We start from the raw sequence: 69121 nt of genomic DNA, 5'->3' as shown, positions 1-69121 counted from the left end.
CTGCTGGTTCGCTGTTGTCACCGCTGCCAGCAGCTCGAGCCACGGAGCCACAGGCCAAGGTAACCTTGGTGTGTCCTCTGCCGGCAGGGAACTGCAGCCCACCCCCTTCCCTGTCTCCTCGCCTCTCCCCCTACCCCGGGGCTCCCCCTGCTCCCACTCCCATTCTCCTTACCCTGCCCTGCCACTCACTCCCAGCTCACCCACTGGACAGTTTTGCGTCTTTCTGCCCAGCCCCCAGCTCCCTCTAAGGCCCAGAATAAAACACTGGTGTCCCCTGGGTAGGCCCTTTCTCTCTGCCACAACCTCTCGCCACCTACTCAGGCTTCCCACCCACATCTCCCCTGAGAGCCCCTGACCCCCTGTCTAGGCTGAGCACTCGTCCCGGGCACTTGCCACACGCCTCAGTGATGATGTCTTGTTCTCTCTAGTCCAGGGCACATCTGTCTCCACTGTTCGACTCAATCGCGGGAGGCAGGGGCCACGTGGGACTGGCTTTGCAGCGCCCTCTTGGCCTGAGCATGTGCACAGAGTTGCATTAATTCCACCTGCATTTACCAAACACACATGCAACCCCTCCCAGGTTTGGATGCCCGTCAGTGAAGAAACAGGTGGGAAGCCACGCTGTAGGTGGGAGCAGTGGGGGACAAGGTCACCTCCCCTTCTGAGCCCTGCTATGCCAAAGCCCTCCCTGCTTACAGTTCACTTCCCAAGCACTTGTGGTGCCTCCTGAGTCCTTTCCTGACAACCAGGGTACACTGGTGGATTTTGTCTTCCCTGAGATTCCCCCGCTTTGCAGGGAGCAGCACCTGAGGGCTCAGCCTTCTCCACGACAGGCAGTCCTGGCGGGCTGACGATCACGAGGCCTCGCACCCTGGTGGGTACTGACGCAGGCAGTGAGGCCAGGCACACCCTTCTCTGCAATTTTGATGCTTCAGCAGAATTTTTCATTCTGATGGCTGCTCCCTGAAGAGACTTCAAGTTCTCACTACTTAGATCCCTGGTGCTACCCTGATTTCTGCCCTTTCCTTCCAAATCCCCTCGCTCAAGGTAGCCAAGGTCAGTTTCTGTCCCAAAGACTGACACTAGACAGTGCCCAGAGCTGACCTCCAGGGCACTGGGACTTTGTCATCTCTCCCAACTGCGACATCTCGTCTGTTCCCTCTTAGGGTAGGGGCCTGAGCCATCTCCTCACCCTGTCTCCCCAGCACCAGGGACAGCGCCTGCCCACAGGAGGTGGTTGATGACACTGAAGGAAACAAGGGTAGGGATTTAGAGATGTTGCCCATTTTAGAGATAAGGACGATGAGCCCCAGAGGGAGAGCGACACGTCAGGACCCAAATCTGCATCTTCTCTCCCCAAGCCTGGGACCCTTCCGTCTGCACTGGTTGCTCCCAGATACCAAACACTCCCTCTCCTGGGTTTCCTCAAACCAAGGAACATCCAGAGGGAGAGTCTCCTGAGAGAGGAGTCTGCACTGAGGCCGTGGTTCTACAAGAGAGGGGAACAGCCAGCACAGTAGGCAGGGCTAACTGACTGCAAACACCAGAAAGCTCCCGGGTTGCACTGAGAGGTTGTCAGGCAGCTACTGAATCAACAGCAGGGCGAATACTCAGGCCTGGGAAGTGCTGGGATCGAGTGGTGCTCAGAGCTTGCTCGGGCCACTTCTCAGTCCCTGTGTCAGATCTCCCTCTGCCTGAGACTTAAAGCCCTGAGACATGAAAAGATGCTCAATATTGCTAATTATTAGAGAAATCAAAATCAAAACGGCAAGGAGGTATCACTTCACACCAGCCAGAGTGGCCATCATTAAAAAGTCTACAGATAATAAATGCTGGAGAGGCTGTGGAGAAAAAGAAACCCTCCTACACTGTTGGTTGGAATGCAAATTGGTGCAGCCACTATGGAGAACAGTACGGAGATTCCTTAAAACACTAAAAGTAGAGTTACCATATGATCCAGCAATCCTACTCCTGGGCACGTATTTGGAGAAAACTCTAATCTGAAAAGACACATGCACCCCAATGTTCATATCAGCACTATTTACAATAGCCAAGACATGTAAGTCACCTAAATGTCCATCAACAGATGAATGGATAAAGAAGGTGTGGTACTTATACACAGTGGAATAATACTCAGCCATAAAAAAGAATGAAATCATGCCCATTTGCAGCAATGTGGATGGACCTAGAGATGATCATATTAAGTGAAGTAAGTTGGATAGAGAAAGACAAATATCGTGTGATATCACTTATATGTGGAATCTAAAAAAATGATACAAATCTTATTTACAAACCAAAAATAGACTCACGGACATAGAAAATAAACTATAGTTACCAAAGGAGAAAGGGAGGGGGAGGGATAAACTAGGAGTTTGGGATTAACAGATATCCATTACTATATATAAAATAGATAAATAACAAGGACCTACTGTCTAGCACAGGGAACTATATTCAATTTCTTGTAAGAACATATAATGGAAAAGAATCTGAAAAAAATATTTTCTGTATAGCTGAATCACTTTGCTGTATACTTGAGACTAACATTGTAAATCAACTACACTTCAATAAAAAACTAAATAAATAAACAAATAAATAAAACAATTTTTTTTTAAAAAAAGCCTTGGGACAGAGATGGGCATGTGACCCTCCTTTGGCCAGAGTACGGCCTTGATGGACGGTCCCCACTAGGCTCATGTAATAAAGGGGGAGGGTCCCCAAGAGAGAGCCAGAGCTGTTACTTGCAGCAAGAGGAGCAGACTCAGGCAGCTGAAGTCCCACAAACCAATAAGCCAGGATACCCAGACTCTGAATTCCTGGTGCCTGCTTGGCTTGGCCTCCCAAGTGTTGCTTTGGGACTGGCCCAATCACTCAGACTCCTAGCAGGGTTAAGATCACAGACTCAGAGAGCACGTGCTCCTTGGAAGGGACTGAGACTGCACACTTTGCAGCTGAGGAACCCAAGGAGACACCGTGACGGAGCCAGCATCCTTCCCACCCCAGTCGGGGGTTCAACCCTGGCCAGGGACCCTCAAGTCTCCACCAGGGAGGAGGCAGCGCGGCTGTGTGACCCATCAAACTCTGAGCTCCCATCTCCTCATGTAGACAGGAAGCTGCTTCGAAGGGCTATTGTAAGGATTAAACAAATATGAAATTTATGTGCTCATATGAAAATGCTTAGAATGGAAATGAAAACAGATGTCCCCACAAAGACTTGCACATGAAAGTTCACGGCAGCTTTGTTTATGATCGCCAAAAGCTGAAAAGAATCCAGATGCTTCATCAACTGGTGAATGAATCAGGAAAACTGTGTACCCACACATGGAATACTACTCAGCAGCGAAAGGGACAAACTGGAAATACGCACAATGATGTGCATGCATCTCAAGAGCATTATGCTACGTGGTACAGCTAGGCTCAAAAGACTGCGTCCACGGGGTCCCATACACATCGGTTCTCACTACCTGCACCACGTACATTCACGACACTTCGTCACGACAGACACTGAATTTCTGAATCTGAACCATCACTCCTGGGGGAATACGCACCGGGTCAGATTCCTGCAAGCCTCTGGTCACATTTTCATCAACCAATCAATACAAAATCTTGTGTGTGTGTTTCTGTTTAGAGAAAGACAACTTATTTAATATCCATAGTGGAGTCATTAACATTGAATGCACGGCCAGAGGCACTGTAACTCTTGTCTGAAAGAAGCTTATCTTGTTTGATTTTCTCCATCAGAAAAATCATGGCTTTCTTATGCTGAGAAACACGAGACCGCACTTCAGCACTTCGCTTTGGGGCCATTTTAAACAGCAAAACCACCACCACCAACAACAACAACAAAAAAACCACAAAAAATGTGAACAACACGTCACTAAATAGCCTGCAAAGAGGACACTTGTTTGAGCTGAATAGGAGGTGAAGTCAGGGACAAAGCCACTCCTCGTTCAGCCTCAGCCAGGAATGTGCATCAGACAAATCAAAGTTTTCACCGCTCTGCACGTGTCCATGACTGCCCACAAAAATACCACAAGAGTGGATTTGGGGCTTACAAATAAATTTTAGCAAGTAGGTGAGTTCACAAATATGTGAGTTCTGCAAATACTAAGGAATGCTTGTACATGGGAAAATCTAACCTGCAGTGGCTGGAAGCAGATCGGTGGTTGTCCGGCAGGGGGAGGAGCACGCTGGTTGCAAAGGACCACCGGGCACCTTCTGGATGATGGAAACATTCTTTATCTTGACTGTGGTGGGGGTTACACAGGGGAATACATTTGGAAAACTCGTTGAAATACACACTTTAAATGGGTACATTTTATTGTTTGTAAATCATATCTCAATGAAGCTGAGTTGACAAATACAACTTACAAATGACATCGGATCACTGTTCCATTCCATTCTTGGGACCTTGGGGCCAGCCCCTCTTGGCACAGGATGAAGCACAGGATGAAGGAAGAGGCAGGGAGTGCTGACTTGGGCTCTACTGGGAGCTGTTTGCACCCCCGTATGCATATGTATGACCCAGACCTTCAGCTTTTCCCACACAGACATTCTCATTCCCACTGCGTTAATCAGAACTCTTTGGGTTGCAGGTGACAGAAACTCAACTCAAACCAGCTTAGACAAAAAAAAAAAAAAAAAAAAAAGGAGAAGAGGGCTTATCTGCATAAGTCATTGGAAAGAGCAGGCAAGTTCTGTCATCAGACATGACTAGATCTAGGGCTAAAGTATGGTCACAGGCCAAGACCGGTCGCCCTCTCCTGACTCTGTTTCTCTGTGTCAGCGTCACTCTGGGACCACAAGCAGGAAGATGGCCATCAGCAGCCCCACAGCACCAGGGAGAGGGAGCTTCTCCAGGTCAGCAAACACTCAGGAGCAGGTGTCTTTTGCCCAACTCTCCACGGCCAAGGGGATGGAACACACTGACCGGTCAGGCCTGGGTCCTACTCCTACTCCCCTTGAAGAACATGGACCAAGGGTAGGGGAGATTTCTCCCCAAAAGATAACCCAGATGCCATTTCTAGAAGATGGAGGAAGAAATGGGGGACCAGGCAGAGATAGGAGGTAACCAACATCCAGTTTGCCTTGAGCCAGAGCGACTTTTCCTGGACACGTAGATACATCAAGAATGGAACCTGGCAGGGAATGAATAGGAAGTGGAAACTAAACTCAATGTTGTAGAACCCCATGAAAAGCAGTGGGATGTACCAGCTATGTGTCCCAAGGAGAAGAGTAGAAAGCTCTCCCGGGGCCCATGCCTCTTATCCCTGCAGCTCTCACAGGCTAGCCTTCGCTGCCCCAGCTTTCTGCCTTAAATGCTGAATCCACGTGCCATCTACTCCTCTTGCCACAGAGATTGTCAAGCATCTTGTCGCTGTTTGGAGACCAACACCAATTATTTTGAAAACTAAGTCTTTTCCTAGCATCTCAAGACTCTCTCATTCAGTTCTGGTCTCAGGGAAATATCACGCGTCTGTCTTTTTGGCAGGACCATGATGATGAAACTTCTTGAGCGCCGGTGAATTTTCTCAGATTCTTGCTATCAGAGGATTAGCTCTGCCTTTGCCAACTTCAAGAAACTTCTTTGAGGACACACTGAATTTTTCTTTACTTTAACAAACATTTATTAAATATTTGCTTATTGGAAGCAAGATGAAAGAGACAGTCCCTGCCCTTGTTTCTGTCTTTCTAACCTTTACACTTAATTTATTTTCTTGCATTATTGCATTGACTGGGATTCCACTGCAATGCCAATTGTTGCCATCTTTGTCTTATTCCTGCTACTAATGTATCAATTTTTTTTTAATCTTTAAATTTTATCTTTAATTTGAGATGTTAGTTTATGTTGTACAAATTTTAGAAAATGTAAAGTATAAAAAATTACATATATAAATATTTAAAAAAATTTTTTTATTGATCTATAATCATTTTACAATGTTGTGTCAAATTCCAGTGTAGAGCACAATTTTTCAGTTATACATGAACATATATACTAATGTATCAATATTAAGTATAACATTTGTTCTATAAGTCTGGTAGATGCCCTTTATCAGATTACAGAAATTCCCCTTTATTTCTAGTTGCTTAAAAAATTATGATTTTAAAAATCATTGTAAATTGATGTTGAAATTTACCAAATGCTTTTCCTAGATCATATTTTCTGGGATATGTAATCCAAAAGCTATATTACACGGAGCTCTAGTAGAGGACAGGCAGGGGCCAAAGGAACATTTGGGTAGGTCCTTCAAGGATGTAAAGAAACTGACCACCCTCAATGAGGGGAGTGGCATTGTGGGTTCGGGAGGACAATCTCCACAGGGATATGGGGATGTGAACACACCTTCAGAGGATGGATACTAGTCTGGGGTGTTTCTTTCATGTGATACCCCTTCCCCTGGTTTGCAAACACCTGCCCACTGTGGGTCCAGGACATGGCTCAGCCTCACAGGCACAGTAACTTGGGCACTCTACAGTGAAGCCAGCACATGGCAAAAATCAAGAGAAGAGTCAAGGTTACCGGTGGAAATTGCTTAAATTGCCCATTAAAAAACATACGTGGGTTTTATGTCTAAAACCCTGTGAGAATTTTAGAGTACTCCTGCTTGCCTGCCAGGCTGACTCCAACCCACTTCCAGAAGCTTTATTAAGCTTTATCTTACTATGTTTACACTCATTAATATATTTGTCAGTTCCTGGGAGGAGTACCTGAGTTGTATCTCAAGTCAGCCAGGAGTTAGAAAATGCAGGGTGTCACCGTGCCGTACATGCAGCAGGAACTGGACGCTTTCTTCCCTGGGAGCTCACACTCCCCCACCAATTTTAGGCATATGACCAGAGAGTGACAGGGGTCTTCCCAAGCCTGGCTTCTCTGGAGTCCTCTGGCCCAGCTGAGCCAGGTAAGACCTTTCTCTCTGCCTTTGCATGTGGCCAACATGACCTCAGGAAAGGGGACCCATCCACCCTGATCCTACAGGCCTGGCAATTGGGCTTTCTGTTTATTTCCTCCTCACGGGCCACCCTTCTTCTTCCCCAACACCCTATTCCTTATTCCTACCTCAGGACCTTTGCACTGCTTGTTCCCTCTGACTGGAATGATTTTCCTTGTTGCCATTCAGGTTTCAGCTTACATGTTGCCAGGCCTCTTCCACTCGGGCATCCCTGTCACATAAGTCTGTTTATTTCCTTCTGAGCATTTATCACCATTTATTACCATCTTAAGTATTTTCCTGCCCATCCCCCTGCCCATAAAGAAGTTCTTGACAGTTTTGGCTACCTTGCAGCTACCCAGAGCCTGGCACACAGAAACCACACAATAAATATTTGTTGACTGACTGTATGATGGAATCCACAGCTGGCCAATCCAGCTTTGGAGTGTCTTGGCCCCTTCTCTCTCTGCACATGACTAACTGGGGCTACTGCCTGCCCTACCCTGGGCCCCAGCAAACATAGCCTTCCTGGGACGCCATTCTGCAACTCTAGTCCCACCTCCGAAACTGGCTCCTGCCTCCACTCCAGCGGGCAGCTGAGTTCCAGAGCCCCTCTGCCCACCTGCGTGCTTGTCCCCCCCCAGGTCAGGCTGGAGGCGGGATGGCAGTCTGGAGGGGCGGGCAGAGGCAGCTGCAGAGTCCCCAGTTGACTCGTAGGCCTGCTCGGTTCACCTCCATCTCCTGCCTGCCTCTCTGCCCTGTGCCGGCCTCCAGGGGAGCGTCCCTCAGCGGCACCTCCCGCCCCATTCATCCCCATTAGCCGCTGTCCACACTGGGCCAGAGGGAGATCAATTACCAGCGCTGGCCACTGAACCGTGCTAATGAGGATGTACGCTCATCCGGCTGGTGGCAGGGATTGGTGGGAGGGGCAGAGGGGCGGAGAGGGGCCATAGAGGCTACCTATTAAAGACTCGGGGGGCAGGTCCCTGCTGGGGATCCTGGAAGACACCTCCTTCAGGGTAGAGACCACAGGAGCTAAGGTTTAGCTCAAACTGTGCTCGGGAGTGGAGGAAACAGTCTGGCGGGGGATTCGGGATTCAGGGAGCAGGAGTGACGCTGATGAGAAGAGGGGCGTCCTCAGACTTGGCCAGTCTACGTGCCCCCTGCCTCCCAACCCTCTGAGCCTTTGCACAGGTCCTCCTTTCTGCCAAGAATGTCCTTCCTGTGTCTGCCCCATATCCCAAGGGCCAGCTGGGGTGTCTTCACCGGCCTCGCTCCTAGACCACCTCCACCCTCACCCCTGACAGAAAAACCATTCCAGCCTCTTGGCTCCTGGCTCCTTTGACCCCACTCTGTATATTTCTGACTCTGCCAGATTGTACTGATCTGTATGAGAAGACACTCAACCTCTTGCATAAGAGCAATGCAAAGGAAAGTGCACGGAGGGGTGGTTTTCGTCTATCAGATTGGCAAAGATAGGAAAGGAAAGCAGATAAAGGCAATGCTGGCTCTGGTTGCCAGAGCAGGAAGGGCAGGTGCCGCCGCTCTCCTCCACGTCCCACCCTGTGTGTAACTGAGTGTGACCTCTTCAGAGGGTAATTTTACAAGAACTATGTAAATTCAAAATGCACGTGCCCTTTGATCTAGCCATTCATTTCCAAGCATTCATCCTCCAGGACACAAGTGCTCTGGGTGCTCGCTGCCTGGAAACGTCCTCTGTGTCCATCAGGAGGGTCACTCTGGCCACATCACACAATGGGCATTCCCGGCCTCCTGCCTGCGGAGCCAGATAAGCAGAGGTGCCCATCTCCAAGCTGTCTGAGGGAGTCAATCAGTTAGTATAAATAAAGTGCTTAGAAGAGCGTCGGGCACATAGTAAGTATAAGTTCTTGCTATTATTATGGGTTTGCTGTTGTTGAAAAGCATTGGGTGGATCTGTACAGACTGATATGTAATTATCTCCCAGAAATGGTGGTCAGTGAAAAATGCAGACAGGGGCGGCCGGTGGTGCAGGATGTGGATTGGGTTCTGGCTGGCTTTGTTTCTTGACATCCTCCGCTTTTGAAGGCATAGACCATCTCCATCTCGGGAGGACTGGATTGGGCTGACGGCAGTGGCTGCCTCTGGGGAGGGGCAGGAGGCAGGGAGACGGGGGCAAGAGATTTGCACAGAGGCTTCCATGCAGTTTGCAGTTTTTAACCACATGCCTGCACCACCTATTCAAAGAGATAAATCACTTGTAAAGACTGGTGATTCACCTGTCTGCATCTCCCACCAGACTATGAGCCCCCTAAGGGCAGAAATTATGTTGGAGTCACTGCAGAATTCCTGGTTGGTATACAGAGGTTACCTGGCGAATGCTGGCTGACAGGTGAGCCAGCTGGAATTTCCTGTGGCCCCTCTGCAGGGACTCCCCCCTCCCCAGGTGACATTCCCAGAAGCCTTCCACAGATTGGGGGTGGGGCAGGCTGGAGCAGCCTGGCCTTGGGGAGGGTCTGGCCTGAGCAGGAGGCAGACCTGGAGAGCAAATTCGCATCGAGGATTATTCCTGGAAGCAGGACCCAGGTGTCCAGGTGTGTCCAGGCCTCCAGGCGCCTCCATCGAGGGTTAGACCCTCTCGAGCCACAGCAGAGACCCCTCTATATGCAGGAGGCTTATGTCCCCATCTGTCTGTGCGGCTGCACAGGGGACCAGGGAGGCATTACCGTGGCAACAGCCTTCTCAGTGCCAGGGGGCTAACTGTGTGGCTTTCGCACCTCTGATGGGCTGAGTTCCAGGCCCCAGATCTGCAGTAATGCAGCCCATCAGGCTGGCCCCTGGGCTGAGGAGCAGAAATGAGGCCCCCTAGGCCCAGGAAGGGACCTGCTGGGGCCCCCTCTGCCATCAGCCCCGACTTGTAACCTTCGTTCTCCTATTCAGTGAACAGTGGCTGCTCCAGCCAGAAGTCCGGGAGAGGAGGCTCGGCTGTGCCTCTCAGCAGAGCCTTACTGGCCACCATCCATCGGGAAAGGGATGGAGAGGTGAAACGTGGCTTATCCCTGCAGGGAACGCCCCCACAGCCGAGAAATGAAGCAGCTTTACATGCAGAAATGTGACTCTGCTTCAAAACACATCATAGTGGGTGGAAAAGCTAGCCCAGCAAGATGGGGACAGTATCCTGCCACCTAACACACACACACACACACACACACACACACAAAACGATGCCGAACATTTTCTAGGAGTACAGACTATGAGGCCAAAAATTTTCAAATGTAAATGGTCCAGAAGGATCTATAGCTCAGAGCTGTGATGTCCCTAGTGAGGGAAGGAGAGAAGAACAGAATAGGGCAGTAAATAGGCCTTAGTGTTTAAGTAGATCAGGTTCCTATTTTACCTGTGCAAACAAAATTATTTAAAATTAGCATAAAGTGCTCCATCTTGCTGCCTCATCGAGGCCCCCTCTGACCACTTCACTTAATGCCAAGGCCTGCCTCCGCCCCTCCTCTACTCCCAAGGCCCCCTGATCGCTCTCATATTTCTACAGGGCTGGCACCCTGGCCCAGGTGAGGGACTCATCGCGAGGCTCGCTATGCCTGGTCTTCGCCTTTCCTGGGCGGGGCCTCCCTCTCTTCCTGGGCGGGGTCTCCCTTCTGGGCGGGGTCTTCCTTCCTGGGCGGGGTCGACCAGGCCGGCCCTTATTTTAGGCCAGTCCCGCCCACTGCGTTTTTACATAGCTCCAGAGCTATATCTAAAAGAATGGTTCTTTGTTTTTTTAATGCTTGAAGATCCAAAGAGGGATATTTTGTGACACATGAAAATTTCATGAATTTCAGTGTCCAGAAAATGTTATTGGAACATGGCCACGCCCATTCATTTGTCTTGTCAAGAGTGGCTTTCTGCTCTAAAGGCAGAGCTGAGCGGCTGCATGACCTGAAAGACTAAAATATTTACCATTTGGCCCTTTGCAGACAAAGGCTGCCCGACCCCTTGTCTGGGCTGTGAGCACCGCGAGGCTCGGGCTCTTGTTTTGTTCCCTTACTATCCCAAGTGCCCACCGCAGTGTCTGGCACAGAGCAGTAGGTGCTCAGTAAATCTGGCTGAATGAGTGGATGGAGGTATGAGAGTTGGAGCATGCCGCTTCAACCTCCTGGAGAAAGTGACCCCCTTTCCCAGCTCTGTCTGGCAGACATCACCGCCCTCGCGGACTGGAAGGTGGGCGCAGGTCTTCCAGAGCACTGCACCCGGAGAGGCATCCGTGGGACAGGATGCATCATTTGCTCTAAGTCCTTGGAGAAGAGAGGGCAGCAGGTGGCAAGATGGATATGGCACCAACAGGGTGGGCTCCCAGGTCTCTGGAACAGTGGTTTTGCTTAGCCACATGGGCCTCCCTTCAAAGACCCCAAACCCAAACCCTTAGCCCTTCTCTGCCTGCAGCCGACTCTGCTGCCTGCGTGGGCTGCGCTTTGGTGCCCCCTGGTGGTCACTAGGAGTGTCTCTTTCCAACTCATGTACTGGCCATCATCCCCTGGGAGGGAACAATGGCTTCCACCTTCCCAGCCCATCTGATCTCCTCATGCAGAGCTCAATAGCCCAGGCTCTCTCTGTCCCTTCCAGTTCCCCCCGGGGTAGCCTGCTGTCACAGGATGCCCTGTCTCCGAGTTGATGAAGGAGCTGCTGGCAGGCTCTTCCTCTGGCTAGATAGACTAGGCAGGTGCAGGACACCTGAGTGGTTCCCAGGCTGCCAGACAATGCCCACCCCTGTCACCATGTGTCCCTGAAAGATGGTGGAAGGATGACCTTGCTCCCCATGTGCCGGGGACCCACCTAGAGTGATGGGCCAGGGGTAGCCTTATAAGCTTCCTTGTGTTTTCTACACACCCGGAGAGGTCTCACCTGGGTAAGGGCTCCTCATTGCAAAGAAAAGAACTGCTCCAAGTTCCACTTTGGGGACAGGAAACTTGTCTCTCACCAGCATGAAATGCCATGTGCAGTGATCATCATGTGCTCATCAGCATGGACACATTATACTGCTAACAACCACTCTGTCTGCCTCTTGCCATGAGACCGTGGGCTCCGGGAGGGAAAGGGCGAGTCTGAGCTGCCTCAGCCACTCTAGCCTCCAGCCAGGGCCAACCTGCATAGTGACAGTGGGCGGGGTGCTGTAGAGGTGGAAGAGAGTGAGGGGCAGAGGGCACAGGCAGAGGGAAGGGGTAGAACCAGGATGTATTTGGAAATAGCATCAGTGAGATGGGATAGGTCACCTGCATGGTGACAGTGGGTGGGGGACGAGTACCTGCATGGTGACAGTGGGTGGGGGACGAGTACCTGCATGGTGACAGTGGGTGGGGGACGAGTGGATGGAGGCGTGGTGGAATGAACGAATAGAAGGGTGGGCGAATGGATGAATGGGTGAGTGGACGGATGCATTTCCTGTAGCAGAACTGAGCTTTGAAGAACTTGGTCAGCAGCCAAGGTCATGACCAGTCCTGCTAGTCATTCCTACCCCATCTCATTGATGCTATTTCCAAATACATCCTGGTTCCACCCCTTCCCTCTGCCCATGCCCTCTGCCCCTCACCCCCTCCCACCTCTACAGCACCCAGGCTCCCTTATGCTGAGCCCACCCAGCTTCAGGGCTTCTAGGGAAGTTGGTCCCAAAACCTGGGACATTGTTCCCCTGGAGTTTTTCAGAGATGGGATCCCTCCCATCACCCCATCAAGGGGTCCCTTCTCCCAGGCACCCCAACCACCACTGTCTAGCCCATCATTCTTATTTTCTTCAGAGTTTGTATTACTAACAAAAATGCTTATTTGCATACGTATTTTTGTGTCTCCCCCACAAGAATGCAGCACAAGGGTGGGGACTTTGCCTGTTTCTCTCCTCCACATCCCCAGCACCCAAGTGGGCACTCACGTGGGGGGAATGATACCTTACTGCCCCTTACTGCGAGTGTGAGGTGTCACCTTGATGTGTCAGAAAGGCAGGGCGGGTCTGGTGCAAACCTCCAGTGAGCGGGCTCAGATCTGGGTGCCTCCTCCAGCTGTGCGCTGGGCAGCTCCCTCCCCTCTCTGAGCCCCACTTTCTTCATGAGGAAAAGACTTTCCACCTCACAAGGGGGTCGTGAGGTTTCAGGGAGGGGAAACGAAAGCTTTTGAAATTAAAGAATGCAAGACGCGCACAACTTTGTGAGCTGCATTTATTGTAGTGTGCCGGCCTGTCAGGGCCGCTGGGGTGACAGTCCTAGAGGGATCTGCAGTCACACAGGGGCCAAAGCTCGCCCTTACACCACCTGTTGGGCTTGCATTATTTAAAAATGTTTTTCCATTGGTTGTCAACAACTTAAAAATAGGGATATTTCACATAAAAACCTGGGTTTCTGGCTCCTCCAGCCTTCTGACATTAGACATGCACCTCACTTTACAGCAATTAGCCACAACTAAAGGCCAGCTACCACCTTCAGATGGGATCTGTGCTTTGCCCCAGTCCCCACCATGCCCTGTTACTCAAGGTCAGCTGCCATTATCAGTTGCTCGACAGTCTGAATCTCTCGTCACAAAGCAATGTCTCTCTGCGTCCACCTTCAGGAACCGCAGGAAAGTCAAGGTTGCAGGACAAAGGCCTCACACCTCAAAGGCCTATTTCCTTCATCTATACAACCTACCTGGCCCTGAGGGAATCTGAGCTGGAGATCTGTGAATCAGCCCAAATCCCTCCTCAGCCACCAAGGGCAGCCCAGGGAGGGACGGGACGTTCACTCCACACATATCCCTTCATGCAGCCAAGAAGCAGAGCTGAGAGCAGCAGCCAGACTCCCCCCAAGTCTGCTCCTTTAGAAGTTCTCAAATTCCCTGAACCCGGAGCACTAACAAGCATGGCGGACTCGCCAGGCACCCAGCTGTCCCAGTGTGCCAGCGCGCCCTCTGGTGGCCACAAGGCAGCTCTGCAGGCCACTGTGAAGATTTTCAATCTGTTTCCAAGTGGGCCCAGGCGTCAACCACCATGGGCCCAAAGCATCCCCCCAACCCCACTCCATGGGTGCCAAGCTTTCAAATTCCACCTGCTTCCTTCCCAAAACCACCCCTCAGCCCCTCTCCCAGGCACCGGTCTCAGTCCTCAGCCGGGCTGGACCCCTCCCAGGCAGTGGCCACTTCAGGGCAGGGTCCAGCCTCTTCATTCTTCACATCCCTGCGCCTCGCCCCAGGTGTGTCCAACAACAGCCTTGTGGAGTTTGCAGGGAAAAACCCCTACAGAGGCGGAGGAGGCCAACCCCAGCCTCCAGGGTGAGCAGCAGGGGCCAGGTGGGGCCCTCAGAGAACGGGGAAGCACGTATCCCAGGAGACGACGTCCCAGGTGATCAACCTTCATGAGAAGCCGGGGGTCTGGACTTCTACATGAAATACGTCAAGTTTTAAAGCTCAGCTCAAATGTATACACTACCCAGGCCAAGAAAACACGCTGGCAGGTGGGTCCGGGCCAGGGCCCCAGGCGGCGAGCTCTGCTGAGGCCCTGCAGCTGACAGAACCTCCAAGATGGTGGGCGAGAGCCAGTGGTTTTCAAGGTTTTGTTTATTTGAGTAGTTTGTAGCCATCATCATGTTTGATCCTGAGAGGCAAGCAAGGGAGAGAAAATTCTTGGACCCATTTGAAAGTCTGAGACATTGAGGCTACAGTGGCCTCCTGACAGGGTCAAGGTCATAGCTAGTGGAGACAGCTCTGAGATGCATGAAGCCATGTCCCAGGCAACAGCAGGCCCCAAGCCCACCCTACACAGCCATGCACAGAGAAGTGCATTCCCAGCTGGGTGGGGAGACACAGCAGAACCTTCCCACCCCACCTAGCTTGCACCCTCTTAGCTGTGCCCTTCCTGGTCCCCTGGAGAGCTCACCATCCAGCAACAGCTGAGCCGGTGGCTCCCTGTGCACACCCACCCCACCACACCTGCCCTCCGTGCCCACGGCTCCAGGACAGGCAGCCCAGGCAGAGCCACGCAGCTCTCTCCATGGGCGGGCGCACAGCACAGCGGCATGCGAGCCCCACATGGGGCTCAGGTCCGAGCAGAAACACCTCCTGCAGCCTTGCCCAGCATGGGCACAGTGCTGGGGGCGGGGGGGCGGGGGTCCCTGGGTTGGCCAGGCGAGTGGCCATGGCCAGCGTGGCAGCCTCACCAGTTGGCCTTCACTGCCTTGATGTCACTCACAAGGTTCTGGGCCAAGCAGATCCCAAAGATCTGAAAGATAGAGGGCAGGTGACAGAGAGGCCACCGGCAGGGCGGGGTGCCCGGGGCAGAGCAAGGGCACGCAGGGCCACAGCATACCTGGAGGAGGGCGATGCCCACGAAGACCCCAGCCACGACGATCAGGTTGTCCTGCAGCCACTTTTCAAACTGGCCCACGCAGCCTTTGGTGTGGATGGAGCCCTGCTGCTCCAGCTCCTGGGGACAGACGGGCACCAGGCTCGGCTCCGCCCACCCACCGCTGCTGAGGGCGCCACCTGGGTCCAGCCTGCCAAGCCCATCCGGCCGGGGGCCTTACACCTTCGCGCCAGCTGCCTGGAGCTCCACCGCAGGGCCTTCTCACCGGGGTCTCAGCACATGCTGAGATGCTCCGAGAGGACTTCCCTGATGGCCCAGCCCCAATCCCATTCCCTCTCTTACCATTTCCTTCCAAGCACTCAGCTGAAATTGTCACATTGCTGTTCACATTTATCTGTGTCTTACTGTTTTCTCCTCTACTGGAGTCCCCTGCCCGCGGGCCCCCTGCCTCTTGTTTGGCAGTACCAAGCCCCAAGTGTCTGCTGGGACCCAGCACCCCCTCCCTGTGGAACCCCTGAGGCCTCTTAGATCTTATGGGGGGGGCCCTCCTTCCCACCCCCAGTGTCCCCAGCTGCCCTCAGCCCTGTCCCTGCCTGCTCACCAGTTTGAGCCGGACATCGTAGCCACACTGGGTGTTGAGGACATCTTCCTGTGGAGAAACAGGCCAGGGAGCAAATCGGTGAGGGGGCACCCATGGGGCCTCACAGCGCCCAGCACTCAGGAGAGGCAGTTGAAATCATGGATTCTGCCGCATCTGCAGCTCCTTAAGCAAGGCTCGCTGGGGCCCAGGTGCCCCTCTCCCCGACGCCAGGGCGCAGGCTGCAATGCCAGCTTGAGCTGCCTCCTGCACAGGAATCCTGCCTGCTGGTGTTTTACTAAGAATGGGAAGAAATCTGGCCCTCGGTGTCTCTGTGTGCTGTGACTGGAGGGATGTCAGTGAGGGAAGCTTCTGCTCTAAAGAAAGCCACAAAGGGGTCACAAGCCCAGCCCTGCCACCCTAGCTTTGTGGCCCTAGAGCAGCCATCCCCATGCTGGCCTCAGCGCTGCCCTCGGACACACGCTCCCCAGCCCAGCAGGGCTGCTCCCATGGAAGATGGGCTCCCAGACATTCCTGGCCCCCAGAGTAGGATGGAGCCAAGCCAGCCCGGAGCTGGGTTCTTCCCAGACTGGGCCTTCGCACTGCGAGGGCCCCCCCACCCCCCTCCTCACAAGGCCCCACTCACCGCAGGGTCCCTGACGCAACAGGAGAAGGGCACCCCACAGCGCTCCCGGCTCGGGTTCAAGTCAGTGCAGTTGAAGTAAATATTGAGGTTCCAGTCGTTGGGCCCTCGGGCTCCGCAGCAAGACCACTAGGGGTGGGAGCAGAGCCCCGGGTGAGCCAACCACAGGAGCCCCATCCCGTCTTGGGACAGGGCTGGCTGGGAGGGGGCCTAGAGGCAGCCAGGCAGGCGGACATCTCCCCCGCAGACAGGCCGGGCCTGGGCCCAGGGCCGTCAGAGCAGCTCAAGGCTCCTGCCTGGGTTTGCTGGGAGCAGGAGGTAGTGGGAAGGGGCTCCTGAGTTTGTCCCCCCAGGAGAGGCTGCAAAAGGAAGGGAGAGGGCAAGGATGGTGACCCAAGGACCGTGACTTCCTCTAGGCCACCCTGAAGGGTGAGAGTTTCCACAAACCCTATGGGGAGAGGCACTACTGAACCCCACACGTGTGCTCGGTCTCCCCACACTTGTCCCAGAGATTTTTAAGAAAGACCTTCCCTCTATCCTCTCTGCAGAGACAGCAGGGACAGCAGGGCACTCCTGCCACCCTCCTAACCATCCCACTCCACTTCATAAATGCGGCCATCAGCACCCATATCCCTGTTACCTCTACCCAAAGCATCGCGGGCTTCCCCCCCACTGAGGGGTGAGGGCAATGGCCAGAGTGCGGCTGTGATGAAACAAGGGGCTCATCACCTAGTGGGGAGTCAGGAGCCTGCAGCCTTAACCCACCGACATGGCACAGGCTGCGGAAAGCCGGCCCTCAAGGGACGAGTTCAGGACAGACACAGGTATGCCCTGTGGGCTGAGCCAGGGAGTGAGGCCTGGCCATGCGCTGGGACGCTGGGATGCTGGGACTCTGGGACCCTGGGACCCATGCAGGCGGGACCCTGGGACCCGTGCAGACAGGACCCGCAGCCTGGCTTCTGCCTGCCTCCCCACCCTCTGCTCAGCACCTGTGGCCCCTGCGGGAGAATACTTCACCCCTCTCTTCACATCCTTACTCCTTCTCTTCCCCCAAGGTCACCCCCAGGGGCCTTCCCCTTCTCCACGCTTCTCCCTAACTCAGCTTGTACCCCAGTTTCTAATTCTACACACACACACGCACACATTTATTTATTTTGCTTGTTGACCATTTGTCTCTCCCCCTAGACGGCCATCCCCACGAAGATAGATCCCAGCTTTTTTCACCACTGAATCCGCAGCACCTGGCCCCGGGCCTAGCACACGACAGGTCCATAATAATTCTGTGTTGAACAAACAAAGAAATCACACCTAACTGCCCGGCTCTTAGTCTGCCTCTGCTCTGTGTTGAGAGCTCCTCAAAGCAGAAACCAGCTCTCATTCATCTCTGGATCCCAGAGCAGACTCTTGGGGTGGATGGTGCCAAAGGTGGGTGGCTGTGTCAGTGGCTGTGACCTCATGCATGACTGCGTGTGTGACTGGGTATGACTGTGAGTGGGTGAGAACGTGCAGTCGGCGGGTGTCGGGGATTTTGTGAACTGTCACTGACTGCTTCTCCTTCACAGTGGCTGGGTTTGCCAGCTTGAGGGCAGAGCTTCTGATACGGAGGTCTCAGACACTAGTGTGGTCAGAGGCCAAACCTAACACTATAAATGAGAGAAGTATAATGAATACAACAAACGGGTGTAGAGGAGATGGTGGCAGACAGAGAGCCCCTGTACCAGCAAGGGGGGCAGTGGCAATGCAGCCCTAGCCAAAACTGTGGGCCCAGTTTAGTAGGAGAAATCCATAGGAGAAATGTATATTTTTATGCCAAACTTCCTTCTTTAAGTGTTTTGTAAGCCTGGCCTAGGAGCTGCCAGTTTGGAGCCTCTGGCCTCTGTTCCCCAACCCCGTGTCCCTGCAGGGCTAAGCACAGGAGGATCATCAGGGGCTGGCTTCCTCTCGCACGAGGGGATGCCTGGCTCTCTTCCCCGCCTGGCCTGGTGGGAGAGGGAATGGTCCCAGCACACAGGGAACCTGCTCCCTCATTCGTCTGCTGGGCAGGTGCCTCCTGTGTGTGGCTGGAGCCAGAGTTTGAACTCACGTATTCCTGAGCAAAGTCAATGAGGTTCTGGAGGTCAATGTCGTCCCGATAGGCCTTGACGTTGTTGTTAATGAAGAGGTTGAGCTGGTCTCGAATCCAGTCCTTGAAGACGAAGGCCAGGATCCCTGTTGCCAGCTCCAGGAAGAAGATGAGGCCAAGGAACACGGAGAACTGGGGTTGGGGGCATACAGACAGTGGGGGTCAGAAATACAGGCTGGGGTGCCAGTGGCGGGGCTCCACCCCCCACCCTGACCCAAGAGAGCCCAGAGTCCCCACCTTCTACAATGTTAGTATTGGGTTTTTGTTTTTGTTTTCGGTTCCGCTACCGCACTGGATAATACTGTCTTACGATGAAAAAAAAAATGGTGCTGTTCTTACCTACCCATCCACTCCACTTCCCCTGTTGTCTTTGAGAAACCACCCTCCACACACACCTTCAGTTTCTGTAGCTCAGAGCCGTCACCACCTCTTGCCCCGCTCCCAGATAGAGGACTGGACATGCGCCAGGAGCCCACCAATCAGAGCGCTACCTCCCTGGGGCCACAGGGATTGGTCCAGAGACAGCCAATCAGGATTAAGGAGGTGCAATTACAGGACTTCGGTAGAATGGTTGGGAAGAGAGAGCCTCGCACAGCCTCCAGCAAGGGTTCCTAAGAGGGCGGCGTGAAGCCAGCACCCATCATCCATTCCTGGACATCTTCCTACCCCAAGGAGACTGGAGCCAAACTGTAGAGACAGAGCTAAGAAACTGAGAGACTAGGCCAAGTGGCACTGTGGTGGCCCCTGGATCCAAATCTGCCAGCAGCTAACAAACCCCTGGGCTTGTACTAATGAGCCATAAACGCCCTTTTCACTTAGGCCACTGAGTTTCGGTCACTTGCAACAGAAAGGATCCTATAGACAATACAAATCTGTGATCACTGTTACAATAACATAATAAAAAAAACTACCCATTATTAAGCACGAACTATATGCAAAAGGTGGCTGGGAAGAGGTTGTGGTCCCCAGTGGATCTAAGTGGGAGGGCACTCACAAACTTGAGCAGGAAGGTGTTCTCCCGGAGGGCTCCAATGCAGCCCGCAAAGCCCAGCACGGACATGACACCTCCAACCACTACGAACAGCCACACAGGGTCAAGGCCTCCCAGATCGGTCAGTGCAGAGATGTTGGAGAGGACGCCCTGTGCAGGGGGAGCAGAGACAAATGGGGAGGGGGGCTCGCCCTCCCTCTACCTTGACACCCAGCAGCCCCACACCCTACCCCACCACCTTACCTTCTCACCCCAGGCCCAGAGGCCAATGGCCAGGAATAGGGCTCCCAGCACCTGCAGGAGGAGCAGCAAAGAGCTAAGGGCTGGGGCACTAGCATCCTTTCCCACCCCCAATGGTACCCCACTGCCAGCTAGTGCTCAGGATCTTCAGGAAGCCAGAGGGAAAGAGAGAAAGAGGAGGAAGTTCTCTAAATGAGACCCAAGATCCTTTCCACCTTTGCAAGAATGCACCTCAGTGTTTCTTCCCCACAGGACACAGCTGGGAAGACTGAATCCTCCCTAGCCCTAAGAGGGACATAGGCGCCCCTTCCTGGAACTCAGAACTGGAGCAGAGGGTGGCCAGAACACTCTCACCAAGCAGCAGCAGCTGTTTCCTGAGTAGGCGCTTCCACTCTAGGCCCGTGTTGGGGTTCCAGATTCCTGGCATCCTCTCTGCCCCCTCCCAAGTCTGGCCTTCCTGCTGCCCTGCAACACTGTGACCTCCACCCTACTCCCCTCCCACCATTTCAACCTCCATCTGGCAGAGCCCACTTTTGCAGCTCACAGCCAAGGAACCCTGAGTGACAAGAAATCCTGAAGCAGGGCAGGATGCAGCTGAGGGGCCCAAGCCTTCTAAACACCAGCCACTGTCCCATCTCATTTCCTTCCTGGGAAGAGCCCTGGACATCCAGGCCAGCTGCCTGACCCTGGGCAGGATGTCTAGCCTCAGAGGGAGAGCGCCCCTCCTGCCCAAACCCAAGGCCATGACCTCACCTCTTCAGACCTCACTTACCCACTTACTTTCTCTCCACGCTCCCCTCCCTCAGCACATAGCCCCAGTCAACTCTACCCCTGACCAGCCACCCTTAGCGCATTCCCCTCTCTGGCCCCAGGCTCCTTCCACTGCTGTACTCATTCTCTAGAAATATTTTTCCTCCCCTCCCCCACACTGGATCTGGGATGTGAAACTAAACATCACTTCTCCTGCCTCATCCCACTTGACCTGCCCACGGCCTTTAGACAAATGAATGATCATTACTTTCTCCTCCCTGAAACTCTCCATGGTTAGCACATGCTATTCCTCCCCCTGCCCCTTCTCAGCCTTCCCCCTACAATTCTCTGCTTTACCTGCACCAGGCACATCCCCCACCATGTTCCAACCTCAGCCTACTACCCTCTTCTCCTCACTCTCATCTCCCACCCCACCCTGACACTGGCACTCCCTGATCTCCACCCAAACCTCTCCCTGGCTCTAGACCCCTCCGTCCACCTGGCTGCTGCAAACACCTCCACATCCCAGGCTCTGTTCAGTGTGCTGGAAATATATCAGCGAATAGGACCCATGAGCTCTAGGCCCTCATGGAGTTTACACTCCAGTGGGGGAAATCCACAGTGAGCAAACTAGGTAATTTCAGATACCCTAGGTAATTTCAGATACCAACAGGCATTTTAAAGAAAATCAAACAGGGTGATGTGATGGGGAATGACTGGGATGGTGGGGGTGTGTTTCAGTCAGGGAGAGTGGTGACATTTTAGCTGATGCTTGAATGATGGAAAGGCACAGCAAGGGGAAAAGACTTCCAGGAGGGAGGACTGGCAAAGGCCCAGAGGTAAGATCACGTTTGGCAGAGCAAGGAACAAAGTGATGGGCAGCAGGGCCACCCTCCACAGGGTGCTGTGGGCCACAGGGAGGAGTCTGGACTGCATGCTAGTGAGAAGAAACTTGCAGGTTCTGAGCAGGATAACATCAGGGTCTGCTTTCCATTAAAACAAAAAACTCTCTGGTTTTGTTTCACAGGTACCTCCTTCAGGCCACCTTGGCCCAAACCTGAAACCCTCCCTCCATACCCCCAAGTGCCCCAGTCTGTCCATTTAGCCTCATAACTTCCCGTGGAGCCTTCCTCACCTTTCCCACCTGCCACCCTCCCAGCTTTGCCCCAGTCCTCCTCCCTGGTCTCACCTCCAATCCCTGCCCCTCACTCACCCTCCCCATGGCAACCAGACAGATCTGCAACCAACACAGAAGCCAGAACAGACCCATCACCCAGCACTGAAGCCCACAGTGCTCCACACTGTCCTCAACGTAAAACTCAAACTCTCTGCCCCAGCCCAGGGGCCTTTCACACTCTGGCTCCCTGCCTGGGGCGGGGGATGGGGCGTGCACCTGCAACAAGCCTGGGTCTCTCCTGCCTCTCCCCGCCTTGACACTTGGGGGCTCCCTCTGCTCAATGCTCTGCCTCACCTACACCTACTTGCCCACTAGGCTGTCACCTTAGCTCTGTGGTGGCTGGCTGTGTGACTCTGGGTTAAATGACTTAACCTCTCTGTGCCTGTTTTCTCATCTATAAAATGTAGACAATAATAAAGGGGCCATGAGAATACAGTAAGGTATAATTCATTTAACCTGCCTAACAGCCCTGAGGGGCAGGTTTCATTATCACCCTCTCCCAGGCAGGGAAGCTGAGGAGAGAGAAGTGATCTGCCCAGTCTCACAGCTAGGCCTGCTACACCCAGAGCCCCAGACTGCCTCAACCAGTGCTCTCTGCACGTGGCCAACACTCCGAGAGCTGGTTGCTGCTGGGGTCAAAGGATACCCACACTGTATGAGCAGCATGTGGGTAGAGGGCAGTGCCACCGAGTCCTGCTGAACAAAACTGAATGCGCCTGGCATTCTAACCCAAGGTGTCAGGAGCAGAAACTGCAGAGGCAGCAAGCAGCCTTGGAGAGATGGGATGGGGGAGGGAGAAGGGAAAGGTGACTTGGCAGGGCCCAGGGGCACAGATGCCGCCCTGGGAGGGGCACCAACAGCTCCCTTCTCCAGGCAGGGGCAGCTCCGCCCTGGAGCCTCGGTTTTGTCAGCTGTGGAATGTAGAATTCTGTTCCCCAGAGCCAGCTCCCGGCCTCTCAACAGGGGATATTCCCCTGGCCCAGACAGAGAACTAGGGCGATTGGCCCTCCCTGCCCGAAAACCTCTTAGTTTAGGGCAGGGAGGAGGGGTAGGGAGGGCCGAGGGGCTTTGACCTACCCCTCTTTGTAGGAGCTTAAGGTGAGGCAGCAGGCCCAGGGTCTGGAGGGGTAAAGGAACAGGAGAGGGGATCGGGCCCTTCGCGGAGGCTCTCCCTACCGGCAAACCAGGGTAGGGCTCCGCGCACCCCCCCCCCCCCACCTCAGGGTGCAAGGGGGCTGGGAGGGAGAGGGGGCGACCAAGCGTGCCCTGAGGTCTTCAAGGAAACACCTCCCCTTTTTCCGCAGGGCCTTGTGAAGACCCCCGGAGACTACCCCTCCCCACCCTATTCCTGCAGTGGCTGGGACCCGCCCCCTGTAATCCGGGCCTCTGTTGGTCCTGGGGGTGGGCGTGGAGGTGGGAGTGAGAGGAAGGAGTCGGGGGGCGATCTCAAGCCCAGGTGGCAGGGTGGTCTTCCCCTAGTAGGGGACTGAGCCTCCTTCTCCCGCCACCCTTAGCACAGGGCCAGGAACCCACCCCGCGCTCACCCAGAAGATGATGTTGAAGCCAAACAGGAAGTATTTCCCGCAGCAGCCGACCTCCGGTTCCTGGAAGTGCTGGTGCTTGCCGGGCATGGTGAGCGGCTGCCCGCCGGCCCGGGAACCGGAGCCGGGGACCAGGCCCAGGCCTCCACGGGCCGCCCTGGGCTAGAGCAGCCCAGGGCCTAGCCCGGCGGCTGCGGCTTCATGGCCGCGGCCACACAGAGTGCCGGTCGGGCCCCGCCCGCCCTGCAGGGACCGCCCCCGGCGCCCGGACCACCCACTGCTCAGTGCCCTCGGAGCCCCGCCTCCACCAGGCCTGACTCCGCCCCTCTTCGATCCCCCTTGGAGCCCCGCCTCTAGGCTTGGCTCCGCCCCCGCCTGACTGTCCCACCCCAGGCCCCACCCCTCAGCCTGACTCAAGCCCCCCGAGCCCCGCCTCCAGGCCTGACTCCGCCTCTTGCGCCTGCCGCGGCCCCAAGCTCTCCAGCGTCCTTCAGATCCACCTGAGACGCTTGCTGATGGCACCGTAAGTCGCTGGCAGGAAAGACCCCCAGTTCCCCCCGCAAGGCTCAGTGCCAGCGCCACCCCAATCCCCGGCCTTGCTGTCGGAGCCTATCCCTTCAGAGGAATAACTACGGCGCTGGTGACCGACCGATGGGGATGGTTATATGGATCGTGTTTTTAACACACGTGCAGGACGTTTTATTACAGTGGAGTCGAATCAGAAGCGTTTCTCACTAGAAGGAAATTCAGCTAACCTATACCGGTTCAAACTCAGACCAGATGACACCTGGGTCTTGTGAGGGACGCACCTTCTGCTTCCTGCCCTTTCAGTTTCGCCAGGGTCATTACCGCACGCCCTGGCTCAAAACCCTTTGGTAGCTGAAGCTCCCCAGACTAGCCACTTTCCCCCGTACCAGCTTGGGCCCTGATCAGTCTCCTTGGTACCTGGGAGTCTCCTTGGTACCTGGGAGTCTCCCATGAGCCCTCTCAAGACAGGACTGGAGCAGATGAAGGTTGGCGGTGGGGGCGGGAGGGGGTGCAGAATCTTACTTAACTTTAGAGCCCTCTTTAAAAATAATTCCAGTTTGTTTAAAAGTCTTTATTTAGAACAGGCACAGAAAGGGGCTTAAGCTTCATCACCTGCCAGTTAATCCACCTGTAGCAGAACCACAGTAAGGCCTGACCCCCACCGTCATCCCTTCCTGGGCCAGCCCCTCTCCATCCCTCCACACACACTCTAGGGACCCACGCCCAGCCGGCTGACAGAAGGCACGGGATACAGGGTGGACTCCAAGGCTACAAACCTCATGAGAGGCAGCCCATAAAAGGGTTTAAAGCAGAGCAATCACTCAGCAGACCCCCACTCCTGCCCCTGAGTTCCATCTCTCAGAATGTCAAGGGCCTTGAGCTCCCTCCCCCGAAATGGAAGAGTCTGGCCCTCAGGCCACCTAGCCCCCTTCTGGGCACAGAGTAAATGCTGGGGCACATAGGATTCTCTCCAGGTATCTTTCCTCCTGCAGTCAAGCCCACTTTCCCACTGACTCACCTCACCCCGCTCTACCTAACCTGCCGCCCGGGGTGAAACAAGAAGCCCAGCATCTCCTCCACCTTTCTGCTGCCCTGGGTCCTCAGGTCCCCCCCCCCACACACACACACCATCACCACCACCAGAGCTGCCCCTAGGCTAGGGCCTCAATTCACATGAAAGCGTGTTCATATTCACTCTAGGGCACATGAGAGCTATGCCATCTGCCCCCGGCCCAGCCCAGCCCCCATATACACATAGACACACACACACACACACACACAGCAGTGGGCGTCTCAGGGGCAGCCGAATGGGCAGTGGTGCTAGGGTCCCTCACACCACAAACTTGTTCTTGGCCAGAGAGTTGCTCTTGGTGGCCGTGTCTGCATGGGCCTGGTACCCAATGATGGTCTTTGAGGAGAGGCCCAGGCGCTCTTTGTAGACACGCCTGGGAGTTAAGTGAGGAGGAAATGAGACAGGCAGTCAGTAGCGGGTCCTGGAGATAACCTGGGACCCTGGGTCTTTTGCCCAGAGCTCCTACCCTGGTTCCAACCACAGTCACTCCTGTTGCGTGTGTTTGTGTCTTACCTATTGTGAAACCCAAAATATGACTAATGCAAAAGAAAAGAGGTCTGCTAAGAAGTAGTTTGAAATCTACTCTACAGCCCAGGGAACTCTATTCAATATCTTGTAATAACCTATAATGAAAATTCTAACTGAAATCACTATGCTGTACACCAGAAACACAACATTGTAAATCAACTATACTTCAATTTTAAAAAATCATTTAGAAATCTATATTCCACAGCCTTTATACACGTGGGAAAGGGTGAAGGGGGAGGCATCACGGGGAGTTCCAGACATCTCCTTCTCCCTTAGAAGAGGCCAGCCCCCACCCAGTGCCAGAGATACCCCTCACCCGATGTGCAGCACGCCCGCCTGGTTCTCCGCCTCCCTGGTCCACACGGCAATCTTGTCCCCCTTGGCTCGGATGTTGATGACGGCCCCACACACCTCCCAGCTGTGCTCCTCAAAGCTCTCCCCGATCAGAAACAGCAGCTGGGGCCGAAGGGGAGGAGGAGGAGACGGAACCCGCCTTCCTTGAGACCACTGCCACCATATCAGCCCCGCCCCTCCCCCGGGAACCCTCCAGTCCCAGGCCCGGACTCACGGTCTCCAGCCACAGGTGGTCCAGCTCGCTGTGGCGCTGCTGCTTGGCGAGGCTGACCAGCCAGCGGCCACCGCGCTTATTCCTGCTGTCTTCCCACATGGGCTCAATGCCATCCTGGGGGGTGGGATGGCAAATCAGCTACCTCCCTTTGTTCAAAAGGAAGTGGGGGCCCAGCCACCTCCCCAGGGCCTGCTCCAGCCCCCCTCACCAGGCCAGGTTCTCTCTGCCTCCATCCCTTCTGTACAAGCCAGTTTCACCACCAGCCATTCCACCCCCTGCACCCTCCTGTGTGCTCCCCAGGGCCCCTGAACCTCTACATCTGTCACCTATGTGGCCTTGCATAGGTGGGTTTGTCATCTGTCACCTTACATGGCCTCACATAAGTGGGTTTGTCTCTTTTACTGAGCTGAGTTCCTTGAGATGAGAGTTCAAATAGGGGTGAGTAAGGAAGCACCTGGGGCAACCCCAGTGCGGGCAAAGGCAGATGTCCCAGACTTGGCACGAGCCACCTGGGGAAACGTCTAAACATCGCTGTCAGGGCCCCACCGCACAGCACCTCCAGGACATTGATGAGTGTCTCCGGGCCATCCTGATGCACGTCCCCAGTTAAGGAGCCAGGCCAGAAACCTAGGCTCCTTCCTTGCTTCCCCTCCTTCCCCTCCCCTGTCCTTCAAGGTACCGCTCGGGGCTGGCACACTGTCCAGGCTCCTCTGGGTGCATGGTTCCCCAGAAATCACACTCGGCTCTGAGGGAGGCTGTTCTTGGCACCTGACCCCCAAATCCCCTGTGAGGGAGGAACGCAGCAGAAGCAGGGGAGAATCAGCCCCGTGCTGGTGCTGAGGAGTGTGGAAGCCCAGGCTTACCTTGAACAGGGCGTAGTCACAGCCGGAGGAGAGCTTACTGGCCAGCTGGATGTTGCTGTACATCCTGCAGAAAGGTCCCCACCCCAGGCTGAAAGTCCGGGCTTTTTAGGGCCTGGTTTCCTATTGGCCTCAGACCCCTCACCTTCTTACCAGACCCCACTGCTTCCCACCCCACCTTCCAGCCTCCAAGCCTTTGCTCAGACAGGTACCCCCCGCCAGGAATCCCATCCCCACTTACCCAAACCCTCAAATGCCACCTTCTCACCACCCCTCCCCTGCACCCCAGGGTCTGTGGAGCACCTTTCAGATCCCCTCCCTTGATCACCACAGACACTGAGACAGCCTCGAGACAGCCTCAAACTCTCTTTGTGGCTGAGACAAGCTCAGAGAGGAAGGAACTTGCCCAGGGTCACGAAGCATGGAGCTGTAGAGTCAGGGTTAACTCCTGGCTTCTCTCACTTCCAGGCTCTCTCCTGAGCCCTGAGAAGCCTTCAGCGGGGCCTGTGCCCCAGTCCAATCCCCCTACCACCTCCCTGCAAAACCTCTGCAAGACGCGGCCAGGCCCCCGGGAGGGCTGGGAAAGCTGTGTGGGAGGCAGCCCCCAGGAGGGGTGGGGTCTGGGAAGGATCCCCGGCGCGGGGTGCCCTGGTCCTGGCCTCCTCCATGAGGGACACTCACGCCCAGAAGTCCTCTACGGTGTCAAACTTGGTGACCAGATGCAGGTTGTCCTGCCAGGCCCGGCTACGGTCATTCTTGAAGAACCACAGAGCCCACCTAGAAGAGGGGGGCCAGCAGCAAGAAGAGCACCCCACCCCGTGCCGCCCCCAGCAGCACCCAGGTTGGCAGGGAAGTCCCGCCCCTTCTGGGACAAACTGCGAGATGGGATCTGGGGCACAGCCCCCTGCACCCCCACCCTCACCCAAGGGGGCTGGAGTCAGTTATCCTGAAGGGCTGTGGACAAGTGAGGACAGTTTTTTGTTTGTTTTTGAAGGAGAGGTAGTTCGGTTTACTTATTTATTTAATGGAGGTACTGGGGTTTGAACCTAGGACCTTGTGTGTGCTAAGCCGCACTCTGCCACTGAGCTCTAAACTCCCCCAAGTGAGGGCAGTTAACCTCTTAGCTGGGTTAAGGCTGGAAGGGCCAACAGAGCCCAAGTCTGAGGCCAGCTCTGGCCTCTCCCAGGTGGGGAGCTGAGTCCGAGGCCGCAGAGCAGGGCCTGCCCTACCTGCTCAGCAGCGGGTGCAACTCCAGCTTGCTCTCCGTGGGGCCCTGGTCCGGGGCCTTCCTGCTCAGGGACAGCAGCGCCGTGGGAGCGCACAGAGCCTCCTCTCCCACCAGCGGCCCTGCTGCCGCCTCCTCTTCTTCTTTCTCCTCCTTGTCTTTCCTCCAGTTTTTGTTGCCCCCCTCAGCATCTCCAGCCTGACCAAAGAAAGGAATCAGGGTGGGTGGTGAGCCCCGGCCCTCGCTGCCCAAGGGGGCAGGCAGGTGAACTTACAGGGCTGGCGGTAGCCATGCTGTGGCCTAGGCTCCCCGGGCACTCAGCAGCCGAGGGGGACCCAGCTGCCAACCTTTAAACCTTCATGGCCCCGCCCCCACTCACCTGGGGCAGGGGACCAGGAGGAGCCAGCGTGGGGATGGGAGGGAGTTCAGAGGGGGAAGGGCTTACACTGCTGCTTCCATCAGCAAGCATTTAGTGAGCATCTTCTATGTGCAGGCTGGGGGCTGGGGACACGGCTGTGACCCGGCAGACCTGGCCCCCACCCACATGGCACTGGTCATTGGGGGGCTGAGACACAAAGGTAAGGATCAATGCTAGGGGCCTGCTAGGGGCCTGCCCTCAGTGAAACCACATCCCACCAAGAGTGGATTTAAAGTGGACTGCCCCCGAGATGATGGCAGAAGCTGCGACTCTGACGTGGCGGGGCCGGGGCCAGGTCAGAGAACTTAGGTACACATTGTGGTGCATCGTCTTTGGCTCTGATGACATTCACCCGCCTCGGTTTCACCACCAACATCATCTGGTCTCTGGAAGCATCTAAGGGCTTTAATGTAATCATTTGGAAACAGGGAGACTGCATATTAATAATCCACATTTTTGGTTACTCTTAAAACTTTAGACAGATCTGACAACAACTGGGGCCTTCCCATCACAATCCGCTCCAGCTGGGAGTGCCTTTTCGGCAGCGCAAATGAGGTTCCACATAGCTTCGCTGGCCCACTGCTCCCCTGCTTCTTACTTCCTGGGCCATCTGAATGTTCTCCACCTGGGCATTGGTGGCAAGGGGCAGTGCACCAGTCACACAGCCTGGATTCAAGTCCCCCCTGCCCTAACTTCAGCCAAGTACCTAAGCCTTACTGTGTCTCAGTTTCTCTGTCTGTAAAATGGGAATGTTAGTGATACACAACTCAGAAATTTATTGTAGTAATGATATAAAACACACAAAGCCCATGGAACAAGGCCTGGCTCAGTGGCCAATAGCAGCCAGCTGAGGGCTACCCCAGGGTGGAGGAGGGATGGGGGGAGAGGAAGTGCTGGCTCTGGACAACCTTCTCTTTTCTGGAGGGGCTGAAATCTCCCCAAGCTTCTTGAGGTTTCTCACCCTCCCCTCGGCCATTTTTAGGGTCCCACTACCAGTCCCTTCCCCTCCCTCACACCCAGAGAAGCCCATGACCATCTGGAGGCCGACAGTCAGTATCTATTCAACCCTCATCCCTAAGCTCCAGGATGTGGCGGGCCTACGGCTGAGTGCCGGGAGGCAGTGAGAAGCAGAAGATGAGGGGCCCCTGTGCTCTTGTCTTCCAGGGGAGCCAGGTAATCTCACAAAGCCCTGTGTAATCACAAAGGCAGATCTCTGAAAGAAAGGAATTTGCAGATGGGAGAAGATGAAGTCCAAGACCTGAACTGGGGGCTTTAGAGCGCGTGGATCAGAATCACCTGCAGGGCTTGTTAAACAGACTCCTGGGCCCTGCCTCGGGATTTCTGATGCCTTCGCACAGGGCTTGGGCCTGAGAAGTGGCATTTCTAACAAGTTCCCTGATGATGCTGTTCAGGGACCCCATTTCAAGAACCACCCACTGACTTAAATGCAGTTCGCGGAAGTGGTGATGTTTTAGTGAGAGTTAACGAGGTGGGTGGAGGAGGGCAGCTCTGGGAGCGGGAGCAGCATGTGCAAAGGCTCTGGGATACTGGAGAAAGAGAAGAAAGACCGCTCTGGCTAATGCCCAAAGCAGGAAAGGATGGTGAGTATTGGTCTTAGGAGAGTGGAGAGCCATTGAGTGGTTCAAATGGGTAAAGATGGGCTGGGGAGGGAATCAGATGGGCTTTCTAGCAAGTTCTTTGGACTGATGTGTGGGAAACAGAACTTGTGGCATCAACAGCGAGTAGGAGGAGATCTATTTGGACGCTGACATCATTGTCCAGGTGACAGATGGAGCAGCAGGGGAGACGGAGAGAACGGGATGAATTTCAGAGGTGTTTAAAAGGAAGACACAGTGGTATTTGGTGACAGACAGGCTCTGGAGAGGTGGAACATGGAATCCCAGTGACCTGTTGCTGCATAACAGACCATCCCAAATGTAGTGGCTTAAAACTACAATGATTATTTATTTTGTTCACAGATTGGCAATTTGAAAAGTAGCCGGTAGGGACAGCTCATCTCTGCTCCAAATCCCCACCGACTGGAGCAGCTCAGAGGATGGGGCTGGGGCTGGGGCCGGGGCCAGCTGCTCACTCACGGCGGGATAGTCTTTGCTGGCTGTCAGATGGCACCTCAGCTGGGGATGTCACCTGGTATAGCTGTCTGTGGCCTCTCCATGTGACCACATGGCTTCCTCACAGTGCGGTGGCTGGGTTCCCAGAATGAGTGTCCCAAGAGATGGAAAGCAGAAGCTGCCAGTTTCTTAAGGCCTGAGCCTAAAACCTGGCACAGGTTCACCATCGCTGTACTTGGTTAGAGTCCCTGAGCCCATATTCAAGGATGGGGACATAATCCCACCTCCCAGTGGGAAGGGTGTTGAAGAATTTTGAACAGAAGAAGCATTGCAGGAGGACTAGGCTTAGGGAGAGATCAGGAATCCAGGTTTGATGGGGAAAAAGGGAGAAAGGACCATCTCCAAGTGCCAGGCATGGTCTCAGCTGCTTTAGTAGCACAGAGCCTGGCATGGAATGACCCTGCCGGCCACAGCACCCCTTCCCACCATCTTCTGCTTCTTCCGGTGTGGGGCAGCCCCTGGAGTCTGGGCTTGGAGTCTGAGAGACCCCAGGAGGAAACCCCCCAGCCCTACTAGGTCCTGGTCCCTACCCAAGGCACTCCCAAGCCTGTCTGTGGGGGACATCTTCACAGTGGGGTTGAACAAACAAGGGATCTGGAATCCTAGTCCTGCCATTTGGTTCCTAAAACATCTGGAATCTGCCCATTACTCTCGCTCCCCACCCAGCAAGTGCCACCATCTCTGGCCTGGGCCACTGCCTGGAGCTCTCCTAACACTCTCCTTACTTCTACTCCTGCCTCCCTACAAAACATCCTCCATGTGCCTTCAACAGATTATTTAAACTATCAATCTGATCTATTAACTCCTCTGTTTAAAACCCTCCAGGATACCCAGGATGTGATCCAAAGTCCAGGTTCCGGGCCTGCAAGTCCCTGCATGATCCAACCTCACAGTGCTCCAAGCACACTGATTCTCCAACAGGCCAGATTTGTTCCTGCCTCAGGCCCTTTGCACTTGCTGTTTCCTCCTCAACCCTTTTTTTTAAATTGAAATATAGTCAGTTTACAATGTTGGGTCAATTTCTGGTGTACAGCACAATACTTCAGTCATATAGGAACATACATATATTCGTTTTCATGTTCTTTTTAATCATAAGTTACTACAAGATATTGAATATAGTTCCCTGTGCTATACAGTATAAACTTGTTGTTTATCTATTTTATATACAGTAGTTAGTATCTGCAAAACTCAAATTCCCAGTTTATCCCTTCCCACCCCCTTCCCTGACTGGTAACCATAAGTTTGTTTTCTATGTCTGTGAGTCTCTTTCTGTTTTGTAAATAAGCTCGTCTTTTTTTTTAAGATTCCACATATGTGTGATATCATATGGTATTTTCCTTTCTTTTTCTGGCTTATTTCACTTAGAATGACATTCTCCAGGTCCATCCCTGTTGCTGCAAATGGCATTATTTTATTATTTTTAATGCTGAGTAGTATTCCATTGTATAAATATACCATAACTTCTTTATCCAGTCATCTGTTGGACATTTAGGTTGTTTCCATGTCTTGGCTATTGTAAATAGTGCTGCCGTGAACATTGGGGTGCATGTATCTTTTTGAATTAAGATTCCTTCTGGGTATATGCCCAGGAGTGGGATTGCTGGATCATATGCTAAGTCTAAGTCTATTTTTAGTCTTTTGAGGGATCTCCATACTGTTTTCCATAGTGGCTGCCCAAACTACGTTCCACTAACAGGTCTCTCCTGCGTTTTCTCCACACCCTCTCCAGCATTTATCATTTAGGGGATTTTTAATGATCGCCATCTGACCGGTGTGAAGTGACACCTCATTGTGGTTGTTTGATTTGCATTTCTCTGATAATTAGCGATATTGAGCATCTTTTCCTGCGCTTGTTGTCCATCTCTTCATTGGAGAAATGTCTGTTTAGGTCTTCTGCCCATTTTTGGATTGGGTTGTTTGTTTTCTTCTTATTAAGTTGTATGAGCTGTTTATATATTCTGGAAATTAAGCTCTTGTCAGTCTCATCTTTTGCAAATAGTTCCTCCCATTCCGTAGGTTGTCTTTTTGTTTTGCTTATGGTTTCCTTTGCTGTACAAAAGCTTATAAGTTTAATTAGGTCTCATTTGTTTAATTTTGCTTTTATTTCTATCACTTGGGTAGATTGTCCTAGGAAAACATTGGTGAGATTTGTGTCCCTCCCCAACTCTTTATATGACTGACTTCTCCTTGTCCCTCAGAGCTTGGCTCGTGCCGTCTTCTCAAAGAGGTCCTCCCTGATCACTCTATCTAAAGTAAACCATTCTCTCCCATGCACTCTTTTTTTTTTAAAATAGACTTTATTCTTTTAGAGCAGTTTCAGGTTCACAGCAGAATTGAGCAGAAAATAGAGAGTTCCCACATAGCCCTCCCCACCCACACATATTTACTCCCCTACCCTCAACATCCCTCATCAGTGTGGCGTATTTGGTACAATTGATGAACCAACACACCATGCACTCTTTAACTAAGTACCCATTTTATTTGTTTCTTAGCACTTAGCACTACTCATTCACTCATTCAACAAACACTGGCCTAGAGTTACTTTGTGCCGGGCACTATTTTAGGCACTGGGGGAGGCTGATATGAGCAAAACTGATGATTGATTCCTCCTCTTCGTTCAGAAGGCCCCAGGACTAAGCCCTTGGACCTCTTCTCTGCTCTGTCAACACCTCCTGTTTTATGATCTCTCATCCAATCATGGTCATTGAATGTCACATATATAGTGCACCTCTGGCCCCAGCTTGAAATCCCAAAGAGTACATCCAACTGCCTGCTTGCAGCTCCACCTGCGTACAGCTTACTGCATCCAAAGCTGCATTCCTGACTTTCCCCTGTCCCCAGACCTGTTCCTCCCACAATTGTCTGCACCCTTCCATCTGCTCAGCCGCGAATTCTGGACCAATCCTGACTCCTGTCTTTCTAACCTATCAGTACATTCCATCTTGAACTCTTCAAAATACCCAGGATCCAACCACATCTCTCCATCTCCATTGCCACCACCCTAGCCCAAGCAGACTGTCATCTTCCCTGTACTATGGTGATGGCATCTGAACTGGTCCCCAGCTTCCAGACTTAGGACTTCACACTGTCCAAGCCCTCAGCCCCACCCCAGCACCCTCCACGCTCTTCCTTTTCATTTCCCCTCCAAGCATTTATCTGACATACCCTATATTGTACTTACTTATTTTACTTATCATCTGCCTTCTCGGTCTAGAACGTAAAGTCCCCCAGGGTCTTTTTCACTCACGACTATCTTCTCCAGTACCTAGAGCAGGGCCTGACCCATAGCAAGTCCTCAGGGGTCAGAGAGAGGAGGGAGAGCTGACTGTTAGAGTGAGCTAAGTGAGCGTGACTGATATTGACAAAGCAGCACAACCTAACGCATCTTATTTGGTTGCTAGTTCACTTGTTAATTGCCACTTCCTTCTAGGACGGTAAGTCCTAGAAGAGCAAGGACTTTATTGGTCTTGTTTTCTGCTGAATCTCCAGTACACAGAACAGTGCCTGGCACGCAGTAGGCACTCAGGGAAAACCGATGGAAAAGAATGGATGCCAGGGACCAGTTATATGATCTGCCCTGAGTGTCGGTTCCCTGCAAAGTGGGACTGAAATCTGTAACGTGGGAATGAGGGTGTCTATTGTAGGGGGGAGGGTATAGAGCTCAGTGGCAGAGCACTGTGCTTAGCATGCACAAGGTCCTGGGTTCAATTCCCAGTACCTCCATTAAGAAATAAATAAATAAATAAATAAACCTAATTACCTCCTCACCCCCACCCCCCAAATTTTAAAGTGAGAATGAAAATGCCTGCTTTAAGGAGTTGATTTTAGGGCTTAATGATGTAATGAATGTAGTGCCTGGCACATAGTAGGTGTTCAATCAATATCACCCACCCCCATCTCTCATTCTTACCCCACCGCCATCTGGCCTGCCTGTCTTCTTCCCCGCCCTGAGGTCTCTGGACAGCAGGAAGGTTGATAAATGTTTAATCACACCACACGCAGAGTTATAAAGGTGCACTTGGATTTTTGCAGAACCCAAGCAGAGCTAGGAGTCCTAGGATTCTCTTAAGAGAACACCTGCTGCTCCAGGTGGAATTTTCTCCCAACCCCTTTCCCCCACTCTCCAGCCTTCCCTCTCCAGAAGCTTCAAAGCCATTCCCCTTAGTATAATCTTAGGAAGGGGAGAGGGGCGAAAGGAACTGGGGAGCCCATTTCCCCAGGGGAGGAAGAACAGGAACAAGGAAAGGGCCCTGAGAACTCACAGGTTTCAGGTCTGGCCAGAAAGAGACCCAGGGGCCTGGGCTGTGCCATCCTATGCCCCAAAGTGGGGCTGGTGCTGTGACATGGGGTAAAGAATCCATTGTGCTGGAAAGTGGTGGTCCCGTAACTGGGTTGCCTTCTTCTGGGGACAGCACATATGAAGAGAAAGAAAGATGCAGCAAATGCTAACAATGGGTGAATCTAGGGAAGGATATTCAGCATCTTTTCTGAAGGTTTTGTTCATTGGACTATGTTTGCAACTTTTCTCTAGGTTTCAATTTTTTTTTTTAAATAAAGCTGGGGGCAAAAAGAATAGTGACAGAGATGTTAGTGACTCACTCAGTAACCATTCTCCCCTTCTCACACTTTGATTCTAGGAAGTCGTAAGCCCAGCTGTATGACCAGACTTTTCCAGCCTCCCTGCAGCTAGGTGTAGCTCATGAGAGATAAGCAGAAGTTGTCAGCTTCTGGGGAAACTCCTGAAGAAAAGACAGACAACTGGCAGGTGCTCTTTTTACCCTACTTCCCTTATTCCCGCTTTCTGAATAGACATGATGGCTGGAGCAGCAGGAGCCATCTTGGGCCATAGGTGGCCTTGAAGGTGGAATCCAGGTACTAAGGCTGGTAGAGCAGGAAGGTAGAACTCTGGGTCCCTGATGCCTGTGAACTCATCACACCTACTGTGAACCTCCTACTGCATGACTTCTCTCAGTGAAAAAAATAAGCACTTGCTTTGCTTAAGCATCTGCATTAACAGCCAAATGAACTTCTCACCTGTTTTCTGTTCCTTCTACATTGGAGTTTTCCACCTGCTGAATCCTATGCTGGGAATGCTCACAACCACTTGTAAGGTCCTTCTCAACTTTCAACACCCAGCTCGAATGTCACCTTCTCCGGGAGGATTTCCCTGGATGCCCCTTCCCTCCTAGACTCCCGGAGCCGTCTGGTGCTACTGTTAAACTCCCCCACAGTCCACTTGCTGCCCACCAGAGGATTCTTCACTGCTCATTGCTTTGGCTTCTCTGTAGCATTTATCCAGTTGTCCTCTAACCCCTTGGCTTCCCTGCCACCACTCTCTCCAGCTTCTCCTTCTCTCTCTGCAGCGCCTTCTCAGCCTTTCCCCCAGCTCCTCTGCCCTGGCCACTCAAGAAGGTTGCAGTGGGTGCTCAACATCACTAATTGTTAGAGACATGCAAACCAAAACTACAATGAGACATCATCTCAAGCCAGTCAGAATGTCCATCATTAAAAAGTCTACAAATGATAAATGCTGGAGAGAGTGTGGAGAAAAAGGAACCCTCCTACACTGCTGGTGGGAATGTAAATTGGTGCAGCCACTATGGAGGACAGTATGGAGATTCCTTAAAAAGTTAAAAATAGACTTACCATATGATCCAGCAATCCCACTCCTGGGCATATATCTGGAGAAAAATATATTTCAAAAAGACACATACTTCCCATTGTTCACAGCAGCACTATTTACAATAGCCAAGACATGGAAGCAACACAAATGTCCAATGACAGATGCCTGGATAACGAAGATGTGGTGTGTTTATACAATGGGATACTACTCAACCATGAAAAAGAATAAAATAATGCCATTTGCAGCAACGTGGATGGGCCTGGAGAACGTCATTTGAAGTGAAGTAAGGCAGAAAGAGAAAGAAAAATGCCATATGCTATTGCTTACATGTGGAATCTTAAAAAACGGACACAAATGAATTTACTTACAAACGGAAACAGACTCAAACAGAGAACAAACTTCTGGTTACTGGAGGTTAAAGGGAAGGGATAAATTGGGAGTTCAAAAATTGCACGTCTTGGGGAGTGATGGAAATATTAGCTGTCTTGATTGTGGTGGTGGTACCATGGGTGTAGACATCTATCAAAGTTCATCAAATTGTCCATCTGAAAAATGTGTAGTTTACTGCACAGGAACCAAACCACAATAAGGGTATTAAAAGAAAAAGAAAAAAAAAAGAAGCTTGCTGTGCCTGAGGAATCTCTTCCAGACCCTCTTTTCTTTTCAATCTCCACATTCCCCCGGGTAATTGCATCATCCCCATGGCTTCAGCCACCACCTCTCTGCAAAGGACTCCAAATCCAGGGGTGAACTGGGCTCGCCTGGACCAGCTGATAAGAACAAAGTTTCAGGAATTTTGTGAGCCAGGTGTTAAAGCCAATATTAAAAATTAAATTATATAAACCTATGATTATATGAATTATATTGAAAACAAACGTCATAAACCCTCAAAACATAACATCCTGATTATTTTACTACTGTCTATGTGCTTAAGATTATTTTTACCTATTTTATGTGTATGGTGAAGATGCTGATTAAGGGAGTCCTACCACATATCTCTTCCCAAGTCTCTGCTCAGAGACGTCACAGTGACCACTTGAAATCAACCGCAGCAGGAGAGTTTCCATCACAGGTTTGGGCAAGCTCTACAAATAACGGTGCTTCCTTGCTGGGAAAGCCATGTGTAAAGATTTCCCAGGACACCATGGCCCATGTCTATACCTGAAGCCAGCCTGGGTGACTTATTGAACTCTGGGCTCAAATATCTGACTATCTGCTGGACATCTCATGCAGCTCATCTGTCAGGCACTGCTCATCCCGTGTGCCCTGAACAAACTCACCATCATCCCCAAACCTGCCCCACCTCAATGCCTGTTTCTTCTTGCAGCAACATCACTCACCCTGCTGTCCAAGCCAGAAACCTGAGAATCTTCCTGGACTTGTTGCTCTCCCTCTTCCCCAACATCTAGTAAGTTACCTTGTAAGTGATGCTTGAGTCTCCCCTCCAATCCTGTTCCAGCCTCACTGAGGCTTCCCTGGATCAGCTTCGACATTCCTCCTGTGGATTCTGCCCCAGCCTCCTCACTGATCTTGCTGCTTCTAGCATTGTCCCCCTCCAACCCATCTCCATTTGGCCCCATGAAATGCAAATCTCATTTAGGTCTCTCTCGTGCTTAAAACCCAAATCCTACAATAGGAAGTACAGACACCATCTGTATGGTCTTCTTCCTCTCTCTCCCCTCCTGTTTGGTCTTTCCTCATCTGACATTCAGGGGATCTTAGCTGAGAGTCACAAAAATTACTTCTGGCTAAAAATTTAAACAGATAAGGAGTTTATTATCTAATTGTGGGCAGCTCAGGAACTCTTCTGGAAGGCCAGAGTCCCCTTGGAGAGCATGCAGCCTGGAAATTCACATTGTCAAAAGGCCCAGGAAGAGTCCCCGGATGCTACGGCTGGGCATAGACAGCACAGCTTGCCTTGTTGGTTCCAGATGCCCCCAGAAGCAGTGTCACCGCTGCCCGTGGTCCCTGTCTGCAGCTGCCACCATCACCACCACCTGTCCTCACCAGAACAGACTCCCCTCCTTCCCTGCTACTTCCTGGCACTAGTTTCTAGTTCCAAGTCTGAGGCTGGGATGTCTGGGGCTGAGGTCACATGTCCTGGCTGCAAGGAAAGCTGGGAAAGTATTGGCAGCTCCTGGAGGGGGAGATGGCTCTTCTTCATAAATTGGGGGATCCCCCAAACATAGGAAAGAGGCTGTTCCAATGCTGAGAGGCCAACACTAATGACAGATGTCCCCCATGCTAGTTTTCACAATTAGACAAGATACTATTCAAGGCAAAGTAATCAAACAGCACAAGAAGGAAGGTGATGAAATGTACAAGCTTCTCTCCTGGGGGCAACTACCGTTAACAGTTTTTGGGGAGTCCTTGCAGATGTGTTATTGGTATATCCAGATGTACAGATCTGTATATAAGATGTCTGTACATAACTGCGTGCATGTATGTAGTTTTCATGTGTCAAAATTGATTGGCTCCACACATTACAGTTGGCACCTCGCTCCTCTCACGTCACACCGTGTCGTGTGACACTCCCATATCAGTGCACACGGGTCTAACGCATCCTAACAGCAGCACAGCATCGCATTGGGTGGATGAACCACAATTAACTAGCCAGTCCTCTACATAGGGTCATTTAGATCATTTTCATTTTTTTGCTGCAATGAACCAGGCTGTAGTGGACATCATTGCACAAACATCTCTGTGCACTTGTGTGAGCAGAGATCCGAGAGATGAATTCCTGGAAAGGGAAGTATTGGCTCCAAAGAAGCATACGTTTATGTCTTGGGTAAATATTGCCAAGTTGTCTTCAAAAAAGCATGTGCCATTTTGCAGCTCTACCAACAACCTGTGAACTGTTTTTTCCAGGCCCACCATAGTCTTGTTCCTGGCTGCCGCCTCACCTCATCAGCTGTCACTTACATACTCTGCATTTCCAACCACAGTGCCTTTGCCCATGCTATACCCACAGCTGTAACTTCCCTTCCTCCCTTGTCTGCCAGATGAAGTCTCCTTCGTCTGGGATCCCACAACTTCTTGGGTATAATTTGGTCATATACAAAATTAAGGGCCTCTGTGTGCCTAGACTTCTATAACCATTTTGACAATCCAGACCATAACCACACAAAAAAGGGTCTTGTCTGCCTCCTTCTCCCTCCTTCCTGGTTCTTCAGCTGCATTGCTTTTTATCTGTTCCCAAGCACAGTCCTGCCTCAGGACCTTTGCACTTGCAGGTCCCTCTCTATGAATCTTGCCCTGAAGTATCCTGGCCTTGGTGCCTATCTGGAGTCTCTGCTCCCATTTACCTCCTCACAGAGGCCTTCTCTGACCCCTTCATCTCAAGCAACCCTCCTCTAGTAACTGGTACATCTCCATTTTCTCATCTCCATGGCACTTACCACAAGCTGAAATAACCTTGTTTGGTTTAAGTGTTGACACGTTTATTTTCTGTCCCATCTCTGCACACACACAAACACACAATTGTTAACTCCCCTAGATCGAGGGACTTTGTTTTCCTTTTCCACTGTCTTCAGCCTCGAACCTGCCTGGCACCCCTGTCTAAGCACTCAATAAACGTTCGTTGGATGAACCATCGATATTTTACAGAAGACGAAACTGGCATTCAGAAAGGAGAGCTGAGTTGCCCAAGGTTATAAAAAGCACAGCTCAGATCCAAACGCATCTGAACTCTAAAACTCTAAAACCAACTGCAGTATTTCTTCCCTACTCTTAGCACGTCACATTTTCCCCCACCAGACTGGGCTCTTGGGGCCAGGACGTGAGTCTGACGCTCCGAGGTCCCCAGCGGCTCGTCCCGGGCCCACCCCGTGAGGCTAGCGGGCCCCGCGGAGATGTCACCCTCCCCGCCCCCTGTCAGTCAGGCCGAGGGGGTGGTGCGGCCGCCAGGGGGGTGCGCTGAGCTCAGAGCTGCCGCAGCGCCCGAGCTGGAGCCGCCGGAGCGCGCGAGCGAGCAGGGCACTGGCAGCGCGCGGTGGCTGGCGACGCACCCAAGGCCCGGGCACTACTGCGCCCCGGCTCAGGGCCCGCTCCCCGCCTGCTGCAGACCAACCTGAGCACCTGGCCACGACCTGATCCCTCATCTGTCCTGAGCCCACCCCAGCCCGGCCCAGCCGAGCCCCTGCGTCCGCCTGCCGCAGCCGCAGCCGCAGCCGCAGCCGCAGCCGCCGCTCCATCCCCAGCCCCGGCCCCGCATCCAGGTGAGGCGGTCGCGCTCCAGGCGCCCGGGCTGAGGAAGGGGTTGGGAATGGAGAGGGGACTGGGTGGGATGTGGAAGGGGCTGGAGAACGGAAAGAAGGCACCGGTGGGTGCGTGTCAGTGTGCGCCCCGGGGTATGTGTGTCTGTTGCTCGGTATCTGCAACTGCTTGGGTGGCTGTGTGTGTGGACGTGCGTCCGCGACCGTGTGGCCGTGTGTGTCAGAAGTGTCCGTGCGCGTTTGAGCGTCTGCGTGTCCTGTATGTGCACGTGAGCAAGTCCCTGGAGTATGTTTGTGTGCGTCGCCGTGTGACTCTGCCATGTGTGTACAGGCAGGCCCCGGGGCTTCGCGCGCAGCCCAGCACTTCGGTTCCACGGGGCTGCAGGTTGCAATGTCCCGGATAACTGAGGTGGTGGCCCCTCCTGCGTCCCAGGTTTCAAGGACGCTAGGACTCGCCGCGGCCCTGTAGCCTCGAGCTGGGGAGGGGGTAAGGCGGGAGAGGGGCCCGGGCCCGGGCCCGGAATGGTGCAGCGGTCTCCGGAGGGAGGGGAGGGGACACCCGCGTCCCTCTGGAAGGGCTGGGACGAGGATGCGGGGCCAGCGCACCCGTGCCAGTGTGTTCGCCCTCCCCAGGCCGCCAGGATGGACGTGTTCATGAAGGGCCTGTCCATGGCCAAGGAGGGCGTCGTGGCCGCCGCGGAGAAAACCAAGCAGGGGGTCACGGAGGCCGCGGAGAAGACCAAGGAGGGTGTCCTCTACGTCGGTGGGCGAGGGGCGGGGCTTCTGGGGCTGCGGAATTTGGATGTCCTGGGAGAGAGCGGAGCTGGGGTCCTTAAAGGGTGGGAGTGAGGGTGGTCTGGGCGGGAGAATATGAGTCAGCAGATGGGGCGGGGTCAGCAGGGGTCACTGAGGACATAGCCGATGGAAGGCTAGGTCACCGAAGAGACTGAAGGGAGGGCGGATGAGCGAAGTGTTGGTGAGGATGGGGTTTAGCTGAAAGGCCAGGGACCAATGCAGGGATCAAAGCAGACAGCCTTTTTTTTCCTTATTCTTCCCGTTATTAATAGTTACCTAGTGCTGAGCCCTCACTCTCTGCCAAGTACTGTGTGAAATACATCCGTAAGGTCCATCGCCTCATTGAATGCTCCCTGCTCATCCACAACCGGGGGAAACTGGGGTCCCCCCAGGTTTCACTACCTTGCTCAAGGTCACACAGCTGATAAAACCTGAAGCTGGAGTTTGAGCCAAGCTTTCCGGACTCCAAAGTCCCACCCTTCTCCTTGCCCGCCTCCCTCCTGTGTTGCTGGGGCTCCCTTCCAGAATTCCTCTCCATCTACTTCCACCTCGGAATCTCTCTCTGGGTCTCCCTGCCTCCCAGTGTTTCCACCATCAGCATCTCTCCTCCGGGTTCCCTCTGCTCGAAGCTGCGGAATATCAGGAGAAAAGCCAAGTGGTTAAAATGTCTCACCCTAAGTGGGAAAGGAGAGGGAGCCTGCAGGGTCATTTGCATGAAGGGAGGCAGGAAACTGATATTTCTCAATCTGGATGCAGGTACAGGGCTTACTTTTGTGCAGTAGGTAGAATTATCCAATTATCCCCTCTGCTGGCTGTAGAGGGCTGGTTAACTTGCCCAGGGTTGTGTCCTGATAGTGATGCCAAGCACCCCAATGGTGGGATTTGGCATCCAGTGGCTGGGCTGGAAGACCACTTTGGGAGGGTAATCAAAGAGGATGGCATTTGAGCTGAGCCTGAAGACTAAGGAGGGCAGGGGTAGGGGTGCAGAAAGGCAGGTCCTGGAATGGGCTCAAGGACACTGGGTTAGAGAGCAGAGGGCAGAAAGCAGTGGTACGAGATGAGATCAGAAAGGTGGGCAAGAGCCAGTTCATGAGTGGCCCCGGCAGGCCAGGGCAAAGCATAATTGCCAGGAGAGATCGTAAGCCAGGGACTGACATGATGTGACTTCAGTATAGAAAGGTCCCTCAGGCCGCTGGGGACAGAAGAGACAGCAGGGAGGCTGGTGGGGAGGTAGCATACCTACCAGATGAGGGTGGCTGGAGCTAGGGCAGAGGTGATAGCGACGGGGAGAAGGCTTGAAGCCCACACCTGCTGGACCCCAGCTCTGGCCTCCATCCTGCCTCCTCCCTGAGCCCTTTCACTCCGGTAGACCCCTGGCACCTGTAACACTACCTCCCTGCTAACAGACTTGGCCCCTCCCCTTTCCCTTAGACTACCACATCCTGCTCCTCCCCCTGACCAGGAACTCCTGGTGGCCCCCACTCCCTACAAGTCAAAGCCTCAGCTCGCTGAAGCCTAGCACTCAATGCCCTTCATAGCCCTGCCTGTTTCCATCGCTCCGAGCACACAGACCAGGTCCATGTGCTCCGTGCAGGCCCTGAAAGCACACCTCCCTGTGATTTGCCTGCATTCTTCCCTGTGCCTGGCACACCCTCCTCGGTCTCCTTTCTGCGTCTCCACCTGCTCCCCATTCGACAAGGCCTAGGCAGTGCCTCCTCCCCCATCATGTACCTCCTGGAGTCCTGGAGGCTGGAGTTCCTCTCCCCAGTACTTGAGTCCAGGGCACCACATCTGCTTCTCTTACCCTCATCTGACACTGAGCCATTGACCTGGGGCCTGACACAGAGCAGGTGCCAACAAGTGCTTGTGGGAGGAATGAATGAGTGTGCATGCAGCCCCCTGCCCCCTAGTCTCTGGGCCCGGCTGGCCTTGGCCCTGAGAATCCTGTCTTCCTGCGCCAGTCTCTCCTCCTCTCTCCGGCCTCAGCTGGCCCAGACACCCGGTTCTGGCTCTATCAGCTGTTGTCTGGGTTGCCAAATCCTTGGGATGGAAGACTCCCCACTCCCCTGAGGGCTCCCACACCCACCTCGGGTCAGGCTTTCTTGCCTTTCCAGTTGCTATCCTGGGAACGCTGGGCCAATGCTGTGGGTGTCAGTCACAATCTTCATGTTACCCTTAGACACATCCTGCATCATTCCAACTTTGGCCAGAAGGAGGAATTTGCACCCTAGTTAGAAGAGAGTCTTTAGAAGAAATGGAGCCGGGGCAGGGGGTGGGGGGATGGGAAGTGCGTGTCCATAGAGAGGATGTGGGCGGTTGGGCATCAGGGGCTTCCTTCCAAATACAAAGCCTTTTGCCCGCCTCCACTGCCTCCACCCTACCCCCACTGCCTCCACCCCACCCGCCTCCCCCATCTGCTCCCATCCTGGGCAGAGGATTAAATGACCCTGCAGAGGTAGAGCGCTTTCCCAGTGTCGGTGCTCAGGCAACATCCACCAGAGGGCATGGGTATCACCTCGGGTGCGTGGGGCAGGGGGACGACAGACAGTGGGGGAGAACTGGAAGTCCTGAGGAAGTAGGCATGGGGGGCCCTTGTGGGACTTAGGGGCCCAAGGAAGCAGTGATGGGGCCACTGCTGACTGGGTCCCTCTGCCTGCTCTGTAACCACTGTGCTTGCTGCAGTCTGTTCCCTCGGCTCAGAGCCCTTAAGTGTGCTCCTTTTTGTCCCTGCAGGAAGCAAGACCCGAGAGGGGGTGGTACAAGGAGTGGCCTCAGGTACCAGCCCAGCCCTGTCCAGCCCTGTTCCTTCACCCTGGCCTGGGATCTGGCTGGGATGCAGGTGGTGGAAGACGGCACCTCTAAGGCTTCCTGCGGGGGTGCTCCATGGGGAGGGCAGGCCCTGGGATGCTACGGGGCAGGGGGGCATCTAAGCCTGCTTCCTCCTGGCCCCCAACCCCCTTCCCAACCCTCTCCCTGATGCAGTGGCTGAGAAAACCAAGGAGCAGGCATCACATCTGGGAGGAGCCGTGTTCTCTGGGGCTGGGAACATTGCAGCAGCCACAGGCCTGGTGAAGAAGGAGGAATTCCCCACTGATCTGAAGGTGAGCTAGACTTCCGCCACACAACACACACACACACACACACACACACACACCAGGCTCCCTGCTCAGCCTGGGGCACAAGCCTCCCCACCTCATGTTCTGCAGGGCCCTGCTAGATCTGGCTCAGAATGAGTCCATGTGAAGCTGTGTATGGGCATGGCACTCCCCGTGACTGTGACCCAGATCTGGCTGGATACATGCATCCTGCTTGTGAGTGTGACCTGAATCACTATGGGCCAAATCCTCACTTGTCACTGATTGTTCATTCATGTCTTTTCATTCAGTGAGCATTCATGCCAGAGAGGGATTGTTTTAGGAGTTACTGCAGTAAATAGGTTCCTACATTCATGGAGCTGACACTGTAGTGGGAGAAGATACAGTAAAAAGCTAACCAGTAAGCAAGATGATTTCAGACAAGGGTATGTGCTATGAAGAAATGACAAGGGTCACAGGCTAGAGAGTCAAGGGGTAAGGAGGCTACTTTAGTTGAGGAGTGACATTTGAGCTGACACCCAAGGAATGAGGCAAGCCATGTGGGAAGTGTGTTTCAGGCAGTAGGAACAGCATGTGCAAAGGCCCTGAGGCAGGTATGAGCAGATGTGGGCCATGGGGAGGGGTGAACTGTGTGTCACACATTTGTGCAGACATGGTCCCCCAGGCAAGTGGCGGTGGCTACCTCATGGGTGCATGAAGTCAGATGCCTGCATTAGGACACACTGGAGGGTGAGACCTGTGAGCCCTGGAGCCCCACAGAGCTGGATTTGAATCCCAACTCCACTACTTCCTGACTGTGAGACCCTGGGCAGGTCCCATCATAGCTCTGAGCCGGATTCTTTGCCTCTAAGATGGGAGACAAACACAGGAGGACTCTTATGTAGATTACAGAAAATGTCCATCAGAGGTTCTCAAAAACTTCAGTGTGCACCAGCTCACCAGGAGGCCAGCGTAAAAGACAGACTGTTGGCTCCATCTCTAGAATTTCTGATTCAGAGGTCTGAGGTGAGGCCCGAGAATCTTATGTTTAACAGGTACTCAGGTGAGGCTGATGCTGCAGGGCAGGGACTACACGTTGATATAAAGAGCCTGGATTGCGTACAGTGAGTGCTCAGTAAGAGATGGTGGCCCCACAGTCACGTGAGCAGTCTGTGTGTGTGCCCCTGGGGGCCCATGTCACCACAGGTGTGCAAGGACATGTACCGCTGTGACAGTGGATCACAGATGGGCCTTTACGTCTGTACAGACATGCCTCTCATGAGGGAGTTCCGTGTTGTCCACATACAAGCGCAGATTCTGCCACCATGGGGGTGGGGCCCCCTTCAGCGTGAGGTTTAGGAGATCAGTGTGTATTCAGCGTGAGTGTATCCATCGGGCTTTCGGAGAAGAACCCACGCCACCCTCCATTCCAGACATTTTGCACAGTTGGTTCCCTCCCCTGTCAGAAGTCTGGGACCTGACTCAGAAGTTCTGGTTCAAGTCCCGTCTCTGCATTTTACCAACTGTGTGACTTCCCATTTCTTATCATTACATTTTCAGTGATCGCTCCCATTCACTGATCTCTTGTGTGGGCAGGCGCTGTTCTAGACCTTGTACACGGAGTCACTTACTGAATCTGCACCACATCCCTATAAAGAAGGCTTCCCAGTTAGCCCATTTTACTGATGAAAGAACTGAGGCTCAGAGAGGGGAAGTGACTTGCCCAAGATCCCGCATCCCACCTGCCCCTACCCCTCTGAGAAGGTGGTTGGGAGGATAAGCTCAGGTTTAAGTCACCAGAGTCGCTTGGTGCTGACACGGGCCAGGCCCTGCTCTGAGAGCTGGGGTGCAGGGAGGCAGGTCTGGGACTGAGCTGTCAGCCTCGAGGCTGTGTGTGAGTAGCCTTTGCACAGAATCATTTCTCTCGGGCTGCTTTCCTCTTACCAGCACTTGTTGGCACCTCAAGCCTTCTCTCTCTCTCTCTCTCTCTCCCTCTCTCTCTCTCTCTCTCTCTCTGGAGCTCAAGACCATAGACTTACAATCCAAAGGCAGGCCTTTGGGGCCACTGGGCCCTTGGAGAACCCGTGCAAGCCAGGGGTGCCCATTTCTGGCTCTGCCTCCCAGTCTGCTCACATACGTTATCACGGGAGCCTCCCCACACTCATACAAGGCAGAAACGCCATCCCATTTCCAACCCGAGGCAGCTGAGATCCAAAAAGTAAAGTGACTTACCTGATGTCAAACAGCTGGGGGGGGGGGCAGGCTGGGGTGGTTTTTAAGTGAACTCTTTACTGAAGTACTGTATTCATGCAGAAAGCATGCGGCTCCCCGAAATTTTCACAAACGGGGCTCCCCGCAAGTAACCAGCACCCAGGTCAAGATGCAAAAGAAAGTCAGCCCCTTTGAAGCCTCCCTTACGCCCCCTCCCAGCCCTTACTCCCAGGGCCAAGACTAGTGCGGTGTCTGGGGTACAGAATTTAAGGGGGGCACTTATTCTGGGGTCTCACTGGCATGGCCTTGAAAGGAGGTGCCTTCTTAATTCTTGCACCCAAGGCGCCTTCATCCTGGCTGTGCCTTCTTCTCTGTAGCTAATAGCTTCCTCACCTCCATCACCACAAATACCTTGGGTGTTTTTCAACGTCATAGAAATGTTATCCTAAAGTGCACTCTGTTCGGTACCTGGCTTCTGTCACCATCAGTAGGCGCTGAGAGTCAGCCTTGACGTTGTGTCCCTGCTTTGATATGCAGTGTCCTGTGCGCAGCAGGACCACCCTCCCCACCTCCATTCTGCTGTTGTTGGACATCTGAGTTGTTTCCAAACAATGGGCAGAGCTGGGACTCCTCACACTCTCTCTTTCCTGGGTTCTGGTCATAGCTGGGTGATTTTGGGCCAACTAACATTTCCCCACCTCCTGGGCCTTGGAGGACCCATGTGTAACTGGGGGAAATGAGCTACGTCAGGAGCGCAAATTCATGAGCCCACAGGGCCCACCTGGACAGGTAATGTGGAGGCGGTGAAGCTGTCTGGATGGAGCTGAACAAATACAGGGCACAGGTAGTCAGGGAGAACTTCTCAGTGCTGGCCCTCCAGGGTCCCAAGATTCTTACCTCTGCCCAGCAGGGAGGGACAGCGGCTACCTGTGGAAGTGGGGAAGGTGGTGTGCCCCCTGCCTATGGGCTTCCCCGCAGGTCCAGGCTTGTGCCAACCCGCACGTGGCCTTGCGCAGCTGTGCATGGACCCCAGGTTACCTTGTGTGCCCACGCGTGCAGCCAGCTCAGTCCCATGTGTTTGTGCACAGACATGTGCTCACCCACAGGGGACTGGCCATGTGTCTGGCAGCCCCCTATTTGTGTGCCTGCTGGCCTGCACTCGTCTGGGCAGCAGATGCAGTGGGGAGGGGAGAGTCTTAGCTCACACATCCAAGCAACACCATGAGCTGTTGCTTCCAGCTTATCTTAAAATAGCAACAGCTGAAGAAACCAGGCCACACAGGGCCCTGGGGGAGGGATGGTTGGAAAGTGGCAGGGGAATGGCTCAGAGCCCCTGCTCAGCTCTGTCCCTGAGCCTCCATCTCCCTCCAGCCCAGAGGAGACTCCAGGGTTATTTCTGGGGTGCAGATACCTGACCCCCCCACAGAGGTGACACAAAGGGAGTAGGGATAAATGGGTGACTGAGTGCACCCCGTCTACCTCTCCATCTGATCCAGTCCAAATGATGGGAGTGCAGGAGGCTGCCAGGTGCTGGGGAGGGGGCATAGAGAGCCCACTCCCCCTCACCACCCCAGCTTCGAGTGGTGATTGGAGGCATTTCAGTCCTCCAGCCCACTTCCAAGGCACTGTAAATAAACAATTTAATTAAAAACTTTGGTTGCACTGCCAACAAAGCCTAGCCTTCCCCCAATCAGTCAAAAGCTTCCCAGGGTAGGAATTTGGGGAGGCATCCCCAGCTGGCCTCACGGGCCCTGTCTCTTCTCTGCCCGTAGCCGGAGGAAGTGGCCCAGGAAGCCGCTGAGGAGCCGCTGATTGAGCCCCTGATGGAGCCAGAAGGGGAAAGCTATGAGGAAGCGCCCCAGGTGAGCGGTGGCAGGGCTGGGTGGGGCTGTGGGCATCCCCAGGACTGCTGCCAACTCCAGCTGGGGTGGGAGGTTCGTGGCAGCATAAGGTTGGACCACGGAGCTTCAAGCCCCCCTTTCTAGAACCCACACCCTGGAGGTGGCAGCAGGGAGGGAGGACAGATGGGGCCTAGCACTGGGCCCCAGGCACCCCTCCCCAGGAACATCCCAGCTGTCCCCAACTTCCAGATTTCTCCCCTGCCCAGGGGGAGGGGAATGCACTGTTCCTCCTTGAGGGGGAGGGGTCTCAGGGCCCGGGCCTCGCTGCTTGGTCTCCAACTCCTTCCTCTTTTGCTCTTCTCCACTCCATCCCCGTCCCTCTGATGCAGGAGGAGTATCAGGAGTATGAGCCAGAGGCGTGAGGGCCCAGGACGGCCCCCTACCAGCAGCACAATCCCTCCCCTGTCCGCTGCCCCGCCCCCCAGAGGCAGGGCTGTCCTTCAACCCCTTCCCCTTAAAACACGAGATCTTCCTTTCGCTCCGGGGCGCCCCCTCGGAGCCTGTGTTAGTGTCTGTCCTACCCGCCCGCGTCCAACCCTGGGACGTGGACAGGGCCGGGGCTTCGGCCACGGCTGGGAGTCTCGCTCCACCTGTGTTGCCCCCTCCCTGCCCCACCCCGTCCAGTGTCTGCGCGGAAGTAGCATGTTCTATGTATTTTTAAAAGAAGATCGGAAAGTGACGGCTCCCCTCCACCGCCAACAGAGGCTATTTGAGGGGTCCCCAGGCAGCCCCAGAGCCCCGCACCCCACTTCCACATCGACCCCAAGAACCTTTTTTTTTTTAAACCAAAACCAGGAGTCAGGCTGTGCCATGCCCCCTTCCCCAGCCGGCCCGGTCCGAGCGCGGGCGTCGTGTGTCGTGACTGTGGCATGGAGAGTCCCCCACCCCCGTGTGAGCGTGTCCCGGGAGGGTGGGCCCGGTCGGCCCCTGCGTGTCCATGAATAAAGCCAATCTGTCTGTAGCAGGCGCCACACGGGCAGAGCTGGGCTGAGGTGGGGGCCGGGTGAAGGCGGCCTACGGGCTTCCAGGTCCCAGCCTGCCCCAGTCCCCTCTTTGGGGCCCGGCACATTCAGTCCAGGTACAAGACTGGCCACCTCAGCTTCTCCATCTCCTACCCTCCCCGGGACGACCAGGCTGAGACAGGCTGCAGACTGGGAGGCGGGAAGGCGGCCTCGGGCACCACCTACCGTACCGTAAATCACCTACTGACGACGCAAGGCTGAGGGGCAGCTGATTGCTCAGGGCCGACCCGCTCACACCTCACTGCACATGCAGCGCAGGCGCATCGACGGCTACGCACGCGCGGACACGTGTGCACGTACGCTGGTCCTTGCGAGCCAGTCCGAGTGTACGCACTGGGCAGGCACGCACGTGCACGCATGCTGGCAGACACGTGCAGACTCGCGCACGCACTCATAGTTGGACGCGTCTGTTGGACGCGTGCTGCGAAGAAGCTGTTGGAAATTAGCAGCGTGGGCCGTGAAAGAAGCTACTACGTGTAAACCTTTGTCCCCCACCATTCCCCGAAATTTACATGTACACACCCCTGCGCACACCTGTCCACCGCAAAAAAACTCATCCCAGTGGAGGGGAAATGGGCAGTTGCCCCCCTCCCCCAAAAAATCAGAGTACAGGCGATCGGTGCTCTACCCTTCCAGGAAAGGCACCCGAAAGTTTGCGACCTCGGCTGACAAGAGCAAGGGTCTGCAAAAACCTGGGAAGCCGGCCGGAAGCCTTGAGCGGATCCGGATCGGCACTAGAGGGCCCCCAACACCACCTCCTTGTGGGAAAGAATGGGGCGGAGACGCCGCGGGGCTGCACAGAGGCCCCACCTCCAACAAGGCAGAAGCACTTTTCTGATTGGCACAGAAGCTCCCCACCCCACGCCCTCGTGGAGGCCCTGACCCAACCAGTGATAGGCCCCGCCCCCGTCGATGCAGCGCTCTTGCCCTCTTCTGCCGCAGCAACCCCCAAACCTGGCTCCTACAAAGGCCCCGTCCCCGCCCACACGGAGGCCCCGCCCCCGCCCATGCGGAAGCCCAGTGTTGCTTCCCAGCAATAGCCCCCAATGTCGCCAAAACAAGACCCCACCCCTTCTATGTCAGGTCCGACCTCCTTTCCGACCCAAGCCTTGCGTCGCCCCTGCAGCCCCAAGGGCTGGAAGGAGCCTGCTCTATTCAATTAACCCCCAAATGTTTAGCGCCCCCTTCTCGGAGTCGATGGGGGCGGGAGATGGTGTCAAGCTCGGGAAGGCCTTGAACGCTGGGGGAGACTGGTCCTCTCGGGTCACCTTGGCCTGCCTTTGCTTCTGGAAGTAGGAACCTACTGGCAGATTCGTGTGCAAGGAGAACAAACCGGTGGGCTTCGATTCTCTGACCCAACGTGCAGGTGCCAGGTTTTCCAGCTCCCTTTTGGCTGAATTAAGACACTATTATAACCCACAGTCCACAGGGATTGCAAACTGGTGGCCCTTAGGTTGAATTTGGCCTGTAGAGATGTTTAATTTGCTAGTGCAAGGTTTATTTATTTTTCATTCTAGTTGGCCGCAGTCCCTTGCGTTCCTCCCATCCGCTTCACTCATTTTCATGAACTGCCTGGCCTCTAAAGAATCTGAGTTTGCCACTTCCTCGCCAGCTACCAGCACCTGATCCCCATTTTTAGATGCCAAAACCAGGTTCACCATCTGGCTTGTGAAGAGGTTTATTCCTCCTTCCCGGGTGTCAAGCCATGCACCTGGTTTTCTGAGCTTGGTTTTCTACTCAGAGACCAATGTCCTCAGCTGCAGGGGTCACTTTAAATGCATTCCAGGCACAGGCCCAGAAGCACCAGCGGAATATGCCAGCCCTGTGTCAGATGGCAGTCCTGACTGAGTGTGTGTGTGTGACAACACACGGCTCATGTCTCCTCCCTTGTGACAGGGACAGAGCCATTTCTCCAGTGCCCAGTTTGTCCCAGGCATCCAGCATTTGCTTCCATTCATTTCACTGGAGACTGTCCGCAATGATTCCTTGTTAGTAGCTCCAATTTACAGATGAGACAATGGAGGCAAGAGAGGCAAAGTTGCCTGCCCCAGGCCACATTCAACCCCAAGCCTGAAGCCCAGTTTCTTTGGAATTTTCCAAAGGGACTTGCTCTGAGGAAGGACAAACAAAACCCACCGACAATAGGAAAATGTGGGTGCAGCAGAGCAAAGATCACAGGCTCCCGTGCAATTTTGTGGAGACTGCAAGTGAGATCGTGTGAGTGGTAGCAGAGGGGGCATTGAGCTGTGTGTGCACACTTGGGTATGGATGCGGGTGTATCTGTGTTCACACATGTATATAGATGCTGCCCACGTATTCTGTGTATTTAGTCACTGGCCAGTGGGTGTTGCTCACATGCTCTGTTCTTGGAAGTAAGGGGCTGCAGGTTGCTGCCCTGACAGAACTCATGTCCATGGATCAACAAATACATGGGTCAAGATAATTTTGAGTTTTATGAAGAACATAAAACAGATTGATGTGATAGACTGTAACAGGGAGGGGGTCGTGACCAACATTCAGTTGGATGGTCAGGTCAGGCCTCTGAGGAGGCGAGGTTGGAGCTGAAACCTGAATGAAGAGGAGGTGGCATGGGAGATCTGGGGAGAGCCCACCTGTGTCTGCATGGACACAGGGTGTGTGGTCAAGGGGGCCAAGCCCGGCCAGGCCTCCAAAATCTGTGGGTCCAGTTCTCCGCCTCACCTGGTCCACACCTTCCTTTCCTCTGCCTGCGTCTTTCCTCCATCTGGACATCTGCCTGCAATGCTTCCCTCTTCTGAGCTTCCCGTGGCCCTTCATCCAGAAGTGACTTCTAGTCACCCCCATCCCGCTCAGCTGTGCACACAAAGACCCCCTCCTCATCCATGGCAGTGCTCTGCGGACCTTTGCCCACTGGCTAACCTGAAACTGCCCTCTCCCCTGATGAAGTGAGAGGGGCTGTCCCTGTGCCCCACCATTTGCCCATCTCCCTCCCCATCTCCCCACCCCCACCCCTAGTAATGCGGCTCCACAGCCTTCTCTGGAACTTTATTTTTGTTTTCTCCCTTCCCTATTTATAGCTCTCTCCCCTCCGAACCATCCCTGCATCCATCCTGTTGCCTAGAAACCGGCTCTGGGCTGAGGGTGGGGGAAGGCCAGGCCGAGCCCAGGCAGGGGGAAGGAGGAGCTGTCACCCACTCCCCCTCTCGGCACCACCCCTGGGTTCCCAGAAGCCCACCCGCCCTTTGCCCAGCACCCACAGGTGTATTTTTTTTAAGATAAAACAAAATGTGAACAACAGACGCCTTTGTGAAGTCCTTCATGGCTTCTAAAGGGCATGAGGCACAGGATTGCACTAGTGCCTCTCCACAGCCTGCACCATCGGAGGTCTGGACCCATTTCTTCAGGTGAGAAAACTGAGGCTTTGGGAAACAAAGGTCCTGTAAGTCGTCTTCTCAGTAGAAACTCCATGGCTGTGCCCTTGTTAGCCTTAGGCTATTGGCCTGAAACACGGAAAAGAAGATTTAGAAGCATAAATAATCCCACACTTCATTCTTTACAGAAGGGTAAAGAAAAAATTTTGCAATGAGCCTATCACACTCAAGCCACCAGGCATGCGTCCATCCACACTTCGCGTGCCCCCTACCTTGCCACTCCCCTGTGCCCCTTTCGATGCCCCAGCCATGGCCCTGCCACAGTCCTGCAACGTCCCACATTCCCCTACCATGCCCCACCATGCCCCCACCGTGCCCAGCTGCAGCTCGGCTCCAGCCTCAATGCTCACCTTCTACGGATTGGAGCAAGAAGCCTAAGCTTGGTTCATTTCACCAACTGTGTGACCTTGGCTGGTTCACATAACTTCCCTGAGTGTCAGTTTCCTCAGCTCAAAAGTAAGGATGCCCATTTCCACTCCACTGGACTAAGAAGAGAATTAAATGCGATACTGAAGAGAAAGTGCTTTGAAAACTGTAGAATACTGTAACACGTGAGTAATCAATTAGAGTAGTAGTAAATATTGGTATTATCGTTGTTATTAGGGCCAAAAGGTGGGGGCATGGGAGCCAAAGGGCCCTGTGATCAGAGAGGGAACCCCCTGCCCATGTCCAGGCAGAAGGACCCTCTTTGCTGGCAGAATCGGTGGGGGCTGCCTGAGAGCACCTGCAGACCACTGAGGACTGAAGAGGGGCACTGAGGCTCTTTTGTGCCTGAGTCTTCCTTCTCAAGTGCCCCTGCCCTCTGTCCCTATTTTCTCCTTACACCACTCCCTGTCCCCTACCCCAGGGCCCGTCTCTGCCTTCAAAATAGGTTCTCTGGGCAGAATCAAGGAGAGGGCTGCCTATGAGCAGCTGGGCCATGATTCAGCCTGAGTCACCCATCCGAATCCCAGGGCCGCCCCCAGCTGGGCCGGGGCCTGCAGCTGCTGGGGGGAAGGGATGTGGAGAGGGAGGGAGGGGGTCTTTGCGGGCAACAGGCTATGCTCAAAGGTGCCCAGGCCAGGGGCTCTCATGAATGTCAGGGCCGTACTGTGAGGACCTGGGAGCGGTGCCTGTGAGGAAGCCAGGGTGGAGAAGATGACCCTGTGGACATCAATCACCTGCGCTGACTGGGGAGGCAGGGTTTGTGTGTGTGCACGTGTGTGTGCGCACACATGCTTGTGCATGTATGAGTGTTGCATGTGTATCTGCTTAAATAAAAAAGGGCTGATAGTGTGGGCAGGAGTTTGGCTCCCAGCTTTATCACTTTCAAACTGTGTGGCCCTGGCAAGTTACTTAACTTCTCAGAACTTCTGTTTCCTCATCTATGAAATGGGAATAATAATAATATCAGTCTCAGATGATTTTCCTTAAGGGTTCAGTATAATGAGATAATGACTGCAAAGCACTTGGGCTGCCAGTAAATGGCCCACCACCACCACCATCATCATCTTGGGTGTACTGGGTTACACACTGCATGCGTGAGGACAGTTACATATCTGAGTGTTTGTATCCAGGGCTGTGTCCCTACAAGCCTCAGAGGGTGGGGGGGTCTGTGTGAGTGTTTCTTAAAGAAGAAGGTGAATGTGTGTTTTGTGTGCATCTCTGAAGCAAAGAGAAATTTCCAGAAAGTTGGGTGTATATGGCATTGCCTGCCATGTCATTCCTCCCCTTTTCCCTCTCTTCCCCAACCTGTCTCTCACACACACACACATGCACACGTGCACGCGCTCACGCACACACACACACGCATTCCCTAGAGGCTATGATTTGCTGAAATTTGGCCCAGACCAGGACCAGCGTCCAGGCAAGGGGTGAGGAAACTCAGACCTTCTCAAAAGCCTTTAGCCTCAGGTAAAGCTGGAATAGGGGCCAGATCCCAAAAGCGGTGTGCCTGGGTGTGAAAGAGGACTGTTTTGATGGAGTGGACATGAATATGATATAAACATGAGAGAGCATGAAGTGTGTGTGTACACACAAGCGTGTGTGTGTGTGTGTGCCTGTGCACAGGGGTGGCATTGGGGGGGGTGGCTGCAGTCTCTGCTCTTGTACAGTCTGCTTGTCTCCATGGTGCCTGTTGCCACACACGCTTGCTTTTCAGAAAGTCACCGGGATTGTTTATTCCACCCCCGGCCTGGGTGCCAGCCAAGGAGCTGCAGGCACTTGTTTATCTTCTGGTGTGTACGAGTGTGTATGGCTTCCCAAAGGCAGAGCAACCCGAGATACAGATGCACACACACTCACATGGGTGAGGGTGACCATGTTGTTTGTCAAAGGATGAGTCTGAACCCCAAGATGAGCCATTATCTGGACCCAGGCAGACTCACTCCACTTAAGCACAAAGATGACCCTCAGCAGCTCCAGGCAGACACACCATCAATTCAGCAACCCCCAAAGCTCCAGGGAAGTGGAAGAGCCAGTTGCCCTGGCTGTGGTCCTGTATTCTGCCTCCACCCCCAGGACTAATCATTGCATAGTGATTGGCCAGGCCAATTTTAGGGATCACTGCCCACCCCTAAAGCTGGCAGTGGAGTCTGTCCCACTCCATCACATGGACTGGAGTGGGGAGGTGGTTCCCCAAGGAAAATGGAAGTGCTGTGGTCAGACAAGGGTGCACAGGGCTGGGCTTGCCATGCCCTGGCGTCCACCATGAGTGCTACACTATGCTTGGTGCTTGTTGTTCTTTCCTCCCTCCATCCTCCTCAGAGCCCTGAGAGCTCAGAGTTACAAATGATGAAGGTGAGACTCGGAGAGACCTCAGCCAAGAAACACAGCTAGTAACCGGCAGAGTCAGGATCTGTACCCACACTGCCTACCTCCATGCCCCTTTGGAACTCCCACTCTGCCTAGGCAGGTGTTTTGTGTTGTTGTCTGGAAATTTTCATTTTTAAACATATTCTTATCAACAAGTCCCATTGGAACAAGAGTGGTTGGACAGTGGCAAAGGCACAAATGGAAAGAGGCCCTGACTGTGACTCTGACCACATCCCCTCAGATGACCTTACCATTTCTGTGCCCACCAGCAGGACTCCCAACAGCATCTTTGTCAAACAGCAGTCCCCAAGCTCTGGAATCCGCTTTCTCCATATGCACTGCGGACTAGAAGTGCCAGGGGATTAATACACAGCCCCATGGGCCGGCTCTTCACCAATGTCTTCCCAGTGCTCGGATATAAATACACCAGCTCCCTCGCCCTCAGCTGGGGGAATTCTGAGATGTGCATTTACCCCATTTCCCAAAATTTCCTGCAGGATTAAGCCTCACTCATCCACTGTGGTAGCTGGCTCAATAATTACCTCTTACTGGATGTCTTCCCCTCCTGGGTCACCTTCCCACTCCCCTGCTGGTGTTCCCGCACCTCCCAAATAAACCACATTCCCTCAATCTTCATTTCAGGGTCTGTGAGCTGCCCCAGGATGCTGGATCCCATCCTATCCTTCCACACTGAGCATCTGGGCCCAGCCATTACGATCTCCTTTCTTGGCATCTCCCTTCCCCTCTCTACTGGCCTCCTCCCATCAGAATTTAAATGCCTCCAAGTCTCCTCCTATGCCCCAGTAGAGACTATCAGATCTCCTTTCTCCCTCCAAGCCCAAACTTGTGAAGGGAGTCATCTTCTTGCCCTCTCCACTTCCTTACTCCCATTTACTCATCAATCCCTGACCCCCAAGTGTGGCTTCCACCCCACCACCACCACTCCACTGACTGCATTTTCATCAAATTTCCATTAGCTTTTTTTCAAGGACATCTCTCAGGCTATATCTTGTCTTCCTGATGCAGCTGCTCCTGACCTCCTTCTGGAATGTTCTCTCCTTTTGTCTTTGAGACATCACACTCTTCTGGTTTCTTCTGGGTTTTCAGACCACTTTTTCTCATTCTTCTTTGCAGCCTCCTTTTCTCAGCTGCTCTCTTAATGTTGGTGTTCCTCGGGGTGGGCCTGGGGCCCTTGTCTCACTCTATTTGTTCCATACTCTCCCCTCATGACCTCCATCACCAGCTCCCTGGTCTGTCTACAGCCTTGGCCACTTCAGAGCTCAGATATTGACTTGGAAGTCTCAGTGTCCCACAAGACCCTTCTTTCCCCAGGTCTCATCAGGTATCTCATCGTCCATTTGGCTCCCCAAGGCAGAACCTCAGAGAGGAAGCAGAATCCTCTCTCTCCTCAAACTCACATCCACCCCATGACCAAGACCTGCTGACTTTATCCCTAAATAGGTATTGAATCTGTCACCTCCACTCCATCCCAGTTGGTTCAGACATCATTATCTCTCACCTGGACAACAGCTACGGCCTCCCCACTTATGCCCTGGCCACGCTACTGCCCACACTTGCTCTGCCCCAGGGGGAACTGCAGGTTCTTGCCACTTTTCATGTCTTGTGACATGCCTAAGTCTGCCTAAGACTTGGTATCTTCATCTGGATCGTGAGGTCAGTAATGTTTACTTTGAAAGACTGTTTGGAAAATAAAGTGAAACGATGAGTGTAGAACAGGGTTTGTAAACTGTGAAGCGAAGTGCCCTTGTGAGCAACGAATGAGCAATTTCAGGGCCAGAAACATTAGGAAGACGCCCTTGCATGGGTGTTGTCCGTGGTGCTGAAAATTGGTTTGGCACTCCCGTTTTCTGCTTCCCTGGGATGCTGGTTGAAGAAGGCAATCTGATAGATTTTTTCATTTGCTATCTAGATTTTTTTTTTAATTTTTAACAATCACTGTGACTTATGGTTCACCAGATAAGTGAGAGGAAGAGAAAGTAAGGATGAAGTGTGAGGTTTCAGGAGTCAGCTCCATTACTAACTAGTTGTGTGAGCACAGACAAGTCACCTATCAGCAGTATCTCAGTTTTTATCTGAGAAATGGGGATACAATACATTAACATTAACTTACTTATGAGTGACTGGAAATTGAAATTAGACGAAACCTGTAAACATTTTTTTAACTTAGCACAGTGCCCCTAAATAAGCGTTGTATTAACGTTAGTTGTTACCATTTTTAGTAGGTGGTTTCACAGTACAGGCGAGAGAGTTTTATCAGCTCTTGGCAATTACGGAATTATTTTTTCTCCTCTGGGAAGTCAAAGGGGAGGGGACTATTTCTCTGTTCTGAAACGTCCAGGAGGGGTGGGCAGCAAGTCCTCTTGTCCTTGGCAATTTAGTTTCAACTGGAAGCCCCTGAACACCTACTTCAAGGACCTTCGTCCTTCCAAGACTGATTAATGTTAGTCCCATTTTATAGATCGGGAAATTGAGACTCGGAGAGGTGAAATAATTTGCTCGAGGGTACCCAGGAGGAGAACCCGGCTTACACAGACTAGAAGGTGGGCGGGCACCCGGGCTAGGGAGACCAGTAGCGGGGAAATCGAAGGAGCTCCCACCTCCTCCCCCAACCACTCCTGTCCCCTCCACTCGCAGGAGCGTGGGCGGCGGCGAGACAAAGGGGGCGGGGGCGGGGCAGAGGTGCGGGGGAAGGAGGCCGGAAGTGCGGCCAAGGCGGAGGCGGGAAATTCCGCGCAGGGAGAGCTCGGAGATCGCGCCGACCTGGGTCCCTATCCAAGCCCCTAGTATTTTCGAACAAGTGGGTTCCTCTCTGGGCCCCGGTCTCCTCCGAGGTGATACAAGCAGAATGCGTTCGCGGGGCTGGATTGAGTGAAATCTGAGAGACAGCGCGCCCCGCCCTCGATAGGCGCGCAGCAAATGGGGAGCCCCTCCGCCCCTCAGTCTCCTTGTCTGTGAAATGGGAACTGAGTCGAGGATGGTGGGGAACCCAGCAGCCCAGGGACCGCGGTGAGGGGCGGCGGGCGAGGGGCACCCCTCCCTCCTTCGGGCCCCTGCTTCCCAGCCGGCACCGCCCCCTCCCGGGTGCCGGGGCCGCGAGTTAGCCAGTGCGCATGCCCGGGGCGGGGCGCCGGGCGGGAGCGCGGAGCCGGCGCTGGGGACGGCGGCGCGGAGTCCGCGGGTCCGCCCGCCAGCCCGGCCCGAGGCAGCCGAGGCCGCTCGGGCGGCGGTGGCGGGAGCCGGAGCGCAGCTCACCGAGGAGACGAAGCGACGGCACCGCTGGGTAAGAGCCGCGCCCGCACCTGCAGCCCCCACCGGGCGGGCAGTGTCTACCCCCTTTTACCGCTCGCGGCCGCCCCGGAGCCGCTGTCCAGGGTCCTCGAACCGCCTGGGTAGCGGGGCTCCGGCACAGTGCGCGGCGTGAGTCCGCCGTGCGCCCGGGTGAAGGTACGCGAGCGGCCGGAGCGGCGGGTGTCCATTTCCAGGCTCCTCCGGGGCGGGGCGGGGCGGGGGCGGGTCCGCAATCCCGGCTGAGCCCCCGAGGGGCCCTGCGGGCCAGCCCGCCCTGTATGTAGGACCCCGGCCCCGAGCCTTTGTTTGGCACTGCGGTGCGGGAGAGGGCGCTTCCCGCCATCGCGGGGAGGGGGTCCGCCCGCGTTGATTCATTTTCCCCCTGGAGCGAGCTCGGCGCTCGAGTGGCTCTACTGGCACCACTGAGCACACTCGCTGTCGCACGCTCAGTGTGGCACACACTCTGGGGCTCCGTCATACACAGTCACACACTCACTGCTCGAGGCCACGCACGGGTCCACACAAACACTGTGGCCCTTAACATTCCATCAGACTCATACACATGGCCACCTGGGCACCCACCCAGTACACCTTGTGTACACACCCAGGCATAGCCACGCACTCACACCAGCCATCGCCTATCACAGCACACTCAACTCAGCAATACTCGAACACAACACGCCGGCAGGCACCCTGCTCTGGCCTGCATGTGCCTGTTCGCACCTGCACATCAGAGTGTCTCTCATGTACCCCCAGACCCTGCAGTCGCGTGTCACACACTCCCTGTCACACACTCTCTGGCTTTTAGCTTGCTCTCCGCCCCTCAATCCTGCATGTCCACTCTTGCCCTCCATGGATGGATGGATGGTCTCGGGGCCGTTTCTGGAAGGAGGCCTGGCTATCACCCTTTGCTAGACTCCATCTCCCCTCCAGGCCCAGTAGGAAGCTTTGCTGCTCTGAGGATTCTAGGAGACAAGGGGATGAGAGGGTGAGGGGCAGCATAGCAAGCCTGTCACACACACACACACACACACACTGTCGCACCTGCCGAAGCCCCACAAGCCTTTGTCGATCTTGTCACCATGGGAGGAGGTGTTTGCAGGTGCCTGGCAGCCCTGGCTCCAATTAGGGAAGAAATCCTAGAGGAAAAGGAACGAGCTGGCCAGGTCTCTGGACCTGAGTGAGCTGCAAGCACATACCCAAGCCAGCTCTCCCATGAGTGAGGCTCTGAGGCCATGTGGCCACATATGTGCACACACAGGGTCCAAGTGGCCCCATGAGACAAAATCACACATGCCATTCTGCACACACAAGTTGAACATGTGCACACCAAGTTCTTGAACAGAAGGCAGGAGCCAGGTCCTGGCTCCCCAGGCTGACCTAAGCTGGCACAGGCGTCCACAAGCAGTCTACGTGCTCCTCTGCCTGCCGGGTGAGCCAGCTGACATATCTGGGGTCATTTTACTCTTTTCCCTCAATCAGGCGTCACACGTATGCTGGCTCATCTGCTCATAGGGTGTTCCCGCAGGTGGGTTACACTCTTGCTTCCTCTCCCAGATGCTCCATCGCACTGTTGCCGGTTAGGTCCAGGGGATTGGGAGGACTCTTGGCATGACCCTGAAGAGCAGAAAGGGGTTTTGAGAGCCAAGCATCAGTGTCCAAGATCTCAGCTGATATGAGTGGGAAGAACCCAGGTTTTGGATTCAGACTCAACAGGCTTTTAACCACAACCTCCGTCCCAGCTGTGTGCCCTTGGTCAAGTCTTTTCTCCCTCTGACTTCCGGGTCCTCATCTGTGAAATGGGATGATAATGCCCTCCCTCATGAGACTGTTATGGAGTCTAGATGCTAAAATGAGCCTGAGACTGCTGGGTCCAGGGCTGAGCACACAGCGGAAGAGTGATGGAGCTGGGTTCCAGTGGGAGATGGGAGGCAAGGAAGTGGGGCCCCAGTCCTGGGCTGCCTTTTGGAGAAGTGGCTGGAGGATACCGAGGCTTCCTGGAGAGCCAAGAAAAGCCTAGCAGAACTATGAGCAGCAGAGCCTCTGGAAATGGGATCTCAGCAGATCTTAAACCCAGGGCTCAGCCACCTCTTCTAGATATAACTACATCCTCTCCCCCATTTCACGGGTTAGGAAACTGAGGCCCAGAGTGTGGGAAAACTCACCCAAAGTCATGTGTCAATGACGAAGCTAGAGCTTGACCCCAAATCTTTCTAACCCTCTGGCCAGGCTCTCTGTCCTTACCCTGGACCTGATCCCACATCAGAGAATTGTGAGCTGAAAACTCAGAAGCCAGCCTCTTCCGGGGGGCTTTCAGAAGGAGCATGTGGCCAGCTGGGCCATGCCTGCTTCTCGGAACCCCAATTTCTTCCTCTGGAAAATAAGAACACAACACCTGCCTGGAAAGCGTACGGGATCGGCACATAAGAAGTATAGTAAGGCCTTGATGGGTGCGAGGTCACCGTCCTTGGTATCTAGGTCAAGGGTCAAAACTCAGGTGGCTACAGGCCAGGTAGATACGGTGCATGAGGGGCTGGCTGTAAGAAAAACAATGGTGCAAATCAGTGACCAGTGGCAGTGGGCAGTCAACCTCAGCGTCCCGACACCACAGGGAGGGGTGGAGATTGTGGCTAACTGGAGGGTATACCCCCATCTACGGAGGCAGCCACTGCTTGGCTCCAGCTGACCGCTGCCATGCAGAAAGCACACTCAGATTGCTAAATTTTAGTTTTCCAAGAGAAGCTAGAAATCTGATTTTCACATGAAATCTTCTACTTTTTAAAATGTTGATTACTTAATTCCTTTAAAAATTTTTTTCTAAGCACTCTGAGTTAATCGAGCGCGTCCATGGGCGAGGTTTCGCCAGTTTGTGCCTGTGCTGCTGGCCCTCCCTCCCCAGCCCCCTCCTGGGAGCACAGCTGGGCTCTGACAGGCTGAGTAGATAAAAACAGGCCTTCCATGCACACAGCCCAGCCCTAAAGTAGCAGAGCCGCGCACACCCCTTATCTTCTTTAATTCTCACTTTAGCCCAGAAGGAGCAGAGGGTGGGTCTGTCAGGGTCCCCAGTGAGGAGAAGGGACTTGCCTGAGGTCACAGCTGGTCAGAGGGTGTTGTCCTGACTTCCTGTCCACGCTTCACCTGGGGGAAGGGAGCCTGTTGGAGGGCCTAGTGTGAGAGGACCCCCTGCTGGGCTACCTAAGGGGAAAGGAAGGCTGGTGAGGACTCAGAGCACCCCTCCTCCAGCCCTTGCTGACTCTTTCCAGCTCCAGCCCGAGCTCCCTGTACACCTATCATTATTATACTGAGGAAAACCAGACCCAAAGAATTCCAGCAGACCTCTCCTGTGTTTCAAGCCTGTCTCCCAGCTGCCTCCTGGACACCCCCTGATAAGTCCCACAGGCCCCCCCAGTTCAGCTTCCCAAAACCCAGTGCCCCACCATCTTCTGCAGAACTTCCCCTCCCCGCCGTGTCCCCATTGTGGTGATAACAGTCATCCCCCACAAGTCCCACAAACCCACAGCTCAGGGGACCCATTGGTGAGCAATATCAATTGAGTCCCCTTCCAGGGACCCAAGGGATAGATGGGGACCCAGAGGTATAATGGGCTACATTTAGAATGGCAGGAGTCTGGTTAGGGGTAGAACAGGAGGCCATGGGAATCCCAAGGAAGCTGATGGGCAAAGAAGGCTTCCTGAAGGAGGAAGCATTTCAATTGAGAACTGAAAGTTTAATAAGAGCCAAGCAGGAAGGTGTGTGGAGGCTAAGATGGGAGCGAATGTGAACTCATGGTTGAACCCAAAGAGGTTTTGTGTGTGTGCGTGTGTGTGTACCTGCTTCGAGGGATGGAGTGCATGATGAACGATAAAGCCCAGCAGGTAAGTAAATACAGGGCTTAAAAGCACATTGTAGAGTTGGACTTGACCCTAAAGGTAACGGAGTCATTACAGATTGCTTTTTGCCCCAGTTTTTAAACAAGTAATATATGTACATAGAACCAAAATTCAAGCATCGCGAAGCGGCGTTCAACAAAATCTCCTCCACCTCCAGATCCCTGGTCTCGCTTCCCAGAGGCAGTCACTGCTGAAAGTTTCATGGGTTTCCTTCCAGAAATTTTCTCTTTAGAAATAAACCCACAGATGTCTGTCTGTCCTTTTCCTTGCCTACACGCATGGGATCCCACTAGCCATGCTGTCCCCTGGCTTTTTTCACTTAATTTATCTTGGGCATCTTTCCTCATCACTCTGCACGTTCTAACAGCTGCGGCAGGGGGAGGAGGGGTCCCATGTGTTTGTTCCACATTTCATGAACCCACTTCCTGGTTTTTCTTCTCATCACCAGCCGCATTCTCACGCACCCTCAGTCTGTCTTCAAGACCATCCCTTGGAGGTGGGCTCGCTGACCCAAGTGCTGTATGCATTGTAAACTTTGATAGGAATTGATAAATGTCCTCCCAAAAGGGCTACAACCAATTTACTCCCCCGACAAGAGCAAGGAGGGTTTTGAGTCAAGGAGTGGCATGGTTGGACTGACATCGTAGAAAGGTCATTCAGTCATTCATTTAACAAATAGGAGGGTATAGCTCAGTGGTAGAGTGCGTGCTTAGCATGCATGAGGTCCTAGGTTCAATCCCCAGTCCCTCCATTAAAAAGTATAATAAACAAATATTTATTGGGAGACACTTGCTTACTACGTGCCAGTCATTGTTCTGGACCCTGAGAAAACATCAAGTAAACACAGCAAAGTCCCCACCCTCCTGGAGCTGGTATTCTAATGGGAGAGACAAGTCATGAGCAATAAACAAACATGTAATTCGGTGGATGGGAACAGGTACAATGAAGAAAAACTGAGCAGGGCAAGGGGGATGGAGAGCACCAGCCAGTGCTGGGAAGGAGGCTGTTTTATACAGGATGGGTCAGGGAAAGCTTCCAGGAGCAGACCATGTGGATATTAGGAAGAAAGGCATATCAGGCAGAGGAAACAGCCAGTGCAAAGGCCCCAAGGCAGCAGGCTCCGAGATCGGCAAGGCAGCCTGGGTGGCTGAAGCAGCATAATCGTGGGAGAGTGGTAGGAGGCAAGGCCCAGAGCTCTGATGGGGCCAGAAAAATGCAGGAACGTGTGGGCCATGATAAGGAGCTTCCTCTTACACTGCGTGAGGTAGGGAGACACTGCCCGGTTCTGAGCAAGGGAGGGACATGATCTGCCTTGGGATTTACTAAGATCCCTCTGGCTGCTGTGTTGAGAATAAACTATATGTGGTGAAGGAAAAAGCAGGGATAATCCAGGCAGGAGATGGTGCAGGTTAGTGGCTCAGGGTAGTGGCCAAATTCTGGATGTATTTTGAAGGTTGATCCATTATGTTCTGCTGATGGGGGAGGTGGGATTCAGGGTGTGAGAAAAAAAGGGGATGCTGGCTGGAGCACCAGCACTATGGCTTTGGGGAAGATGGAGGGGGAGGTCTAGGGGGAACTGGGAGCTCTGCTGGCTTTGGCTGCTGAGTGTATATATATAATAGAACAGAGTTGCTTACAGATCCAGCGGCCTGCCAGACCTTCTCCTCGGATGGCCCCCAGGCACCATGCACTCAGCTTGTCCAAAATACAGCTCCCCCTTTCCCCAGATCTCCTGCCCAGCAACTCCCAACCCTAGCGAGAATCCTGCAGGCCGACCCCACCATCACCCCGTACAGCCAGCTGGTTCCTATCAGTTTCCCTCGGCCCTCTCAGTCCTGCCAACCCTTCATCCCAGAACCTTCGCTGTACAAGCTCTCATCCTGACTATTGCAGAAAAGGGGCTGGGTGAATGAATGAAGAACTGGATGAAGGAGAGATTGAATGAATGATTGGCCAGCCTCCTCACAGGCCTTAGCTAGCCCCTCTCCTCCACACCATCCCTGAGCGATCTTTGAAAACACACATTTCAGATCATGTCCTTCCCTCAACTGTAAACCATCCCCATCTCCCCAGGGCCTACACAGATGTAAACTGGTGGCCTCCAGACATATTTTGTTTGGCTTACTTTTTTTTTTTTAATCTTGAATTAGTTGGGGGTATTTTACACTAAACTTCTGGATTTCCCACTTCTCACTGGTACTACCAGGATGCATTTCTCTAGAGAAGTACTCAGCTGGTGGGGTGGGGCTCCCCCTTTAGAAAGGGCAGTACTCTCCAGTTTGCTGTGGTTCCCACCACTCCCTAATGTCCTGTACCCTACCTGCTTCCCTCAATTAAATTACCTACCCAGCCCCTATGACATCAGAATTCGTAACCCACAGCCTAGAGGACAAAAGCATAACTCCTAGGTAGCATGTTGCATGGGGTGGGCTGACAAGGGAGGGGTGATGATAGATGAAGTTGAAAAATTAGACTGTGGTCAAGTTGTGAAAGGCCTTGAATGCCATTTTAGGAAGACTGACCTCTATCCAGAGGGCCACTGGGAGGAGTGAAGCAGGGGAGTCATGTGGTTGGGTTCATGTTTTTAGCTCAAACTCTGGACAGGAGGGGATCAGGCAGGGCAGAGAAACTGGTGAGAAGGCTGCTGGGAACAGGGGGAGAGGGAAGAGGCCCAGAGAAAGGTTCCTCCCCACTAGGCGTCCTCTGAGTCTGAGTTTGCTCTCTCTGTGTTTCAGAACCAGACAGCAGCCTGGGGCCCAAGCATGAAGGCAATTGGGCAGTGCTGAAGACCCAGCCTGGCTCCAGCTGCTTCAAAAGGACTCCAGACCCCCAGAATCCCAGCCCACAACCCTCTGCTGCCCACAAGATGGGAGCCTGGGGGCTGCGAGCCCAGCCATGAGGGACTGCTGCCCCTCCCAGCAAAAGGCCAGCCCTGCAACCCCCAGGCACACCCCTGCCCAAAGCCCAGGCATGGACTCCAGACACAGCAACTCCAGTGGGGCTGGGGAAGTGGCCTCCTGCTCTGAGGGCCCTGGCGGGAGCGTGGCCTACCCCTCCCTGACCTGCATCCCTCCCCAGGAGGCAGCCACCAAGGAGACATTAGGGACACGTGGAGCCTTGATCTCAGGGACACCAGAAACCACCTTCTCTGGGAAGCCAGAGCCTGTGTCCTCAGTGAAAACTGACCCTTCATCCTTGGAGAACAGAAATCCTATGTTCTTAGAGAAGATGGACAGCAAGTCTTCAAAGCAGGCAGATTCCATTTCCACAGGAAAGGAAGATGTTGGGTCCTTGAGGAAGGCAGATCCTATGTTTACAGGAAAGACAGAGCCTCCAATCTTGGGGAAAGGGGATCCTGTGGCTTCTGGAAGGATGGATCCTTTGACCCCAAGAAAGGAAGATCCTGGATCCTTGGAAAAGTCAGATCCTGAGAGCTCTAGCAAGATGGAGACAATGTCCCCATGGAAGGAGGATCCTGTATCCTCGGGCAAAGTGGATCCTGCATTCCCAGGAAAGGAGGAGGCCAGGCATTTGGGGAAAGAGCTTACAGTATCCTCAGAAGAGGTGGTGGGTCCTCCATCTGTGGGAAAGACAGATCTTGTATCCTTGGGAAAGAGAGATCCTGAGCTCTCGGGAAAGGTGGATCCCGTGTCCTTGGAAAACATGGATTCTGCATCTGTAGGAAAAACAGATCTCGGGTCCCTGGGAATGCTGACTCCAGGGTCATCAGGCAAAATTAAGACTGTATCCCCTGGAACGGTGGCTCTGGGGTCGTCAGGAAGAGCAGATCCTACTTGCTTTGAGACAACAGATCCTGCATTCACAGGAAATGCAGAAATTGTGTCCTCGGCAAAAGAGGACCCTCAGTTCCTGGGAAAGGTGGATCCTGCCGCCTCAGGAAAGCAAGATCTAGTGTCTATGAAAATGACAAAAACTATGTCTGCTGGACAGGTGGATCCCGTGTTTTCGGGAAAGATGGATCCCACATCTTTGGAAAATATGGATACTATGTCTTCAGGCAAGGTGGGTCCAGTTTCTTTGGGAAAGGTGGATCCTGTGTCCTCAGGAAAGCCAGACCCCTTGTCTCCTGGGAAGACAGAACTGATGTTGGTGGGAAAAACAGAAACCGCATCCTCGGGAAAGGAGAACCCAGTGTCCTCCAGGAAGGTGGATCCCATTTCCGTGGGAGATACAAAAACATCATCTGGAAAAGTGAACCCTGAATCTTCAGGAAAGACAGCCCCTGTGTCCTCAGGTCCAGTGGGTCCTCCATCCTCTGTGAAAGCCGAGGCAGTGACTGGGGAAAAAGCAGATCCACTATCTTTGGAAAAGTCAGATCCTGTGGTCTCAGTAAAGGTGGGCTCCACAGCCTCAGAGAAGGCTGATACCCCAGCCTTGGGCAAAGTGGACCCTGTGAGCAAGGAAAAGGCAGAAATTGTTTCCGCTGGAGACATGGACTCCATATCTGCAGGAAAGGTGGCCCCCGCGGCCCTAGGAAAAGCAGTCCCAGCATCCATGGGAGAAGCAGAAGCTGTCCCAGAGGGAAAGGTGGATCCCCTGCCTCCGGAGAAAGGCAATCCTGTGAACTCTACGAAGGTGGATCCCAGGGCCTTGGGGAAAGCAGAACTGAAGTCTGAGGGCAAAGCAGAAACAAAGCCCCCTGCGCAGGAGGGTACTGTGTCCACGTCCCCAGGAAAAGCAGAGGCTAAATCTTTGCAGAACGAGAAGCCACTGACCTTGGAGAAGGGGGGTCCCGTATCGTCAGGAAAAGCAAGCCCTACTGCCTCTGAGAAGGTGGAACCTGTAGCCCTAGGGAAGACCGACTCTGCACCTCCGATTAAAGCAGAGCCCCCATCCTCGGGGAAAGGGACCCACCTCACTCTGGGGAAAGCGGAGGCCTCCTCCTCCAGGCAGGCAGATGGCAAACTCTGCGGCTCAGTTCCATCTCCCGCGGATGGCGGGGGCCACGTGGAGCCAGCGCCACTGCCCAGCTCCGAGGCCTCCAGTCTCGGCCAGAAGGACCCGACGGTGGTTAAGCCCGAGAGAAGCCCGGGTCTGGAGGCTGCAGCGCCCCCGCCGGGACCGCGAACTCGCGACAACTTCACTAAGGCGCCGTCGTGGGAGGCGAGCGCCCCGCCGCCGCCGCCGCCGCCGCGCGAGGACGCGGGCACGCAGGCGGGCGCGCAGGCCTGCGTCTCGGTGGCCGTGAGCCCCATGTCTCCGCAGGACGGCGCGGGCGGCCCGGCCTTCAGCTTCCAGGGGGCGCCGCGCGCGCCCAGCCCCGCGCCCGTGCCGCCCTCGCGCCGGGACGCCGGCCTGCAGGTGTCGCTGGGCGCCGCCGAGACGCGCTCCGTGGCCACCGGGCCCATGACGCCGCAAGCCGCCGCGCCGCCCGCTTTCCCCGAAGTGCGGGTTCGGCCCGGCTCCGCGCTGGCGGCCGCCGTGGCGCCCCCGGAAGCGTCCGAGCCCGTGCGCGACGTGAGCTGGGACGAAAAGGGCATGACGTGGGAGGTGTACGGCGCCTCCATGGAGGTGGAGGTGCTGGGCATGGCCATCCAGAAGCATCTGGAACGACAGATCGAGGAGCACGGCCGCCAAGGGGCGCCGGCACCACCGCCTGCCGCCCGCCCGGGCTCGGGCCCGGGCCGAGCGGGCTCCGTGCGCGCCGCGCCCCCCGAGGGCGGCGCCAAGCGCCCGCCGGGCCTCTTCCGCGCGCTGCTGCAGAGTGTGCGCCGGCCGCGGTGCTGCTCGCGGGCCGGACCCACGGCCGAGTGATCTGCCCCCCTTTTGTACGCCCGGGTTTCCAACCTTCTCAGGCTCCCTTCTTGACCCCAGGCCCCTGGAAGGGATCCCCTCGACGCACGACAGGCCTCCGAGGGGCGGGCAGCCTCTAGGGTCTTCTCATCCCCTTTCCAGCCCCGCTCCCCTCCTAAACACGCAAATGAACCCCCTCTACCTAGCTCCCTCGTGGTCATGAACCCACGAACCCAGCCTTGACACCGCACTGTCCCTTCATAGCCGTCAGCCCCACCCCCTCCCGGTCACACTGGGCAACCTCCGGGACCCGCTCAGCTCCAGCGCCACCAGCCCAGAGAGCTGAGGCAGGCTCCTGAGATGTTCAGACTGGTGCGCTGCGTCTCCAGCGGCGGCCAGGTCCCCAGAACGGGAGAGACCGTGTACAAAAGCCCCAAGTGTGCGAGGATTGGAGCGTGAGACCCCCGGTGTGCAAGGCCCGGGGTGTGTGCGAGTGTGTGTCCACGCGGCGGGCTGGCCCCATGGCCTGGGCAT

General features: G+C 54.1%; 4 protein-coding genes across 5 annotated transcripts; 2 read left to right on the top strand and 2 right to left on the bottom strand.

The window, feature by feature from the left end:
* Positions 1–13091: 13091 nt before the first annotated feature.
* On the bottom strand, positions 13092–23509 carry TSPAN17 (tetraspanin 17). 2 transcript variants are annotated; one of them, XM_010992424.3, is made up of 9 exons: positions 23264–23509; positions 19796–19846; positions 19556–19702; positions 18523–18693; positions 16443–16568; positions 15821–15868; positions 15223–15339; positions 15073–15135; positions 13092–14479 (listed from the first exon to the last, which is right to left on the bottom strand). In XM_010992424.3, exons 1-9 carry the CDS (start codon positions 23348–23350, stop codon positions 14330–14332), a joined length of 960 nt encoding a protein of 319 aa, XP_010990726.2. In that variant the 5' UTR covers positions 23351–23509; the 3' UTR covers positions 13092–14329. The 2 variants fall into 2 exon arrangements, with proteins under 2 accessions (XP_010990726.2, XP_031293705.1); XM_031437845.2 differs by having other exon boundaries at positions 14457–14511; positions 15074–15135; positions 23264–23507.
* Positions 23510–25118: 1609 nt separating this feature from the next.
* EIF4E1B (eukaryotic translation initiation factor 4E family member 1B) lies at positions 25119–40407 on the bottom strand. Its single transcript, XM_064479575.1, has 7 exons — positions 40222–40407; positions 28046–28239; positions 27498–27593; positions 26820–26883; positions 25957–26070; positions 25705–25844; positions 25119–25233 (listed from the first exon to the last, which is right to left on the bottom strand). Exons 1-7 carry the CDS (start codon positions 40405–40407, stop codon positions 25119–25121), a joined length of 909 nt encoding a protein of 302 aa, XP_064335645.1.
* SNCB (synuclein beta) lies at positions 40138–49370 on the top strand. Its single transcript, XM_031437844.2, has 6 exons — positions 40138–40431; positions 41062–41191; positions 43957–43998; positions 44206–44324; positions 48281–48370; positions 48739–49370. The coding sequence occupies exons 2-6, from the start codon at positions 41071–41073 to the stop codon at positions 48769–48771; spliced, it is 405 nt and encodes a 134-aa protein (XP_031293704.1). The 5' UTR covers positions 40138–40431; positions 41062–41070; the 3' UTR covers positions 48772–49370.
* Positions 49371–65599: 16229 nt separating this feature from the next.
* GPRIN1 (G protein regulated inducer of neurite outgrowth 1) lies at positions 65600–68700 on the top strand (the record flags this gene model as incomplete). The annotated part of the gene is made up of 1 exon (XM_031438021.2): positions 65600–68700. A coding segment is annotated over one exon (3009 nt), but the record flags the coding sequence as incomplete, so codon positions are not given.
* Between the last annotated feature and the right edge of the window lie 421 nt (positions 68701–69121).

Source organism: Camelus dromedarius, chromosome 27 (assembly GCF_036321535.1).
Source record: "Camelus dromedarius isolate mCamDro1 chromosome 27, mCamDro1.pat, whole genome shotgun sequence".
NCBI classification, from domain to species: domain Eukaryota; kingdom Metazoa; phylum Chordata; class Mammalia; order Artiodactyla; family Camelidae; genus Camelus; species Camelus dromedarius.
This window is presented reverse-complemented; position numbering and strand designations above follow the sequence as displayed.

Excerpts from the sequence above, each read along its gene's own strand:
- TSPAN17 (XM_010992424.3), bottom strand. The coding sequence starts at position 23,350 with ATGCCCGGCAAGCACCAGCACTTCCAGGAACCGGAGGTCGGCTGCTGC. Across the intron at positions 19,847-23,263 it reads GCTTCAACATCATCTTCTGG|GTGCTGGGAGCCCTATTCCT; the intron begins GTGAGCGCGGGG and ends CTCCTCCTGCAG. Across the intron at positions 16,569-18,522 it reads TTGACTTTGCTCAGGAATAC|TGGTCTTGCTGCGGAGCCCG; the intron begins GTGAGTTCAAAC and ends TCCCACCCCTAG.
- EIF4E1B (XM_064479575.1), bottom strand. The coding sequence starts at position 40,407 with ATGGAGCGGCGGCTGCGGCTGCGGCTGCGGCTGCGGCTGCGGCAGGCG. Across the intron at positions 28,240-40,221 it reads CAGTAGTGCCCGGGCCTTGG|GCTGGAGATGCTGAGGGGGG; the intron begins GTGCGTCGCCAG and ends TTCTTTGGTCAG. Across the intron at positions 25,234-25,704 it reads GCGGGCGTGCTGCACATCGG|GCGTGTCTACAAAGAGCGCC; the intron begins GTGAGGGGTATC and ends CTTAACTCCCAG.
- SNCB (XM_031437844.2), top strand. The coding sequence starts at position 41,071 with ATGGACGTGTTCATGAAGGGCCTGTCCATGGCCAAGGAGGGCGTCGTG. Across the intron at positions 41,192-43,956 it reads GGAGGGTGTCCTCTACGTCG|GAAGCAAGACCCGAGAGGGG; the intron begins GTGGGCGAGGGG and ends TTGTCCCTGCAG. Across the intron at positions 43,999-44,205 it reads GGTACAAGGAGTGGCCTCAG|TGGCTGAGAAAACCAAGGAG; the intron begins GTACCAGCCCAG and ends TCCCTGATGCAG.